Genomic DNA, 72,089 nt, shown 5'->3' with positions numbered 1-72,089 from the left:
ATAAATAAATCCAGATGGAAGTCTCAGATTGACATGGTCAGTTTAAATAAAAGATACTTGGTTTTAAAACCCAACTGAATTGCACTTTAGTTGCTAAAAAGTTTTAGACTTAGTGTAGTCTCTTTAGTAAAACAGACTAACAAGTTTTTATTTACTTCTCATTTGAAAAAAGAAACAGCCTACCAAGTGTACGCATATTTTAATTATGTACTGTTGAAAACATAATTAGAGAGTATGAGTTTTAATTAGGTGCTGAGCTTTTATTTTAATTCTTTTGTATGCTGCTGGGTATGTGATGGTGTTTATGATTTTAAAGACCTGACTCTTTCTTAATTAGTTTCCACCCATTCTGATCTTTCTCTGAAATAATAAGCCATATCATCTATTGTATACATTTAAATATGTACACTTTTTTTAAAAACAAAGATTTTCTGAAGAGTTGAATTTGTGAACTTAATAAAATAAAATTTTTTTCTAGGATTTTTACCTCTGGATAGATGCTTGCGTTAAAGTTTCATAGATCTTCACCATAATTATAAATGCATAGGAATTATTTTTTGCATAGTAATAAATGGAGTTCCTTAAGATAATATTATAAAAATAATTTTTACAGTCATCTTGATATTTAATAATAAACATTTCTTTAAAAGGATTATCTTTTCTTGGGGTGCCTGGGTGGCTCAGTCGGTTGGGGGTCCTACTTCATCTTAGGTCATGATCTCACAGTTCGTGGGTTCGAGCCCCACATCAAGTTCTGAGCTCTGAGCTCAGAGCCTGGAGCCTGCTTCAGATTCTGTGTCTCCCTCTCTGTCTGCCCCTCCCCCACTCACACTCTGTCTCTATCTCTCAAAAATAAAATAAACATTAAAAAAAAATTTAAAGAAGAAATAAATAAAAGGATTATCTTTTCTTAGTATCAACATACTTTCTAAATTGAATCATAGATTTTAATGCAAATAATCAAGGTCTCCTTACATAGGGAGCAAAAAAAATTATCTCTATTGGCAATTCAAAATTAGGCAATATTATCAGCCTTTATGAGAGGTAACTACAGAGGGAGGATAACTAACATTTTCTAAGCGTCAACTGTGTGCCAGGTATTTTTATATACATAATCTCACTTCATTCTTATGCCATCCCTAGAAGGTAGGCATTATTTTCTCCTCTTTGGAAAGTGCTTGGGGGAAAAAAAAAAAGGTGTTTGGAGTGGGATTAAATATACATAAGATCTGTCTCATTGTAAAACTGATGTTCTTTCTGAAATATCACCTATCTTCGTTAGAAATTAAAATTTAGGAGCATCTAGGTGGCTCAGTCGGTTAAGTGTTCAACTCTTGTTTTCAGCTCAGGTCATGATCTCACAGTTCATGAGTTCAAACCCCACATCGGGCTCATCACTGCTGGTGTGAAGCCTGCTTGGTATTTTCTCCTTCTCCCTCTGTGCCCCTCCCCTGCTCTCCCTCACTCACAAAAAAAAAAAAAAAAAAAAAAAAAAAGAGAGAGAGAGAGAGAGAAATTAAAATTTAAAAAGTAAAATGAGAATATACCATATCTACAAGTACTTGCATATTTGGTTGCATACAATGTAAACAGTTCTCATTATTATAATGAAGCAAATTAAAGCATCAAGAGAGATGTTTTTCAACCTGCCTTAAACGTTGAAGAGACCAGGCACTGTGGAGCAACAGGAACATTCTCCCATTCTCTAGAGCTCTAAGAGGAAACATTAAGCAGTGGTCTGCTTTTTATTTGTTTTTTTCAGAAATGAAAATAGTCACAAATTGAAAAAAAACATATTTCTACATGTTTATTCAAAAGAGGAATATCTAGAATATGTCAACAATCAAAGAAAAATTAATTGTATAAACATCTCTAACATTGCCATTGACCATCACCCCTCCAGTCCCAAAAATAAATGCATCAAGACTTCCCACTTTCTGTGGTAGTACCAGCATTATTCTAGAAATACTGTTTTAGGCTGATCTTTTACCCAACATATCACATTACAGTTCCATGAATAACACTATTGATTTTTTTTAAGTAGGTGTTATTTTTTAAAGCCAAAACTTAGGCCCAAGAATAATATCAAAAGGACAAATTCAAGCAATCTGTATTTTGACATCTGTAAAATTTGGATATTATTACCTCATTGATTTTATATTGGGATTAAATATGAATAAACACATGAAAGTATTTTGGTGCCTGATACACAGTGAATTCTTTCAGTAGGTTGGATGGTTTTCCCTCAAAAGACACCTACTTGCTCTAATTCCTAGAATCCTCAAGTGTTACCTTATTTTAAAAAAAGGTCTTTACAGACTCACGTTAAGGAACTTAAAATGAAGACATCATCCTGGATTATTTGGGTGGCCCCACCTCCAATGGCAAGTGTCCAATTAAGAGAAAGAGGATGTCGATAGGCAGATGCAAAGATAGAGGCATGAAGGTGGAGGCATGAAGATGATGTGATGTGGCAGTGACAGGAAACTAATCCAGTTCTCACATGGTAGTTATTAGAAATTAGGTCAAAGTCGTTGTTATGCCCTCCTGATAGTTTAATTCAATGGCTTTTAACTTCAATGCACATTAAAATTACCTGGTAAGTTCCTAAATCATGGATGTCCAGACCCCATCCCCTGAGATTCTGGTTTAATAGATAGAAGGTAGAGGAGTGACACGGTTCTCAGTAGTTTTTAAAATATCCCAGGTAAAAATAATGTGGAGCAAATGTTGAGATTCACTATTAACATCTGTCTTCCCCATTAGATTTTGAGGTCTGTCAGGACAGGAACTATATTTGAGTTGTTCCTGCTTAACACAGTGCCTGACATACAGTAATGTATTGAATAAATGAATGAATGTCTAACCCTTTAACATAAATATATTCAAATGTGAGAAATGAATGAAACATGGCTCCTAACCTCAAACAGTTCTTGAACATAAGAGAGAGAGGAAGGCAGGTTGGGGTAGAGAAGAAAGGCTGTCTAGGAATAATAAAAGTTATAACAAGTAGAATCAAATTCAGTTCAAATAATAGAAATCCCAAACTAACAATGAATTAAATAAGTGGAAGTTTCTCTCACACATGAAAGAAATCTAGTTATAGACTAGAACTAGTGAGATAGTTTTAGAATTATCATAGACCTGAGCTTCTCTCTTGTTCCTCCTTGCTTCTCAGCATACAGCTTCTAATTCATGGCCCAATATGGCTGTCTGAGTTCCAGAAATGACAGGTACACTATGCCAGCAGGAAGAGGTGAAGAAGGACAAGCATCCTTCCATTAAGGACTCCCTTAATGCACATAACATGACATTTCCACTTGCATCCCAATAACCACAGCTAAATCGTATAGCCATTTCCATCTTCAAGAAAGGATGAGAATATTGCTTGATTTCTTTTTTTTTCAATATATGAAATTTATTGTCAAATTGGTTTCCATACAACACCCAGTGCTCATCCCAAAAGGTGCCCTCCTCAATACCCATCACCCACCTTCCCCTCCCTCCCACCCCTATCAACCCTCAGTTTGTTCTCAGTATTGCTTGATTTCAAGCAGTCATGAGCCCAGTTAAAAATTAGTTCTGTATATTATTGAAGAAAATGGATATTTAGAGGAATGAATTACTGCCTCTGCCATGTTAATTAACTCTAATAGAACAAACTTAGATACTGTGCTATAATAAAGGTCTGTAGTACTTAAGGAGTACAGGGAAAGGAACTAAAATTCCAAGTGGAAACATCGGGTAAGGCTTCATTGAGAAGGTATCATTTGAGCTATGAAAGAAATAGAAAAATAGGCAAGAAAAAAACTGGTCTAGGCAAAGGGAATATTGTGGACAAAAGCACAGATATGGGAAGGTACAGAGTGTATATCAGAAAAAGGTATCTAGTAGAGAACACAAAACGGAGAGAGAATTCTCTTTTAGAAAGAAAACAAGAATTTTGAATCATAGAGATCAAGTTTGAGTCAGTAATTTCACTATTTAATACATGGTTAATGGGAAGCTGTAAAATTTAGGTGAGAATATGAAACACAGTTTGCAAATATATGATAAGGATGAAACAAAAGCCTTGATCAGAAAGGAAGGAACGTAATTGTCATACTAAGCATGCTGAGTTCATTCTGTTAGTAACAGTGAGGGAATTTAGCTTATTAATAAAAATCATAGTATTCCTTCTTTATGGAAAGTCCATCTGGTAATTTTGATTATAAGCTTTGGTGATTTTAAAAACAGAAAACTATTTGTTCCGATGGGGAAATCTACATACCACCTTGGAATTCTTTCACACAATTTTATTCCTCCTTACAGCTTTCAAACCATCTAGTAGACACATGTAGAAAAATCTGTTTGAAAATGACAAGTGAAAGATGTTTTATAAACTCCAGATGGAATTTGGTCTTTACTCAGATCAAATATGAAAAGACATCCAGGCACCAGGGTGGATATCCAGCAAGTAAACTCTATCTGACTTTGTGAATCAAAATTTTCTGCATTATACTAACTGAACTTCAGTGTGGAAGCTCAGTGGTTATGCTACTAAGAGGAGGGGAGAAGGGAAAATGGAAGAATGGTGGAATGTTACCATTATTTATGGAGAACTACAAAGTGCTAGGTATAGTACCAGATATTTCATATCCAATGTGTCATTAAACCCAACAACCTTATGACCTGAATATAACCTGAGGTTCAATAACAGTAAGTGTCTTGCCCAAGTCATTGGATGACACATTTCAAAATCCAAAGTCTGTCTAATTCAAAGTATTTTCTTTTTCCATACTGGAGATATGCACTTTTCTTACTCAACTGGTCACTCACTAATTCCCATTTCACTCAATTCTTCACTTCAAATTTATTCCATGCAATTTTTAACCAAAAACTATCATTCTTCTTGCATTTTCCCAGATGTCTCTAATTTCAATATTCACTGATTTACTTTTCTATTTCCAAGTTATCTCACTTCCTGATTTATAATACAACATACAAACATTTCAAAATTTAAGAAAAATTTTACCAATGAAATTAACATGTAACATTTATCCTGTCTTTGAAAGCTCCCAGTCTTTACCATCCTTTGCATAAACAGCTGCTCATTGATTTTAAAACTTTTCCTTTCTCTTTCCTGCAGGTGTTTGCTATGCATCGGTAGTGAACTGAAATATATGACAACTCTGTCTGCTCAAGAGAAAAATTCAGATCAATCTTGGCACTAAGCCAATTTATACTATATAATAGAGAATTTATTTATTCAAAAAATATTTATAAGATGACTACTGTTGAGTCAGGAACATATAGTACTAACCAAAGTTGACCCTTATGTTCCCCATGTTCCCAATCTATCTTTCCAACTTTTGCTTCCCACCCCTCCATCAAAGCAATAGCAAGAAACCAAATTTAGACTACTGCCATTCTTTAAACACACTCCAGTTTTTCCCATTTCTGAGATTTTATTTATTCCTTTCTCCCTACTAAGAAGGCTCTCTTACATCTCACTGTATAGGAATCCTGTTCATCCCACAAATTTCATTGTAGTTCAAAGGTCACTCTCTCCAGAAGATCTTTCCAACCACCACAGCTGGAAGTACTCTCCTTCCTTCCAATTACCATGGCATTATATTTATTTCCCCAGTTACTTGTAATAATTTTTTATTATATAATTACACAAAGATACAGAAAAATCATATAAATGTGATGTTGGGCTTAATGAATTATTTTACAGTGAATAACACCCAGGTCAGGAAATAGAAATCCCTTCCATGTACCCCATCTTAATCCCAATTACCTCCCCTCTGCCATAGATTAACATTATTCTGACTGAGTCAATTTCATATTCTATTTAATATTATTGATTTGAGTATACATGTCTCCCAACTTGAGTGTAAGAATTTTCAAAGTCTTCTTACCTCTATGATAATTTCAGACTCTGTTAAGTGCTATGAAAATAATAAACTTGGCAATACGACAAAGAATAGCTATGATGGCAAGAAAGAAGGAAGATGGAGAAGGAGCTGGTTACTTTAGGTAAAGGTCCAAAGAAGATACTTCTGAAGAGATGGCATTTCAACTGAATCCTGAAAGAAAAGAAAGACAGCCATGAGAAGGGCTGGAGGAAGAATGTAACAAGTAGCACGAAAAGGCTCTGAGATAAGAAAGAGTTGGTGTGTTCAAGAAAAAAAAAAAAAGTAGGTCAGTGTTACTGGAGTGCAGAGAGCAAAAGCTCTGGTAAGAAAGGAGGCAGGGGCAGATAATAGAGAGTTCAATGGCATTATAGGGTTTGAAATTTATTACAAGTGTAATGGGAAGCCATTCAGGCATTTAAACATGATCTGATTCACATTTTTTTTTAAATTTTTTTTAACGTTTATTTATTTTTGAGACAGAGAGGGACAGAGCATGAACAGGGGAGGGGCAGAGAGAGAGGGAGACACAGAATCCGAAACAGGCTCCAGGCTCCGAGCTGTCAGCACAGAGCCCCACGCGGGGCTCGAACTCACGGACCGTGAGATCATGACCTGAGCCGAAGTCAGACGCCTAACCGACCAAGCCACCCAGGCGCCCCGATGATTCACATTTTTAAAATATTATTCATCAAAGTCCTGAAAACATTTCTCTCCTTGGACAGCCTTGCTATTACTTTAATGTCAGTAGTGCAGTCTCTTCCAAGCTCCAACTTCCATTGCCAATCAGATCTTTCTCCCTAGAAGACTCAACTTCACCATAGACCCATAATGCTAAGAACAAACTTGTCTTCTCCCTAGTAACTGACTCCACTTCCTCACTTCCATCATTTCCCTGGTAACTTAACTTTAATATTCTGACAAATCCTCCTTTCCACCCTCCCCCCAAGTCTGAGCAGGGCTCTTACTCAGAAACTTCTTTTTCATCCCCATTGCTATTACCCAAAATCAGGATCTCACATAAAACTCAATCCTAACTACCAAAAAGAGCACCCCAATACATCTATCCTGCTTTGAGATTCCCCAACCTCTCTTAGGCTTTCTATAGCTACATGACATCATTCTCTATATAACTACTTGTATTCCCCACTCTCAAATTTTTAAACTCTCCAATGTGGTGCTTAAAACCCATCCTAGCCACAAGCCTTATCTTCTACTACTTCTTTAACTAAATCCTCCCCTCCAGCCAACTTGATCTACTTATAATTTTGCTCTGCAGAAAATATCATTTTCCCTTCTTTCCACTCATCAAAATTCCAAACCAAACCCCAGGTCAGATCCCAATCCTTCTGTGAAGGTATAACTGACCACTTTAGACTGATATTAGTTCTCTTTCCTCTGACTTCTCTCCAGAAGTGCTTAATCTCTATCAGTCAATTAGCACTTATCATTTTCTCTCTTGTATTATTACTATATTTCCATGTTTATATGTTTTAAATGAAGAAAATGAAGAAAAAAGGGGAAAACCTTGGATGTATCTGCCGCTGAGCATAAAAGAGTACTAAATACATAGAGGTACTCATTACATGTTTGGTTTGCCCTCTTGATCATTTATAGGAAATAGAAATAAGAAATAAGTGTCACCGATTTCTTACAAAACCAATTCTTTGAGAAAATAAAATGAGCATTGGAATCCTGCACTCGTTCATCAGTTCAGACAAATGCTCAGTTTAGCACATTTTGAGTAATACTTTCTAAACTTTCAATTTGAGTTTTAAAAAAGCCAACTCCAATGTGCTAGGTGATATACTTCAGCCCTTTTGCCCTGTCATCAAAACTAGGTGGAGCCTGCATTCTGCATCAAGCCTAATGCTATTAGCCCATCTAGCCAATCTTGTCTCCTCACTAATGCCCATTCCTGCCCTACTGCCCATCCAAATTCACAAACCAAAATGACTGAATTATCTAACTTGTAACCATCATCTCTATAAAACTACTTTCCTGTCAGTCTTGAGAAAGGCATCTTTCTCAAAAAACATTTTCCATGCATAGTCAAAAATAGTAGATGCTGGGAATTTGTATTAAAATGCCTTTTCAGCTGGAATTGAAAGTGTTTCAGAGATGATCAGAGGCTCTGAATATTTGGGAAATAAATGTGCATGTGTTTACATTAACTATAGCATATACCATCTAAGTACAATCTCCACTGGATTTGTTCAATTTTTTCAATTTGTAGATCTTATAAGATTAAACAGTAGTCTAGCCTTTCATTAAATGAAATTTTAAATAATTGTGTCTATTCTCTTTGAAATTGTTTTAACAAATAGTATAAGTTTACAAGAGTATATGCATAGTTAAGTGATTCAGGAAAAAGACAAAAACCTGAAATCTCAACCATGAAATATTTTCATCTTGAAGCTAAAATCTTTATGGAATAATAAAGAATATTAAAATCTCAAAGACAGCTATTTTATTTATCACACGAATAAATTGGAAGGCTCTAACTCTATATTATACCCATGCCAAAGCAAGCAATTATATGTATATTTCCAAGTGAAGAGGATCATTTCTTCTCACAGGAAAAAAAAGCGGTGACTAGTCAAATCAGGACTACAAAAAAACAAGACAAAAACAAAAGAACAAAACAAAACATAACAAAACTTGAAAGGCACAGGTAATAACTTCTTTCAATAACATCTTCCTCAGTGCAACACTAGGAAGCAGAGGAGACATTCAGGGATGGGATATGGTAAGACTTTGTACTAGGTGCATAAAAAGAATTTGATGAATTTGATTCCACATTAAAAGTGGGTCCTTTCTCATCTTATCCTAAACTGACAGAAATGTAGAAAATGTAGGATAAAGAGTTGTCTGGAGATTTTCATGACAGACATAAAATAGAGCATTCTGCAAACAACATTTAGGAGAATCACTTATCATCTTTTAGGTCATTAATAAATTGGCTATTGCTAATTATCACAGATTGAAAGATGAGTGCTGTGATGATAAACTGACAAATGGAAAAAAGATACTCTAACTTTGCCATTTAAGATGAAAATAAGATCTGTAAAGGCCAAGTTGCCCCTTACGTCCTGAAATGAAAATTACTACCAATTATCTACAACTACTACTACTACTACTCATGAGGTTTTGGGGTGATGGTGGGTTGACAGCCAAGAAAGAATTCTTGAAGATGTCTTTGGTGCAAAAAGACAATTTTATTAAAGCACAAGAACAGGACCCGTGGGCAGGAAGAGCTGCAGTGGGGTTGTGAAGAGTGACTCTTACATACTATGAAGGTGGGGGAGGTAAAAACAAAAAGGAGGCCTCCAGAAGGACTTTGATATGCTAAAGAGGACTCCTAAGATACCTGAGGCCTAGCTACTGTCAAGCTAAGGTGTTTTTTTTTTCCTCCAGTAAGGCATTAACATTATGAGGGTAGGGGGTTCCTGGAGAACTGTTATACTCTATATTTACCTCAAGTATTTGTCACTGGGCTGTAGGTTATAAGGAAATTTAATTTTACCTGCCATTTCCTTCTTGCCTTTGTTCCCCATATCACTATGGAAGGGTGATGTTGGGGCTCCAGGAAACTGAGTCTACAGGTTTCTGGAGATTAGGCTATTGATAAGATTGCCTTTTTTCTTGTAACTTACTGAGATATTTGTAAACTGAAGGAGACCTGTGTCCTGTATGACCGTGATATCTGTCAGTTAACTATTTGTTTTCTTACCTTTCCTTTGTTCCTGGACAGCCAGGAGTGCTTGAGGAATATCACACATATTCCACCTGGGGTTGGGAGAGGCAAGCTAGCCTGTGCTCTGCTCTCAACTTACTTTATGCTCCCTCATCACTACTACTGCTACTCCTGGTGCTGCTGCTCCTAACAATAATAGTATTAATAATAATGATAGCAGTTATAATTTTGTGCCTGGTATTTTACATAAACCGCCTCATTTAATTCCATCAGTTATGTTGCCTTGTAGATTTATAGCTCAGTCTAGAGAAGTCATACAGCTAGTAAGTGTTTGAACTTAAGCAGATTCTAAAGCCTGTATTTCTCTACATTGTTGCCTCTGTTGAATAAGGAATGAGAAAGAATTGATGGGGTAGAAGGGACAGATGTAAGCAAAAATGATTCAACTCATTGGAGGTAGAAATCAATATTTGTCTCATATAATTGGCCATGAACACTCACATCAGCTGTCAGAGTCCTGGCAAGGTAGTATATGTTGGCTTGGCCACCCTACCTTCCTTTTTCCTGGTTGGGAAAAATCACATGATCAGATGACTGGTAAGAGTAGGATAAGGCAGGTCCCCAAATAAAGAAGCCCCAGAAGAAGCAAGGGAAGTTTCAAAAGGGACAGTTAACAAGTCTAGGTTGACTGCTAAACGATAGTTTGGATCACTTGTCTAAGATCCTGGACTGAATGTGTGAAAGGCAGGAATACTGACCTAGCATAGCCAAATGAGGCAGGGATCACAGAACCCTTAAGAAAATCTGCTTCCATAGTTATTTAGATCTTTGTTCAAACCATATTGAGATTTTGTTCTAATTTAAATAGTACCAAAGAATATAATTCTAGACTTTTTAAAAAATGCCTCCAATATTTCATAATTTTTATTACCAGCCTCTTCAGCCAGGTACTGATCCTCCACAGATCTATTTTTATTTTATTGTGAATATTTTCATTAACTTTTAAATTAAAGTGATAGATGTATATAATTTTCAAGCCAGAATATTTATAGTAGGTTTGCAACAAAAAAGCAGTTCTGACACAGGCTAACGGTTCTGTGCCCTCTCCCCACTAATCACATATTAAATCCTAACTCCCAATGTGATAATATTAGGAAATGGGGCCTTTGGGAAGGTGATTGGGTCATAAGAGTAGAGCACTTATAGAAGACACTTCCTCCTTCCACCTTGTGAAGACACAGGCAGGCTTTTAACAAACACCAAATCTGCCAACGCCTAGATCTTAGACTTCCCAGCCTCCAGAACTGTGAGAAATAAATGTCTTTTGTATATAATCTACTTCTATGATATTTGTTATAATAGCCCAACCCAACTAAGTTCCTTTCCTTAACACCCAACACTCCCTTTCAATAGCAAACACTTCCAATTATTTCATTTGCTTTTTTATGATACTTTCATCTGTGTTTTTCAATAAAATGCTTGTACTGCTATTTCTTGATTTATCAATTTTAAAGTATCTATTTACTTTAAATCATAGTAGATCAATATTTACCATACTGCTACCCCCTACATACTTAACAAAACTGCTACCCCTACATCTGTCTCCTACCTTCTATACTTACAGTGCAGTTCTATATTAATTTTGGCCAACTTAATAGTCAGTCCTTAAATTACTGTTACTCTGTACTCATTCATGATCAAGCTAAATTGAATGCTAAGATTTTATTCACCCATTTGTATGCAATTCCCTCTCTACATGGACTCAATAATTACCAATTTTCTGATTAATTTTTCTGATTATTTTCCTTGACTATATCCAAATTTCCACATGGATATGCTATATATTTACTGTATTATTTTTAAATGCTTAAGGATTTCAAAAACATATCAGTTCCCTTTTTTCCTGATAATCTCTCTCCAGAGTTCCCCAGTTGCCTATTCCACTCCCGACTGGTTTACTCTCCAGGCCTAAAAAGAGTTATCCTCTTGGGTCTTCCTTCTCCCTTCATCCTGCACTCTTCTTGAAAATCTCATTATAAATTCACTAATTTTCTTATCCCATGATCCTTCTTTTTAAAAAATTTAGTATCTATTCTCTAGTAGCTCTCTAATAAGAATGCATTGAAGATACATTTTGAATATTTGAAACTAAAATTACTTTTATTATAAACTCACACTTGGGGCACCTGGGTGACTCAGTCAGTTAAATGTCTGACTTCGGCTCAGGTCATGATCTCACAGTTCGTGGGTTTGAGCCCCAAGTCGGGCTCTGTGCTAATGGCTCAGAGCCTGACACTGCTTCAGTTTCTGTCTCCCTCTCTCTCTGCCTACCCCCACCTGCTGCTGTCTCTCAAAAATAAATAAATAATTAAAAATATTTAACCTCACACTTGATTAAAAGTTGTCTTATTATAGGATTTTAAGTCATAAATTATTTTCTATCAAATTCTTAAAAGCATTGCTCCCTGTCTTTCTTTTCCCAGTTTGTAATAGTATACTTCCAGTAGGTCCAGTTTATTTGGTATGGTATTTTTTCATTCTTTAAGTATCTACTGAACACCTACTACACACCATGTGCAGAATCTTATCTACTTAGCAAGGCAGTAAAGTGTAGCAGTTAAACACATAGACAAGAGTCAGACTGCCTAGATTCAAAACCCAGTTTTGTCCTTTTCTTGCCCTTTGGGCAGTTTGTTTTTTGGTGTTGATTTTTTTGTTGTTGTTGCTTTTTGTTTGTTTGTTTGTTTTGTTTTGTTTTATTTTTTTACATCTCTTTGCTTCAGTTTCCTGAAGCCAAAGGTGTTGATTTTTTGGTGTTGATTTTTTTGTTGTTGTTGCTTTTTGTTTGTTTGTTTGTTTTGTTTTGTTTTCTTATTTTTTTACATCTCTTTGCTTCAGTTTCCTCATCTAACATCCAACACCAACATCTTGGTGTTGATTTTTTTGTTGTTGTTGCTTTTTGTTTGTTTGTTTTGTTTTGTTTTCTTATTTTTTTACATCTCTTTGCTTCAGTTTCCTCATCTAAAATATTAAGAAAATTAAATGAATTTTTCCTTGATGTTCTGGCACATAGTATGCACTAAATAAATCTTTGTTGTTATCAAGGCTGTACTTTGTATGTTCCATCAAGTAAAAGTCAAAGTTCCTTCAGGTTTGCTTTGATAAGTCACTGCTGTTTGTAGAATGGGTTTGTTTCTCTTAGAGTCCAGTTTGTTATTTGTCTCATTATGACACTAGACTTGCCTGACACAAACTAATACAAAATATTTTAAGTGGATCCAAGAGAATTAACTTTTCAGTAGCCCTAGAATTCTAAGATAGAGTGAATTACTAAGTAAGACTTCACATTGTGTGAAGGTTTAAATGCTCACCTAAGTGAGCACATAATAACTACAAAGTTTCTTTATTATTAATGGTAATGTACTGGAAAATCAAGAGCTAATATCTTTTTGCTTATTCAATATCAACAAAACTCTGGGTGACTTGAAGGCTATACCACCCCGCACAGGGGAATTATAACCTAAACTGGACAGGTAGAGTGCCAACAGAAGCAGGGAGGATTACTAGACCAGTGTGTATAGACAACCAACTCAGATTGGTGAGTAGAAAAATCTCACTCAAAGCTCTTCATAATCACATTTTAGGTTCCCATCTTTATTCTTCGAAGAATACAAATTAATCACAATTGGTTTTGAAAAAGAAAAAGCTTAAATGTTAGCTATCTTAACTTAGTAAATACATTTGGTATTTTTGTGTTACTGAAAGCAGCAAACAGGGATGCTCAGCATAAAAGCAACAGAGTTTTTAAAATATTTATCAGAAATGTATTCAAGAAGTGATTTGCTAAAATCTTTGCAGCACTGTGATTTTACCTGAATCATGTATCAATAAACAGTTGAGACAAAAAAGCAAACTGATTTCCTGATACTCTATTTCTCTTCATAGTATTTTCCTTAGTAAAGTTTAATTTTCCAAGGAATTTTATAGTCAGATACTACTGTCCAAAAGAAAAAAATCAAGAATTCCAAAAAGGAAAAGAAGAGTGAATAAGAACAGGTAAAATGCAAGAGAAAAGATGAAAAAAAGGAATAAAATTACTCAGAAGAGTTAACATGTCTTTCTTTTTTTAAAAAGAAAAAAATGGCTTGGAAGCAGAATAAAAATAAAACCACATCTATGAACTTATTGGTTAGTTTATAAAGAATAACATCCAAAGATAATTTGCACAAATTGCTGGGTGGCTCCACAGGTGCTATTGTATTTCCTTACCTATTTAAGCAGTCAGCTTTGGTTTAATGGAGCAAAACTCATGCACAAGGTAGAGCCATCGCCTAAGAGAACATCAAGCCAGCTCCTCTATTCCAGACCCCTTTATCCTTCTGGGGAAATGAAGGAGAACATGGGGCTCTCTGGACAAATAATTGATAGGTCTAAAATATTAAAGTCTGAGGCAAAACAGATCAAATCACACTATGAGAAGCATAAAGGGAAAGTATTCTAAAACTTTCAGTAATGATTCTATGGAAAAACATAGAAATCACACTGGGAATGTGTGCTGTCTCTGCCCACATTATGTCTCTTGTCCACATTCCTCTCAAACAATGCTGGAATCAGAGGCCATTCCCTATTGCTCATAGCATGTGTCAAACAACTAAACTGAGGTATATTTTACTAATCATAAAATTCATTTTCAGGTTACAACTCAAGGATTCTTAATAACTTTACCAAGTGGTGAAACCAAGATCATAAGTTAGTTTTAGAACATTTTCATCCCCCTACTAAAATCCCTCATGACATTTCAACTTCTATCCCTAGGCCTAGGTAACCACTACTTTCTGTCTCTATAAATTTGTTTTTTCTGAATATGTCATAAAAATGGAATCATATAATATGTAGCCACTTATGTCTGGATGCTTTCACTTTATATGTTTTTGAGGTTCATTCATAGCATAGTATATGTCAGTAATTTGTTCCCTTTTTTTGGCTGAATAGTATTCCATTATATGGACCTACCTCATTTGTATACCCCATTTACAAGATCATGGACATTAAGATTGTCTCCAGCTTGGTGCTACAGGAATAATGTTATACATATTCACTCACAAGTCTTTGTGTGGACATATATTTTCACTTCTTTTGGGTAAATATCTAGAATGAGATTGCTGGATCCTATGGTAGCTGTATGTTTAACTTTTTAAGAAACTGCCAAACTGTTTCCCCACGTGGCTGTACTATTTTTACATTCTCACCAGTAATGTATGAGGGTTCACATTTTCCATATTCTGACTAACATCTGTTATTGTCTGTCTTATTTATTATAGCCATTCTAGTAGGTATGAAATGACATCTCCTTGTGGTTTGGATTTACATTTCCCTAATAATTAATGGTGTTGGGCAGCTCATAGCATTTTGAAATTGCAAGTTCCTTACTTTACAAATTAGGAGCTTGACAGCTGGAGAAATGACTGATCTAAGGTCACCCAGAAATTTAGTGCCAAAAATAGAACACACCTCTACTGGCTTTTTATTTAGTGTTTGTTTTTCTCTATGAAGCAAAACCATAACCATTTATAAAGAAAGTTTATAACCTCCTCTAAGCAGAAATCAGGATCTATATCTGTCACCATATGCAGTACAGTTTTCATGTAATCTTTACATTTCTTTCCTCTTGATGTATAGATTTAGATTATGTTTTATGTCCCATAAATATCTGAGTAAGAGAATGACTGAATGAACGCCAATAAATATTAAATCACAATATGCATCTGAGGAAAAGCCAACAATGTTAAAAAGAATTTACACAATATGTATGTGAAAGTACGTTATATCCCTTCAATCAACAGGTGAGTAATTTCCTCTTACTCCCAAATTGAATGCGTGCTCACCACCCCCACTTACACATTCTAATGAAACTTTCACCATGAGCAAGGGAGAGAGGGAGAGAGCTAGAGGGGCAGAAGGAGGAGAGAGAGAGTCTTAACCAAGCTCCATGCTTAGCACAGAGTCTGATGTGGGGCTCAGTCCCACAACCTGAGCCAAAATCAAGAGATGGATGTTCAACTGACTGAGCCACCCAGGCACCCCACTTTTCATTGTCTCTTAATTGTATTATAGCAGTAGCATCCAAACTGCCTTTCCTGCTACAAGTTTACTCCAACTCCTGCTCATTGGTGTAATAAATACCTGAAATCATTTCCCTACTTTTAAAACTGCCTTTGTAGGGGCACCTGGGTGGCTCAGTAGGTTAAGCATCTGACTTTGTCTCAAGTCATGATCTTATGGTTTGTGAGTTTGAGCACCGCGTCGGGCTGTATGCTGACTGCTCAGAGCCTAGAGCCTGCTTCAGATTCTGTGTCTCCTTCTCTCTCTGCCCCTCTCCCAACTCATGCTCTGCCTCTCTCTCTCTCTCTCTCAAAAATAAACATTACCAAAAATATTAAAAAAAAATAAAAATAAAACTGCCTTTGTCTAGCTACTATTCTTAAAGTCCAAGTTACTCAGCATGGCATACAAATCTTTGCCACATGTTAGGTGGGTCTGAAAGGCAAACTAAGCAGCCTTGAGATAATGGGTGAGCTAGCATCATCAAGAAAATCTCTATTCTGAGATAAATTTTCACCTTAGCCAATAGCACCACTTAAACTTTCCTGAGATGTAATCCTAGATTTGCAAAGCCTTTCTAAGAAAGAAAGAAAGAAAGAAAGAAAGAAAGAAAGAAAGAAAGAAAGAAAGAAAAAGAAAGAAAGAAAGGGAAAAAGGAAAGGAAAGAAGGAAGGAAGGAAGAGGAAAGGAAGGGAGAAAATTAATTGTTCCCATTTGGACTGTTTAGGTGGATAATGTGAGCACTTTCTGACATAGCACAGTCTAATTCCCATCCCCCATTTCCTATTGTTTTTCTCTGAAACCATCCCTATTTGGAGAACCACCACTTTGACCCAGCACCATTGGGATAAATCCAGTGCTTTCTGAGGTAGGTAAACTGAAGCTTAATGTTTTTCTGAGTTCACAGATGCAGAAACCCTGCTAATATTTTTGTTCTTGAGCAAGGTAATCCAGACTCTAGAATGACTCATTTACTATGTTCACATGCATTTTCACAAATATTAACATGGATTAATGCATCAACTCCCACTTGGCATGAGTTTACAATTTGTTAAGAGCAACTGCAAATTAGATTGTGACAGAAGCTCTGTCTGTGCAGAAAAAAACCATGTTCTTTCCAACTTCTGGAAAATGTAGTGTTACAGACGGGCCAAGCTAGATTACTACCTAAAGTAACAATATATTTCTGCCTACTCTTAATTTGTCATACTTATTATAGATTCTTTAAGAAATACCTCTAAATTCTATTTTTGCAACACATCTGATCGACCATTTTGAACACTATTAGGTGTGATTTCATTTTTGCCAGTTAGTGGCTTTTTCACATCTTTAAATGACTTGCAGACTTTGCAAAATACTGAATAACATAGAAATTTGGTGAAAATTTGTAACAATAATTCTTATGCAAACCTTACAGAAATATAATTATATGTATAAATATATTTAGGTATCATGTAAACTTGAGATATAGTTTTATATTTTTGTAGACATTCCAGATGGTAGAACACCTAAGCATCTTTAAATAATTTTTTAAGCCATGGCATAAACAGTTTTTGCTGGCATTCTAGAAACCCACACGTTTTATTAGCATATGCCTCCCTGTCATATTTTAACAGTCCCTAATAATAACCAAAACAGCACATAAATAGCTTTTATAAGCCAAACTATAATGTGGAGAGAAATTGTGGCAACAAGAGCACTGAAAAAGTGTCAGGACATTACTGTTTCTAGTCTTGGCTTTTGCATGGACTGTGTGACCTTTGACAAATTACCTCTACTTCCTGGGCCTCCATTTATTTACCTCCTATATGAGAAGTGTCACCAGCAGAGTTTCTTGAAAACAAAGTTAAGGATAAAAGCCTACATGCAAGCAGTTTATTTGAGAAATGATCCCAGCGAGCAGAAGTGAAGGACAAGAGGAGTGAGACAAGGAAGGAGAAGAAGCCCATAGAAGGATCTGTATGATACCAAGTTGGCCACAGGTGCTCAGAACCTTCTGGGAGCCTCATAAAATGAGCAGGCCCAGAGCAGTCCACCTGGGAGACAAGAGGGAGAAGAAAGGTTTTATTCATCAGCTGAGAGCCTCATCAGTCAAGCATGGCTCTAAGGGTGCTAACGGTCCCCCATTTATAGTTCGCACTTGCTTGAACGCAGTGTGTCAGAGATGTCAGAGAAGCCCTGGTCAGGAAATGAGATGTGTGAGGAAAAGCCTGAAACAAAGTGCTCTCAAGTTGCACTGAAAGCAAGCAGATCAAAGCCTGCACAGAAGTGGTCACCTTCACAGTGACTGGAGTAAAAGCAAAGCCAAGACATTTGAAACAGTGCGTAACAGGTGCATGATACAAGACAGTTGGTCAACACACTTTCAAAAACGTTCCAGCTCTAATAATATTTAACACTAATATTGATAACTCCCATCTGTTAGTTTCTACTAAATGGGTAACTCTGTTTACAGTGTTATCTAATTTTTGGCGCACAATGGTCCTTTAAACATATATTGGTATTTCCATTTTGTAGATGAGGAAACTAAATCTAGAACAGTTAAGAAATTTTCCTAAGGCAAGGTTCTTCAACCTAAAAACTTGTGACACTTTGGGCCAGTTAATTATTTGTTAGGAAGTAGGAGGGTGCTGTCTTGCACACTGTAGGTAGTTTAGCATCATCTTTGGCCTCCACCCACTAAACGCCAATTGTACCCCTGCAATGGTGAGAATCAGAGATGTCTGCCAAGTGCTCTCTGGCAGGCAAAATCACCTGTAATTAAGAACCACTGGCCTAATGTCACAATGTCAATAAGCAACATATGTGCATTGTGACTACAGAAATGACTATGAAATTCACTTGAAGCACAAAAGTGTCCCTTTTACTATCTGATTAATCCAGCCTAGAGAATTAAAGCTCTGAGGGACTCAAATAGTTGAAAACAAATCAGTTCTCAAACATTGTTTGAGTAAATGCAAAGATAGAGACACAGAGTTATTAATAAGAATCCTGAAGTAAGACATAGATGTCCTCACACTCCTAACAATATGGGAAATTAATGGAGTCCAACACACTGTATATTGTTTAGACTAGATCAGAATTACTCCACAAGACACCATAGTAATTGATTCTTATCACCTTGGTAATCAAAATTAAACAGAGGCTGAGATCAGAACTTCTATTAATCCCTATACATGCACATATGTACAAAATGAGTTATTAATAAAGTAAATAGTTGGTATTAATATCTGCTTTCTCTTTCCTAGGTCAGGAAACAGGAAGTCAATATGTTTCTAAGATCCTAAGCAATACTTACCTCCTCTCCTCCAGCAAAAAGTAGAGTTTTAGGTTTCAGTAGTCCCTTTTAGGGAATGTGCGAGGTGGTCCTGGAGTAAAAGATGGAGGGTACCAGTGGTATTGAAATGAGGAGGAGGTCAGACTGAGGAGATAAAGGAGAAAAACAGGAGTATCTGAATTTCCTAAATGCAGGACAGCCTTGCCTGCTCAGAAGAGATATTACAGATGGGGCAATTCCAGTAAGATACACTGCAGCCTTAAGAGTATGGGTGAAGATTTCTGGAAGGGTTTGCAGTCAAAACTCAACTGAGATCAGACTTCCTGACAACAAAGGTGGTGAGGAGGGTAAGTTTGGAGTAGATCTAGCTTGATTTAAAAAAATAATTAATATGACAATTTTCATGCCTTGGAATTAGAAGTGGACAAATACTCACACTTAACCACATATATTTAAAGTGTAAATACTGCTCATTCCAGGTTGACATTATAAACAAATCATGTGGCCATATTTATAAAGTCTAAGTTTAAAAGCTTCTTTAGCTATTGTTAAATACCTGGTACAGTGGTCTGTATGATCTATCTAACCATAACAGGCAAAACTCTGGGACAAATTAGGGGTGAAGTAAAGTAAACAACCCCCTCATCTGAATGCTGCTATAGCCATGCTCATTTTTTTATGATAGTTACATATCTTTTAAATTAAATTTAATTTAATTTAATTATTTAATTCAGAAGTGGAATCATTCATTCAACAAATACAAAAAAGAACTTGCTGTGTGCTAGGCATCAGGATGGAGGCTGGGATTTAATGTTGAGAAAAACAGACACATTCACTGTACTCATGGCTCTTAGACTGCTAGGTGGGCTGGTGGACACCTGTAAAATAATCACACAGACAAATATAAAATTATGGTTTTATAAATGAAGGTTATAGAGTGGCAGGAGAATTAAAATATGAAGGCTTTACTTTTTCAGAAGTCAAGGAACATTTGCTCCAAGACATGATGAGAACTGACGTCATAAATAGAAATTAAATAGGCATAGAAGGGAGGGTGAGGAGCAGAGTTCCAAGCAAAAAGATGAACTTGTGCAGTTTCTTTTGAGAAGGAAGGAAATGGTGGGAATGAAAAAGGACAGAGAAGTAAATAAAGATGAGAATAAACATTTTTTAATGTTTATTTACTACTGAGAAACAGAGAGAGACAGAGCATGTGCATGGGAGGGGCAGAGAGAAGGGGACACACAGAATCCAAAGCAGGCTCCAGGCTCTGAGCTGTCAGCACAGAGCCCGATGCAGGGCTTGAACCCCACAGACTGCGAGATCATGACCTGAGCTGAAGCCAGACACCCAACCAACTGAGCCACCCAGGTGCCCCGAGGATAAACATTTTTAATACCATGTTAAAAGCTTGAGTCTTTAAGATATACCAGATGCCCCTTTTGAAGTGGTTTAAATTTGAGGATGAGAAGAGAGGATGGGCATAGGAAGTGACATGACCAAATGGACACTTGAGAAATGATAGCCTAAGTAATAAAGATCTATGTTATGGTCCTAGGGTTCAAGAAGAGAGCTGATAAGTGGGAGAAAAACTCACTTTCAAGGCCAAAAGAAATTAAGCAAGGGACAATAAACTATTATAATGAGTCCATTATGTGCCCTAGGAAATATTATGCAGCACTGAAGGATAGGAAATGCTCAGAACAGAGAAGCTACATTAGAAAAATGACCTAACCAATTGCACCACAATTATAAAAGGTCTTCTCTTAGCATCACACCCTCCAGTTCCATCCACGTTGCTACAAAGGGCCATATTTCGTTCTTTCTCATTGCCATGTAGTGTGATGCTAAGTGAAATAAGCCATACAGAGAAAGACAGATACCATATGTTTTCACTCTTATGTGGATCCTGAGAAACTTAACAAAAACCCATGGGGGAGGGGAAGGAAAAAAAAAAAGAGGTTAGAGTGGGAGAGAGCCAAAGCATAAGAGACTCTTGAAAACTGAGAACAAACTGAGGGTTGATGGGGGTGGGAGGGAGGGGAGGGTGGGTGATGGGTATTGAGGAGGGCACCTTTTGGGATGAGCACTGGGTGTTGTATGGAAACCAATTTGACAATAAATTTCATATATTGAAAAAATAAATAAATAAATAAAAAATAAATAAAAGGTCTTCTCACAGGTTCCTCCTGTGGCTAGAATTGCCTGTGATATTTTAGGATGTGAACATATTTTCCCCCCTTTTTTATTTGTTTTAGAATTACCATAGAAGTAATATATGTTCATTTGGAAAGTACAAATTTTAAAAGGAAGATCATCTCACCAGACTTCATAAAAACATTAAAGTACAAGTACCTACCTGAGGTAACAGAAGACACTGAGATTACTGTTTAAGTCAAGCCATAGTCACTCGAGAGAAGATGCAAAAATCCAAATCCTGAAAAAAGTACATGTGAACACCAAGTCTAGCAATGTCAGAAATAAGAATTAAAGTTAGTGGTATAATGTGGAAGACAGCCAAGACAGATTTGCCTTGAACACCAGCTGCTGTTTGAAGCTTATTAATATAGACAGGCAGGTTCTACCTGGTTCTAGCATCTAACCCAGGTTTTAAACTGTGGTTTTTTAAAACCAGTACCAGAACTACCTAAGATGTTTGTCAAAAACATACTGAAATGTACATATACACACATGTGCAAATTCCTGGTACCCTTTCCAAACTAAATGTATAAGAATCTCTGAATTTAAGATTCAGTTCATGCATTTTCAACCAGTTTAGAGGATTCTGCTGTGCACTCAAGTTCAAATATCACTGATCTGGGCTATGAAGACCATGTTACAAGAATTCCATGCCTAGTGGCTATTCAAGGAACACTGACCCACCCTGCCTATCCAAAGAGGTTCTTTTTCTCAATAATGAGAAAAAGGCAATTAAGGTCCATAAGCTCTGGTCCCTTCCTCCATTTTACCCTTCTCAAAGCCCAAAGTCTACTAGTGTATTTTATCAATTCCATTAAAAACTTTGGATCATCAATCTTTTACAAGTAAATTCAATTATAAAGCTTAGTGGAATACAATTTAGCTTCAGCTAAAATGTCATCTTAAAACATGAAATACTCCACCAAAAAATTGCTAAAACTAGTACATGAACTCAGCAAAGCCACAGGATATAAAAGCAACGTGTAGAAATCTGCTGAATTTCAGGGGCGCCTGCGTGGCTCAGTCGGTTAAGTGTCCGACTTCAGCTCAGGTCATGATCTCATGGCTCGTGGGTTCGAGCCCCATGTCAGGCTCTGTGCTGACAGCCTGGAGCCTGCTTTGGATTCTGTGTCTCCCTCTCTCTCTGACCCTCCCCCATTCATGCTCTCTCACTGTCTCCAAAGTAAATAAACATTAAAAAAAAATTGAAATCTGCTGAATTTCTATATACCAATAATGAAGCAGCAGAAAAAGAAATCAAGGAATTGGTCCCATTTGGAACTGCACCAACAACAATAAGATACCTAGGACTAAATCCAACTAAAAATATAAAAGATCTGTACTCTGAAAACTAAAAAACACTTAGGAAAGAAATTGTTGAGGACACAAAGAAATGTATAAGCATTCCATACTCATGGATTGGAAGAACAAACATTGTTAAAATGTCTATACTACCCAGAGCAACCTACACATTTAATGCAATCCCTATCAAAATACCACCAGAATTTTTTCCGGAGCTATAACAAACAATCGTAAAATTCGTATGGAACCAAAAAAGACCCCAAATAGTAGCCAAAGCAATCCTGAAAAAGAAAAAAAAAAACTGGAGGCATCACTATTCTGGACTTAAAGCTATATCACAAAGCTGCAGTCATCAAGACAGTATGGTACTGGCACAAAAACAGACACATAAATCAATGGAACAGAATAGAAAACCCATAAATGGACTCACAACAATGTGGTCAACTCATATTCGACAAAGCAGTAAAGAATATCCAACGGAAAAAAAATACAGTCTCTTCAACAAATGGTGATGGGAAAACTAGACAGCAACATGTAGAAGAACGAACTTGGACCACTTTTGTACACCATACACAAAAATCAATTCAAAATGGATGAAATATCTAAATGTGAAGCAGGAAACCATCAAAATCCTAAAGGACAACTCAGGAAGCAACCTCTTTGACCTCAACTGGAGCAACTTCTTACTAGACACATCACTGAAGGCAAGGGAAACAAAAGCAAACATAAACTATTTGGACTTCATCAAGATAAAAATTTTCTACACAATGAAGGAAACAATCAACAAAACTAAAAGGCAGCTTATGGAATGGTAGAAGATATTTGCAAAAGGGTGTGTATCCAAAATCTATAAATAATTTATCAAACTCAACACCCAAAATACAAACAACCCAGTTAAGAAATGGGCAGAATATATGAATAGCCACTTTTCCAAAGAAGTCATCTAGATAGCTAACAGACACATGAAAAGATGCTCAGCATCACTCATCATCAGGGTAATACAAATCAAAACCACAATGAGATACCACCTCAGCCTGTCAGAAAGGCTAAAATTAACAACACACAAACAACAGATATTGGTAAGGATGCAGAGAAAGGGAAACCCTCTTGTACTGTTGGTGGGAGTGCAACTGGTGTAGCCACTCTGGAGGACAGTATAGAGGTTCCTCAAGAAACTAATAATAAAACTATCATATAATCCAGCAATTTTGCACTATTAGGTACTTACCCAAAGGATACAAAAATACAGATTTGAAGGGGTATATGTACCCCAATGTTTATAGCAGTATTATCAACAATAGCCAAACTATGGAGAGAGAACAAATGTCCATGGACTGATGAATGGATAAAGAAGATGTTATATATATATATATATATATATATATATATATATATATATATATATACACACACACACACACACACACACATATATATATATAGTGGAATATTACTCATCCATCAAAAAGTGAAATCTTACCATTTGCAACAATGTGGATAGAGCTAAAATGTATCATGCTAAGTGAGATAAGCCAATCAGAGAAAGACAAATACCATATGATTTCTCTCATATGTGTAATTTAAGAAACAAAACAGATGAACATATGGGATGGGGAAAGCAAAAGAGAAGAGAACTGAATTTCCAATGCATGCAGTCAACAATTTTGGGCAGTTAGGTGCTAGGTATTATTTTAGATGGCAAGGATTAGCAATTAACAAAATCTTGCTCTCACAGACCTCACATTCTAGTAATAATAAAAAGTAAATGCGGGGCGCCTGGGTGGCGCAGTCGGTTAAGCGTCCGACTTCAGCCAGGTCACGATCTCGCGGTCCGTGAGTTCGAGCCCCGCATCAGGCTCTGGGCTGATGGCTCGGAGCCTGGAGCCTGTTTCCGATTCTGTGTCTCCCTCTCTCTCTGCCCCTCCCCCGTTCATGCTCTGTCTCTCTCTGTCCCAAAAATAAAAAATAAAAAAAAAACGTTGAAAAAAAAAAAATTTAAAAAAAAAAAAAAAAGTAAATGCAATAATCTTTTAGATAGTCATAAGTCCTTGCAGAAGAATAAAACTAGAGAGCAATGGGAAAATGTCTACAAGGGGCTAAAGGAAAATGGTTTCTCAACATAAAATTCTTTGCCCAGGATTAACTATCATTCAAGTATGAGGGCAAAATAGATATTTTCCAACATTTTCCAATATTTCCAATATGTTTCCAATATTAAACAGAAGAGGGACCCTATTGGCTTATATAACTGGTAAGAAAATATATCATGCAAGCATGACTGTATCCAGAATCTCAACTATCATCATTGGGTTTCTCTCTCTCTCCTATATCCACCTTTTTTTTCTATCTTGTGGGATTATTCTCTATGCCACTGAATACATCCCTCTTCCATGTCATAGAAGGAGGAAGCATCATGGAAATTACTCTGACTCTATATCATCCCACTTGTAAAAACAAAATTACATCAGTATATATAAAATCTCTGGAAAGACTCTAATTAGCCTGAAATCATACACCCATCTCTTTTTTAAAAATCTGTGCTCCAGGTGATGTTGTACTATGACTGGCCAGACATAAATCAGATACCCATGTCCATGATCATTGGCATAGAATATAGTGATTTACAGTAGCCCCATAAAGATTATATCAAATGACTAGTGATAGAGGAGGAATTTTCTTTAAAAAAAAGTGTGTTATTCCCAGAAGATAGAAGAGATACCAAGCAACCAAAGTAACAGTAATGCACTATGCCATCTATTTATCCTCTCTGAAAAAATTCTGGAGAACATAATTCTGCAAAACAAAAACAAACAAAAAAGCAGAATAAAATCCAACAAGAAATACAAGAGCAAGAAAAGAAACAAGCAAAATGTGTAGTTCCATCCAAATAATTGTTTTAATTGTTGATAATATATTTATGAAGTAAAATGTAATTAAGTAAAATGCAATTAATATATGTATAAATTATTTATATATATTTTATTATATAAAAAATATAAATTGTTAAGGAAGAAGTTCTAAAAGTGGAATAAGCATTTTTAAAAAACTGAAAAATTCCATCTGATTTAGGATTGTTGTGTGGGAGAAGAGGATCAAGAACAAAGAAAAGGTGTCCCCAAAATATAATCTTATTTGCATGTATAAGAAGGGAAAAGCTTCATGAATATTCTCCAATTATCTATATTAATAGAAAATGTTTAAATATACATACATTGACATTTAAAAAGTAACACTAAAATATGGTTTCAAAGATGGTTTATATCTTCATCATCTATAAAAATTTATAAAAATGCAAATGTCTGGGCCCCAACCAGAAACATTCTGATGCGGCAGGTCTGGCCTTAGACCTTTGAAACAGATTCTGTGTGTGTGTGTGTGTGTGTGTGTGTGTGTGTGTGCACGTGTGTGTGTGCGTGTGTGTGTGTGTGTGTGTGTGTGTGTGGTTTTTGTTTTTGTCTTTTCAAGTTATACATGGGATTCAAATGGGTCACTAAAACCACAGATAAATAAACTTTTAAAAAATAAATAAGATTTAGAGTTTCTAAATAGAAGGGGGGAAATATCAATCCAGGACAAGTCAGAAAAAGATAGACAAATGACTTAAAGATAGACAAATAATAGGACTTCCAGGGAAGATGATGGAGTAGGAGGGTCTTAGGTTCACTTCATCCCATGGATACACCTGCATAACACCCACAGTATAGTAACCGAGAAAGCAACCCAAAGACTGGCAGAACAAACTCTCCACAGCAAAATGTGGAGAAGAGGTCACATCAAAGAGGGTAGAAAGGGAAGGGATGTAGTCAGGAGCTAAATGGACCCACAAGACTGTCCACAGAAGGGAAGGATGCCATAGGCAAGGACAGGGGAGAGGAGCAGGCCCCATAACAGGCACCTCAGGCATGGCAGGCCCACACCAGGAATACAAATCCCCAAAACATTTGGTTTTGAAAACCAAAGGGGCCTAAATTCACATGTTCCTACAATCAGTGAGGCTTCACACCTGGAACTTTAAAAATCAGCAGACTGGGCTCTGGGAGAGCTAGGAGAGCCATAGAAAATTGAGTTCCTGCCCTTAAAGAGATAGAACAACAAACAGTCCCACTGAGATACAGCATAGAAGCAACAGCTTGAAAAATACCTGATTATCTGGGAAGTAGATTTGTTTCCTAATCTCAGACTGTGTGTGCTGGAAGGGCAGAGATCTTCGAGAGACTTTTCCAAGAACAAAAGAACTGGTGGGTGCCATTTTTCTCCCCCAGGCCCAGCCCAGACACAGGACATCTGAGGGAACCAGCCCAGCATGAACACTCTCCACCCAGCTTGCTAACAGCACACCCTGCACCCATACTCTTCTACAGCCTGTTCTCTCCCTCCCAGCCTTGGAAGTTTTCCCAGGTGGCTGCAAGTCCCTTCCCTTAGCAGACCAGCTCAGACCTTCTTTGCACCATGCACCCTGCCTCTGCATTCTCCTGAAGACCCACCCCATCCAACACACCCTTGGCAGGAGTCCATCCAATTTGGAACCACAAGGTGGCAGTATGCAAGCAGTGCCAACAGGGGTTAGCATCACCCCAAGGTGACTCCAGTCCCAGGAAGAAAGGAAGAAGACCATATATATCAGTTCAACTGTGGCTTCACCAATAAGCTCAGAGCAGACATCTGATCTGACTACAGGCTCCACACACCAAAGAAGACTTCTTGAAGACAACACTGAGAAGGCACCTTGCAGTTCAGTGCTACCACAGTTCTGCCAAATGTCTGGTCTGATTCAACTCATGCCCAAGGTGGCCCCAGACTGGGCCACAAACAACAAAGGAACCAAATCCAGCCTTTATCAGGCAGAGACAGGCATTGCAGACAACAGGACTGAAGGCAAACATGGCTCAACCACAACAATAGGGTGCATGCAACACACATAAAAGACACCCCTGAAGCACCACGTTCTGGTGAACAGGGGATGTTGCATTTAGGACACTATAGGACCCCTTCATAAGGCTACTATTTTCAAGAGGAGTAGATGTAGCTGATTTTCCTAACACATAGAAACATATACAGAGAGTTAGACAAAATGAGAAGATGAAGGAATATGTTCCAAATGAAAATCACAGCAAGAGAGCCAAATGAAACAGAGATAAGTAATATGCCTGATAGCGAATTTAAAGTAATGGTCATAAAGATAGTCAGTGGACTTGAGAAGACAGTGGAGGATCTCAGTAAGACCTTCAACAAAGATAGAAAACATAAAAAAAGAACAAATCAGATATGAAGAACTCAATAACTGAAATTAAAAATACACTAGAGGGAACAAATAGTAGTCTAGAGAAAACAGAAGAAAGGATCAGCAGGCTGGAGGACAGATTAATGTAAAGCTATCAAGCCTAACAGGAGAGAGAAAAAATAATAATAATAAGTAAACATAGATTAAAGGAAATCAGTGACACCAACAAGCATAATAACATTTGCATTTATAGAAATCCCAAAAGGAGAAGAGAGAGAAACAGGTGCAGAAAATTTATCTGAAGAAATAATACATAAAAATTTCCCAAATTTGAGGAAGGAAACAATAATCCAGATCCAAGAGATACAGAAAGCCCCCAGCAAAGTCAACCCGAGGAAGTCCACACCAAGACACATAGTAACTAAAGTGGCAAAAATAGTGACAAAGAGATAATTTTTAAAGCAGCAAGAGAAAAGAAAATAATTACCTACTAGGAAAACCCCATAAGACTATCAGCTGATTTTTCAGCAGGCAAAAAGGGAGTGGCATTATATTCAAGAGTGCTGAGAGAAAAACAATTCCTCAACCAAAAATACTCTATCCAGCAAGCCTATCATTCACAATAGGAGAGATAAATAGTTTCCCAGACAAACAAAAACTAAAAAAAAATTATCACCACTAAATCAGTATTACAAGAAATGTGGAGTGGAAAGGAAAGACCACAAGCAGGATTTTAAAAAGTAGGAACACAAAAGCAGTAAAATTAAGTATATCTATAAAAATCAGTCAAGGCATTCACAAAATAAAACAATGTAAAATACGACACCAAATACCTAAGACATGGTAGGGGAAAGGAATAAAAATTTAGTGTTTTTAAATGGGTTCAAATTTAAGCTACCATCAACTTAATATAGACTGCTATATGCATAAGATGTTATATACAAACCTAATGATAATCACAAATCAAAAACCAGTAATAGATACACAAAAAGTAAAGAGAAAGGAATCCACGTATATTACTAAAGAAACACAGCAAACCATGAGAGAACAGAGCAAGAGAAGAAAGAAACAGAGAAGAACTACAAAGACAATCATAAAACAACTAAAGAAATGGCAATAAGTAAGTACCTATCAATAATTACTTTTAATGTAAATGGACTAAATGCTCCTATCAAAATACATGAGTTGATAGAATGGATAAAAAGCAAGACCCATCTATATGCTGCCTACAAGAAATTCATTTCAGACCTAAAGAAAAATGGATTGAAAGTGATGGAATGGAAAAGCATTTACCATACAAACGAAAATGAAAATAAAGCCAGAGTAGCAACACTTATATCAGACAAAATAAACTTTAAAACAAAGACTGTAAAAAGAGACAAAGAAGGACACTACATAATCATAGAGGATACACTTCAACAAGAAGATATAACAAGTGTAAACATTTCTACACCCAACACAGATGCACCCAAATACATAAAGCAGCTAATAACAAACATAAAGGAGATAATCAATAATAATACAATAATGGTAGGGGACTTGAACATCTCATTTACATCAATGGACAGATCATCCAAACAGAAAATCAAAAAGGAGACAGTAGTTTTGAATGACACACTGGATCAGATGGATCTAACAGATATATTTAGACCATTCCATTCTCAAACAGCAGAATACACATTCTTTTCAAGTGTGCATGGAACATTATCCAGAATAGATCACATGTTAAGCAACAAAACATGTCTCAACAAATTCAAAAAGACTGAAATCATACCATGCATCTTTCCAACCACAATGCAATGAAACTAGAAATCAACCACAAGAAAAAATCTGGAAAAAACACAAAGACATGGAGATTAAGTAATATGCTACTTTATAAAAAGCAAATGGGCCAACCAAGAAATCAAAGAGGGAATTTTTAAAAAATACATGAAGACAAAATAAAATGAAAATACAACAGTCCAAAATCTTTGGGATACAGCAAAAGCTGCTCTAAGAAGGAAATTTACAGCAACACAGACCTACCTCAAGAAGCAAGAAAATCTCAAATAAACAACCTGACCTTATACCTAAAGAAACCAGAAAAATAAGAACAAACAAAACCCAAAAACAGAAGGCAGGAAATAATAAAAGATTAGAGTAAAAATAAACAACACAATAGAAAAAAAAAAACAATAGAACAGATGAATAAAACCAGGAGATGTTTCTTTCAAAAGATCAACAAAATTGATAAACCTTTAGTGAGGCTCATTAAAGAGAGAGAGAGAGAGAATGAGGACTCAAATAAACAAAGTCAGAAATGAAAGAGGAAAGATAACAGCCAAAAACACAGAAATACAAAGGATTATAAGAGAATATTATAAAAAATTATATGCCAAAAAAGTAGACAACCTAGAGAAATGGATAAATTCCTAGAAACATGTAACCTCCCAAAATTGATTCAGGAAAAATAGAAAATTTGAACAGACTGATTACCAGCAATAAAATTGAATCTGTAATTAAAGAAACAAACAACAACAACAAAACCTCCCAACAAACTTAAGTCCAGAACCATATGGCTTCACCCGTAAATTCTACCAAACATTTAAACAAGAGTTAATACCTATTCCTATCAAAAAATAAAAGATGAAGTAAGGAAAGCTTCAAAATTCATTCTACAAGGCCATCATCATGCTGATAACAACACTAGATAAAAACACTATAACAAAAGAGAATTACAGGCGAATATCTCTGATGAACATAGATGCAAAAATCCTCAACAAAACATTAGCTAACAAAACCCAACAATACATTTAAAAAATCATTCACCACAATAAAGTGGGATTTATTCCTGGGATGAAAGAGTGGCTCATTATTCACAGATCAATCAACATAACAAATCCCATCAACAAGAAAAAGGATAAAAAACATATGATCATCTCAATAGATGCAGGAAAAGAATTTGACCAAGTACAACACCTATTTATGATAAAAATCCTCAACAAAGAATGTTTAGAGGGAGCACACCTCAACATAATAAAGGCCATATTGAAAAACCCACAGCTAACATTACACTTAATGGTGAAAAACTGAGAGCTTTTCTTCTAAGATCAGAAATAAGACAAGGATGTCAACTCTCACCACTTTAATTAAATATAGTACTTGGAAGTCCTAGCCACAGCAATCAGACAAGTAAAAGAAATAAAAGGCATCTAAGTTGGTAAGAAAGAAGCAAAACTTTCACTATGTGCAGATGACATGATACTATCTATAGAAAACCTTAAAAACTCCACCAAAAAATTACTAGATCTGAATTTAGTAAGATTACAGGATACAAAATCAATATACAGAAACCCACTGCATTTCTGTACACTAATAATAAAGTAACAGAAAGAGAAATGAAAAGTCCAGTTTACAACTACAATAGAAATAATAAAATACCTAAGAATAAACTTAACCAAAGAGATGAAAGACCTTACTCTGAAAACTATGAAGCATTGATAAAATAAAATGAAGTTGACAGAAGCAAATGGAAAGATATTCTATGCTCATGGATTGAAAGAACAACTATTGTTAAAATATACATAATACCTAAGGCAATCTACAGTTTTAATGCAATCACTATCAAAATTCCAACAGCATTTTTCACAGAACTGGAACAAATAATCCTAAAATTTGTATGGACCCCCAATAGCCGAAACAATCTTTAAAAAAGAACAAAACTGGAAGTATAGCAATCCCAGATTTCAAGATATAATACAAAATAGTAGTAATCAAAAAACATGGTACTTGCAGAAAAATAGACATATGGATGAATGGAACAGAATAGACAGCACAGAAATAAATCCATGATTATAGGATCAATTAATCTTCAACAAAGGAAGAAAGAAAGCGAAGGGAAAAAGAGTGTCTTCAACAAATGGTGCTGGGAAACCTGGACAGCTACATGCAAAAGAATGAAACTGGACCACTTTGCTACACCATACACAGAAATAAACTCAAAGGGATTAAGCATATAAATGTGAGACCTGAAACCATAAAAATCCTAGAAGAGAGCACAAGTAGTAATGTCTCTGACATAGGTCCTAGTAACATTTTTCTAGATACGTTCCCTGAGGCAAGAGAAATAAAAGCAAAAATAAACTATTGGGACTACAACAAAATAAAAAGCTTATGCATAGCAAAGGAAACAACCAATAAAACTAAAAGACAACCTATTGAATGGGAGAAGATATTTGCAAATGACATACCTGGTAAAGACTTAGTATCCAAAATATATAAAGAACTTATACAGCTACACACACACACACACACACACACACACACACACACACACACACGATCCTATTAAAAATGGGCAGAAGATATAAACAGACATTTCTCTAAAGAAGACAAACAGATGACCAACAGACACATGAAAAGATGCTCAACATCACTAATTATGAGGGAAATGAAAATCAAAACTGCAATGAGATTACACCTCACACCTGTCAGAATGGCTAAAATAAAACCACAAGAAACAATAAGTGTTGGGGAGGAGAAAAAGGAGTGTAGAGAAAAAGGAATCCTTGTGCACTGTTGGAAATGCAAACTGGTGCTATTACTGTAAAAAAAGCAAACAAACAATACAGAGCTTCTGCCAAAAGTTACAAAAATAGAACTACCCTATAATCCAGTAATCGTACTACTCAGTATTTACCCCAAAAATAAAAAAGCTCTAATTCAAAGGGATACATGCACCCATATTTATTGTAGCATTATTTTCAATAGCTAAATTTAGAAGCAAAGTGTCCCTTAATAGATGAATGAATAAAGAATATATGGCATATATATATATATATATATATATATATATATATATATATATACACACACACACACAATGGAAAATTATTCAGCCATAAAAAAGGATGAAATCTTGTCATTTGCAACAACACAGATGGAGAGAGTATAACAGTAAGGGAAGTAAGTTAGAGAAAGACAAATATCATATGATTTCATTCATATGCAGAATTAAGAAATAAAACAAGCAAAGGGAAAAAAACAGAGAAATAGAGAGAGAGAAATGAAGAAACAGACTCTTAAATGTACGGAACAAACTGGTGATTACCAGAGGGAAGGTAGGTGGGCAATGAGTAAAATAGGTGATTAAAAATTACACTTATCATGATGAGTGCTGAGTAACAAATAGAACTGTTGAATCATTAAATTTTACACCTGAAACTAATAGAACACTGTATGTTAACTATATTGGAATCAAAATTAAAAACTTAAAATATTTACAGTATTCTCAAATAGCTACAACATATTTACAAAGATTAATCATGTACTAGGCCACAGAGAAATGTCAATACACTACCAAATGGAGAAATAGTAAAGGTCACACGGTCAATCCATAAAGCAATAAATCTAGAAATTAACATAACAGGATTGTCATTAACCTCTTGCCAGACTTGGAGTCTCAGCAACAACCTATAACACTGATGTGGGGATTCTCCCCTCCAGCCTCCCACTAGGAGTTCAAGGCCCTGACTCCCTACTCTTGATCACGATGGAGTGATCTGAAAGAAGAGGATGTGAATATGGGTTAAATATGAGATAGAGCAAAGAATCCTTGAGCATGGAGATTCTCACTCCTGCTGGATGAGGTATGAATGTTTTTCACCCAGAACTAATGAGAAGAATAGTTAGCGTACCCTGGGACACAAATATTTCATTCAAAGAAAACTGGACATGTTGCAGATAATGTTCACTTTTCTAAGCATGCCATTTTTAGTGAGAAAATTATATTAAATTTACTTATATATTCACTGTGTGGCTTAAAGTAGAAGGCAGAAAGGGAGGAGACATGAAGCAAAAGGCATAGCCTGGGACAGATTCTGTGAAGCTGTTGAGAGTGCTAAGCCTAGTTCAGCTGGCCTCAGCTTCTCCTGGATCCACTCTCCCTCATCTGCATGCTCAGTTATGCCATGGTTGGCAACAACCCCAGTCAATGACCTGCTGGCATCAGTATTTTTACTTCTGCCCCATGAATCTCTTCTCAAATGTGTCAGCTTCTTGCCGAACCGTCTCTGCCTTTCTGGAAAAAGGGAAATTGACTCTACCCTAAGAATATTGCTTCCCTTTCAGCCTTCTCAAAAGGAGGCTGATTTTTCTCCCACAGAAATTCTATGAAGTCTAGAGTCGGGTGAATGTCCTTCATGCTTCTCATTGCAACTTTCAAGCATTTGTCCTACCTCTTTCCTAAAAACCCATAGCTTTGAATTCCAGGTTTTCAAATTAACCCTCTACATCATCATTTTTGCTGTCATCTAGAGGTTCCCAGGTCATCCCCTTCATTTCTCAATAATTTTAGCCTGGTTCACTGTCTCTCTGTAATACTACTCCTTTCTTAATTTTTGGTGATGTCATTGTACACATAAATAATTCTTCCAGCACTCTATCCTGTTATTACTTGAATTTCTTTCCTATAATAATCTTCCCACACTACTTCAGCTGCTCTTTCTTGCTGACAGACTTCAGACACTGCCACTGCTCCATAATTTCAATTTCATGCATCTCTCTGACCACAATCTCCTATCTTGCCAGCTCACTTCCTATTGTCTCCCAAATCCAGTAATCTTTTGATCCTACCAAGACTTGCCAGCCATTAATCCTACCACTCTTTCACTGTCCCTCACTCTCCCTAATGTTCTTACTCTCCCCCTCACCCAGCTTAGATTACATAGTTAATTCTGATCATTGCTGCCTGTTTACATCTTTTACTTCATTGCCCTTCTCTCATGGTCTTGAATTTGCTTGGTGAAATTTATACCCCTGGCTGTACCTAATCCTCTGCCTACCCTAAATCTGAACACATGAAGCTGAACATGACTGGAGAAAAATGCAATTCCACACATGACTCCTCTTACTTTAGAAGTCGAGATCATGATCCTCAAATGGTACCTTAATATTGTCAGACAAACCATATATCTTGGGTCTACCAATTCTCCTACACTCCAAGAGAGCTATTTCACATTTTCTTCTCTCATGGAAATCCTACCAACATCTTTTCTTCAAACATCAGTCTCAGTAGAAAACCAGCTTCCTATGTTATGGAGGATTTGAAATAATCAAAAGAGAATATTCAGAAACTTTTACCATCATATCTACACTCACCTGCCTCCTCACCTGTAAGCATAATAAACTTTCAAGACCCATCTAAAACTAATTCTTCCACAAGTTCACTAGATACCACCCTTTTCCACATGCTCAGACAATGTTCTAGAAATTCTTTCCTTTCTCTCCTGCATGAATTTTTTTACTCTCTTAATTTCATATCATCTTTCAAAGATGCTATTATTTCTCCTGTGTGAAAAAAAAATCTTTTCCTCTTCCCCCATAACTATCATCCCATTTTCTCTGCTCTCCTTTGAAGAAATCCCCCCTCAAAAGTTGTTGGTGCTTACTGTCTTCAAGTTCTCTCCCTTTTGTTCTTAACTCATGCCAATCAGGCCTTATCCCCACTCAATACCCTCAATGACCTCCAGATTGCTAAAGCCAATGGTCAATCTGCATGAAGAAGAGAGTGACACACTTTGTTCACATGGCTTTCAGGACATCATAGTTCTTTGGTTTTTTGGTTTGGTTTTCACTGTATCACTCATTTATCTTCTATCCTTTGGTTATTTCTCCTCTGTTCATTGATCTTTTAATAGTAGCGTGTCCCAAGTCTCAATCTTTAGTCCTCTCCTCTATCTACACTCATTCCTGTGGTGATCACATACATTCCCACAATTCTAAATACCTTCAATACACTGATAACTCTTGGATTTGTGTCTCTAACACAGATGTTGCCTCAAAACTCCAGACTAGTCCATCCTACTATATTATAAACAGCTCCCTTAGATATATAATAAATATCTCAAATTCAGTATGTCTGAAACCAAACTCCTGATACCAACAATCTCAGTCAGCTCAAGGTGACATAACAAAATACAATAGACTAGGCTTAAATAACATGAATTTATTTCTCACAGTTCTGAAGACTGGAAGTCCAAGATAGGATGCCAGCAGAGCCAATGTCTGGTGAGAGCTCTCTCCTTAGATTGCAGATGCCCACCTCTTATTGTGTCTTCTCATGAACTTTCCTCAGTGTGTGCAAGTGAGAAGAGATAAAGAAGCAAACTGTATAGTGTCTTTTATTATAAGGGCACTAATTCCTACATGAGGGCCCCACTCTCATAACTTCATCTAAACCTATTTACTTCCTGAGGTCCCATCTCCAAATACATTCACATTGGGGGTTAAGGCTTCAACACATAAATTGGAGGGGAAGGGACAATAATCAATCCATAGTACCATCCCCTAAACCTTCTCCACCCTCAGTCTACTACCATTGATTGTATAACAATAGCATCATTTAAGTTAATGGAGCCAAACATCTTGGATTTATCCTTGAGTTGTTGTTGTTGTTTTTTTTTTTCTCAGCATGGACATCCAGTGCAGGAAAATCCTTTTCCTTCTACCTTCAAAATATACCCATAATAAAATCAGTTCTCAACAACTCTCTACCACTTTAGTCCAAGCTTCTGTTCTATTTCACTTCCTAACAAATTTTTATCTCACTCCTTCTTCTCCACCATCTATTTCACAACAGAGTGATCCTTTTAAATCATGTCAGATCTTACTCTCATCTCCTTCAAGTTTTTGTTTAATCTTAATTTTTAACGAGTTCTACCTAGACCACCCTATTTAATATTACAACCTTCTACACCAGATATATTACATCTCTCCTTTACCCCATTCTGCTTTTACTTAACATCTTCTAACATATTGTATAATTTATTAAATGCTATGTTTACTGTTGGTTGTCTGTCTGCCTTGATTAGAAGGTAGAGTCCACAAGAACAGTAAATAATTCTATTTTGTTCAGTGATGTCTAAAACAGTATCTGGAACAGTGTCTTAGACATAGTGAGTGCTCAATAAATATTTTTGGGCAAATTGGTAAATTAATTCTATTAGTTCTTTTATTAACAAATAATGGTAAGCATTTGAGTAACTTCGTGACAGTACTTGATTAAATGTTAATTGCCATTGTTTATTAGATGCCTACCATGTGCCAAACACCCTGTTGGACAGCTTACAAACTTTATGTATAATTTGGATAAAAATCCTGAAAGTTAGGTCTTACTATCAACAATTTACAGATGAAGAAACAGAGAATCCAAGAAGTTATTATGGATTGGAGCCAGATATATCTCCAAAACTTCATGCTCTTTCTGCTACAAGACGCTCCTTCTGCTTTCAGTTTATTTGTTTCACCTTTTTGGAAATGTAGAGTACGATGTAACCAAAAAGTCAGAGCAATGAATTTATTTTCATCTCTTGTCTGATTCCTTTTCTACCACAAAACCATAACTCAAGCTGCTGATTATGTCTCCACATGTCAAATAAAGAAGTATCTATAAGTGCATATTATTCCACAGTACTGAAGTCAAAGGAAAATATTTTACAAAAACTAAATATTAGGTCAGAAAGAAAAAAATCCAACAGACTTTTAAACATCAATGAAGCTGAAAGGTAGCCCATCTGTAATGGGAGAAAATTTTTCATTTCTCCATCTTGCTTTAGAATAGAAAAATAAGACATATTTTGTCAAATTATATAATTTTCAAAACCAAAAAGCCTTTCATGGGTGAAGGCCAAACAATGTTAAAAACTTATAGATTTGAATACTGAATGCATGTATCATGCAATCCTTTAAAAATGTTTAACTCCTCTCACTACATACATTTTACCTTGTATAGTCTGCAATTAGGAATGTAATAAAGTAAAAAGGATTCATTATGAACACATTTTTAGGGATTAACTAGCATTAAATAAAATCTTTTCTTACATATTTGTGACCATTGTCAAATATGACTTTATTATTCTAATCTTGTCCAGTGACAACAATTTGAGAAGGTTGTATTTTAATCTTTTTAATGTTATGTTCTATGCAATAGAACTTTCCCAATTGGTAGGCTGGGCCTCAGCATAAATAAAACTAAGATTATATATATATATATATATATATATATATATATATATATATATGTGTGTGTACATAAACAAACAAATAAATAAATAAATAAATAAAATATACATATATAACCTTAGTTTATGTATGTAAATATGTATGTAAATATGTAAATTAGTATGTGTATATATGTATATACAAATAAACAAATTGAATATGTACATATATAATCTTAGTTTACATATAAATATGTAAATTAGTGTGTGTGTGTAATTTACATATAGATTATATGTAGTTTACATATAAATATGTAAATTAGCATGTATAGATAAATAAATAAAATATGTATATATAGTCTTAGCTTATGTATGTAAATATGTATGTAAATATGTAAATTAGTATGTATATATATACATATATGTGTATATATATATATAAAGTGAAAAGAAATATGGACATGAACATGGATTATTTTGTGCAACATATTAACTATTACATAATCTTATATGCCTGAATTAAAAATTCATATACTGATATATTTATTAATATATCATTTCTTTGCAATCATACTTTTAAAACTTAGACCTGGCAAAGTGCTAACATTTAACTAGTGAGTAATACAGCCAAATTTTTAGAGTTTGCTCATCAAGAACCCATAAACCTTAGCATCACTTAATGTCATGCCATGCCATTAATGTTTAATGTAAACAAATTTTAATTAAGGAAATTAAATTTAACTTTTTAATTAAAATGTTTTTCATTTAAGCCAATGCTCTAAATTATGAAAATTCAAAATGCAGTTTCATGAGTGTAATTGTAAACATGAAAAAATGCTTTAACACTTAAAAGATCCATTAACATACTATGCACTATAGATAGATGAAAGTTTTTTGTACTTTTCCCTTTCTACTTCTTATGTGTAAGATTTAATAAAAAAGAAAATTAACTTTTTATTTTTATTTAACTTTGCAATGTGTGACTCCTGTGTTTCCCCAACCAGGAAGTCAACCTAACAAAAGCAAACATGTTTTATATTCATTGTATATCCAGCAGTTAGCAACTCAGTAAAAAAGGAATGGGAAAACAGGGAAAGAAAAAAGAAAAACAATATGAAAATAGGTACTATTATGAAATTAATGGGAAGAGCATTAGCTCTCATTTCAGTTTAACAACAATTTACTATGTGCCAGGTACTGTGTTAGGATCTAAAGTCTTATAAGGATCTGCTTACTTTAAAAGTTCATTGAATCTAAATATTGGCTCCATTATCTGAAAATGGAGATGGATAATGGATTGGTAAGACAATTTAATGAGGAAAACTATAGAGAGCACTGTAAACTTCATAAAAACTATACAAACACATGTAAAGATAATAATGATAAACTAGCTACAATTCTGCAAACATGATAATGAAAAAGGAAATTAGTAGTTTAAGAGATAAAGTTAAATTTTCCAAGTTCTTATAAAAGGACAGTAAAGTAGAAAAAGATATCCTGAAGACAGATGTCTGAAATAAATGTTATCTTGCATTCCTCGAATAATTATTGACTACTTAAGAAGAAGGTAATTCAGAGACAAAGATTAAATCCTTACCATCAATGACCTCATGGTATAGTAAGTAAGATGGTCCAGTAAACTATGTAATAACAGTTGAAGGTAATAAATCTTATACCACTGTGGAAATACTGACCATGAAGTCTTTTTAAATGTTTTGATTCCACTGACAAATAGTTTCCATCAGGAACACTATAAAAGTAAATGTGGAAGCAGATATGGAAGCAGATGGTAGCCAGGGGTAGTTTAGAAAAGGAATATTATTCAGGAGAGGGAGAATATGACATAGAAGTAAAGATAAAACTTTGAAGAAACTAAATCAGGATGAAAGGTGAGAAGAAATAGAAAAAGAGGAGGGAAGGAAGGAAGGAAGGAGAGAAAGAAGGAAGGGAGGGAGGGAGGAAGGGAAGAAGGAAGGAAAAAAGGAAAAGAGGAAGGGAGGGAGGGAAGAAGGAAGGAAAGAGGGAGGGAAGGAAGGAAGGAGAGAAAGAAGGAAACTTGGGTATCCTCAGCCTAGAAGGTTTAGAGAAAGAATTTCTTCAAAGGCATATGAGTCACTAGAAAATGAGAGCATTCATTATTCTTTATTGGGGCTATAATGTGTGAAATACTAAAAATTAATTTGTTTTAAATTCTGGAATTTCAGTATGCTGCTTCTTATCTCAGAAAGCCTTTTTTTATTTTTAAATTGTTTAATGTTTATTTATTTTTAAGAGAGAGAGACAGAGTACGAGCAGGAGAGGGCAGAGAGAGAGGGAGACACAGAATCCGAAGCAGGCTCCAGGCTCTGAGCTGTCAGCACAGAGCCTGAAGTGTGGCTCGAACCCACGAACTGTGAGATCATGACCTGAGCCGAAGTCAGACACTCAACTGACTGAGCCACCCAGGCACCCCTCAGAAGGCCTCTTTTAACCTTCTGATATATTGAACACAAATCAAATTCTAAAAATTAAAAAGGACTTCAAAATACAAAATAAGGAACTATTTCTTATTATAAGAAGACAATTAAGTCCTTCAACATATTTTCTTTTTAATCTATAATCTGCCATGAGTTTATGAAAAATTAATAATAAAATAAAATATATAATTAACAAATTTATAAATCTCCAGCTAAACAAAACTGCTCATCTTCACAATCTTCTAAATAGAATTTTCCCTTCCCTACCCTAATCTATAATTATTAAAAATATTGAGTTTTAACTTAAGTTCTGCATGTTTCACATAAATCTCTCCTCCCCAGCCAGAATAAATCTTTCAAATTCCTACACTCCCATGCACTCAGATTGTTCATTCTGTTCTGTATTCTTTGTCAATATGTTTTTCCTTTCAAGTAGACTAAAACTCCGTATCTTGTCTATCTTTGTAACTTCCACAGTACTTACCAAGTGCTTCTTATACATCAAATCTTCAGATAATGTTTATTCAATTGAATAAACTGTTTTACCTATTTTAATCTAACAATATTTAATGTTTTATTTCAAATTTATCAATATGCAGTATTTTTCTATGCCTAAAGACTACTAAGAATTTTGTAAAATTATTGTGTTTCCAGTATAATCTCAGTTACTTTCATAATTCTATCCCAATTTAAAACTTTTCTCCTTGTTGCACTCTTTGTAAGAAAAAGCTGTTAAGCAAAGGAACTTTACACCCAAGTTCTAACAAATTCCCAAGCAGTTTTCAAAGACACATAGGAATGTGTTAGCCATAGCTAACATAAAATCAGTTTGAGTCAAAAACTAGAAAGAATTGCAAAAGTGAGAGTTTTCTCCCATCTGTTGTTATGAATTTATGATGTCATTCATGATTAAAAAAGGAAAACTCAGCAAATATATATTTTTAAATAAAGTGAAGTTCAAAAGTACTATATACAACAATGTGAATACACTTAATTCCACTGAACTGTATATCTAAAAATCATTATAATGGTAAATTTGTGTTAAGTATATTTTACTCTAATAAAAAACTGCTCTATCCTCCTTTTTAATAATTTGCTTCTAGTAAAAGGACTTCCATGGGACCTGGAACAGTATATTACACACCGTAAAATAAATTGGCCCAAACAGGTATAGCATTGAACTCATTCCTTAATAAAGTATTCTGAAAAGTAACTATTCAAAACATATGATAGACTTCAACATATAAAGATAAGTATTCCTCAGCCCATTCTTCATAGGTGGGATTCCTTAAGCCAGGAAACCCTACTGGTAGTCTTTTTACTTACAGCTAAGGCACGAGAAAGCCCCTTTCTAAACTAATAATAATAGCTACTAATAATCACATGCTTGCTATGTACCAGGATCTGTGGTAGACACTTCATGTATATTATCTCTAACATTAGTCCCATGAAAAGCAATCAAATACCCTTACTCCACTCTCCATGTCTTCATAATCACAAACATTAGAGCATTGAAACTCTTTTTTAAATCTAGGTAGGTATGGAAAATATGTCACATTCATAGGATTGCCTTCATAACAGTCTTCAGATTATCCGAGCAACCATTTTTATGGTTCATCCTTTGTTATTGGTATAGAATAAGAATGAAGTTAGGGGCACCTGGGTTGCTCAGTAGGTTAAGCATCCAACTCGATTTCTCCTCAGGTCATAGTCTCAAGGTACGGTTAGTGAGATAGAGCTCCTTGTGGGCTCTGTGCTGACCATCTTCCCTTCTCCCTACCCCTCCCCACCTCTCAAAAAAAAAATGGATTTAAGAGGGAGTTTCTTATTCATTAGACCCAAGCCATTCCATGGATAGATTCCCTTTAAAAAATGGCTGTTGCATAGAAAGATGATGATTAATATCCTATGAGTTTTATAACTGAGAGAATTCATAGAAATGAGATCATTTGTTCAGTTCCAGACTCATAATATGCCCTCAATAAGTGTAAACTGAGGGTATAAATAAATGAACAAGCAAATGAGATAGGAAACAGATAACATCCTTCCTTTTGAGGTGTACGAAAGGTCATGATAATAGCTACTCTAACCTTTATTTGTCTTCTTTTTTTTGTCATCCTTTAGAAGCAAAGAAATGTTGCTAAAATACCAAAAAATATTACACATTCTTTGTTTTTTACATTTAATGTCTTTCCCTGTTTGTATTTCTCCTTTTATTTTTGATTAACAACCCACAGGATATTTAATTTGCAGAACAACAGAATATCAGAAGTTATTTTAGTGATTATAATATGCCAAACAAGGAAACATCTAAAAGTCAAATGAGGCTACATGATATATTCAAGATCATGCAGAGAGAGTCAGAATGAAATCTCAAGTTTCCCAACTATTCTTTTAGCTCTTTAGTGGATTTTGCCTCTTAAATTTTGTTGGCTAAATTTATATAGTCTCTAAATCAGGAACCATGATGTATACATGCATATCCCACATAGTACTTGGGAAACTGGTAGACAATTACTGGGTCTAGATACATACTTGATAATTATGAGCATTCATGTAGTCACAGAACTGGGATTACTAATAGTATTCTGATGTCCATGCAGCACATCACAGGGCATTCATTATACATCACAAGACTGACACATTATTAAAATATTCCTTTATATTAGTTAGTACTTTTTTTTAAAATTTTTAAATGTTTTTATTTATTTTTGAGACAGAGAGAGACCGAGCATGAGCAGGGGAGGGGCAGAGAGAGGGGGAAACACAGAATCTGAAGCAGACTCCAGGCTCTGAGCTGTCAGCACACAGCCCGACGCGGGGCTCGAACTCACGGAGTGTGAGATCATGACCTGAGCCGAAGTCGGACGCTCAACCGACAGAGCCACCCAGGCGCCCCTATTAGTTAGTACTTTTGATTTCCACTTCTAGAAATTTCCCAAGTCTAGGAGAGACTTTTACAGCACCATCTTAATGTTGACCATTTAGTCAGTGCTGCATTTAGGCCCTAAGTGCAGTTCTTGCTAACAAAATGAAAGATAAAACCTCCTTTGGAACCATTTTATCATGACTTAAAATGCTTTGAAATGTGTCTGTTCAAAGAAGCTTTTGTTAATGTTGACAGTGTAGTTCCTTTGAAGACTCTCCATAAGGAAAATCTATGAGAAAAACTTTCAGAAGTTGACAAGTGGACATAGCCACAATTAAAATGAACTATGATAGAAAGGAAGGCCTGAAACATTTGGGACTTAAGCCTTCTGCTAGAAAAATACCTTTTGCTAGAAAAGTGAAGAATATAGCAATCTTAAATGCATATTGCTATGTGGAAGAAACCAGTCTGCACATAATATATGATTCCAACTACATGATATTCTGGAAAAGACAAAATTATAAATACAGTAAAAATATGAATGGTTGTCTGAATTTGGGGAAGGGATGAAGAGGGATGAATAGGTAGAGCAGAGGGAATTTTTAGGGCAGTGAAATGATTCTGTATGATACTGTAAAGGTGAACACATGGCATCACACATCTGACAAAACTCAAAACTGTGCAACAAAAAGAGTGAACTCTAATGTAAACTATGAACTTAGATAATAATAATGTATCATATTGGTTCAACAATTGTAACATATATACCACACCAATGCAAAATGTTAATAGTAAGAGGAAATTGGGGAGATGGAAGGAATATTATGTGGTAATTCTGTACATTCTATTCAATTTTTCCATAAATGTAAAACTACTTTAAGAAATAAGTTCTGAAAGTTAATATTATAAAAATATTAATGGTTTATAAAGCCATGCTTTCTCATTTCTTAACAAGAGTTTTAATCTAGATGAGCATTATATCTCTTCAGATAAACACACTTTCAGCTCTATTCATCTTCATAACATTATATATTTTTTAATTGTTGGTGATATTACATTTTTTCTTTGTAACCACCTCCATACTGCTCTTTCTTTGTATACAGCATCCTCAAAAATATTCCTAGATCCGGGGTGCCTGGGTGGCCAGTCAGTTAGGCATACAACTCTTGGTTTTCAGCTCAGGTCATGATCTCACAGTTAGTGAGCTCGAGACCCGCATCAGGCTCTGCACTGCCATTGCTTGGGATTCTCTCTCTCCTCTCTCTCTGCCTGTTTCTGCCTCATTCTCTCTCTCTCTCTCTCTCTCTCTCTCTCTCTCTCAAAAAATAAACATTAAAAAATAGTAATAAAAGAAAGCACTATTGTTAATCATAAGACATAGCAATCATAAAATGTTTAAGTAGTTGATAAAAGCATTATACAAGCTGAAGTTTAAGGATAGATAAGATTTTAAAAGGTATAAAAGGAGAGTACCTTAGGAAAGGAATGACTATGAGCAAAATAGGAAAATATTAGTTGGTAGAAACTGAAGCATTAAGAGAATAGTTAAGTTATAGGGAAGTTGTGGGGTGGTCATCTGGAAAGGTACATTAGGTCAGGTCACATTATGGAGGCTCAAAAGAATGGAAAAGGACGAGTAGGTCAAAAAACTCCTAAGGAGAAGGAAGCAACGGGATTTGATAATGGGGAGTAAATGTCAGGTAGGAGAGTGAATGAAGACTGTTAAGATTTTAGATATACAATAGTGAGTTGAAGTTATTGACCCACAGCAATATGGAAATTAGAGCAGTATACTGTAGCAGTTAAGACCTTTGGTCCTGAGGCAGACTGACTGGTTTGAATGCTGATTCTGTCAATTAATATTTTGTGACCACAGATAAGTTATTTAAACTCACAGTGTAAAAGAGAGATGAAATAATATCTTACTACGAGGTTATTTAAGGATCAGATGATTTACAATAAAGAACTTAGAATATCTCCTGACTTATACTTTGCATTTAATGAATATTCTTTTTTAAATTATTGTTACACAATTGAAATTTGAATTTGAGAAAGACATAACGTGGTACCAAAATGATAGATTTGGTATGGTAGGTGATCACATGAAAATTGAAGAGATTTCTAAGGAATATAAAACAGAAATAAATAGCAAAAGTCCACAGGTTAACTTTGGAGTTTGCTTATATCTAAGAATCAGAAAGTAAAATAAATAGTATGGTCAGAGAAATAAGGGGCGGTACAATGCCACAAAGTGAAGGTTTCAAGGACGGAGGGCAGGTGCAATGCAAAAAAAAAAAAAAAAGGTTTTTTTTTTAATGCAAACTGAAAAAATAGTCAAAATCCTCAGTGACTCTTTTTTTTAAAAGTTTATTTATTTTGAGAGAGAGAGAAAGTGTGAGTGGGAGAGGGGCAGAGAGAGAGGCAGAGAGAGAGAATCCCAAGTAGGCTCTGCACTCAGCTTGGAGCCCAGACATGGGGCTCAAATCATGAACTGTGTGGCCTGAGCGGAAGTCAGATACTCAACAGACTAAGCCACCTAGGTGTCCCCTGGTTAAATACTTATTATGTCAAGCACAAAATAGGAAATTTTTTGCCCTCAAAGAATTTAAAACCTAGTGAGAAAGGCAGATAATAAAATAAATAAGTAAAAGACATAGTATGTTGACAGCAAAGTTCTAAGAAAGAAAAGATAAAAGCAGGAATGGGGCATATGAATGTTAGCAGGAAGAAAAAGCCACACTAAGAAGGTGACATTTGAGTAAAGTTCTAAGGAAGGGAGTGCAGGGCAAGCTATACAGACACCTTGGAGACAAGCATTTCAGGAAAAGAAAGCAAGTGAAAAGTCCCCGAGGCAGGGATATTTCTAATGTTTCAAAAAACAGCAAAGTCAGAGTGGTTTCAGTAGAATGAACAAAGGGAACATAGTAGAGAGGGCTTCAGGGAAGTAAGAGAGATCATTGTCAGCTCATTACACATAAAAGTAAGAATTTTTTTTCCTCTGAGTAAGATGGAAGGCCTTTAGAAGGTTTTGAGCAGAGCTGTGATGTGTTCTGACATATTTTAAATAATCATTATGGCTAGCTAATGTGTTCAGAATACAGTGAAGGGGAGCAAATAATAAAGCAGAGACACCAGTTAGGATTCTATTACAATCATCCTGGCAAGAGAAGCTAAGGCCAACAGGGTTTGCTGATGGGCCAGCTATGGGTTATGAGAAAACCTATTTAAAAAAGGAGAAGAAGTATGAAGGATGACTCCAAGATTTCTAGGCTAAGTAACTGAAAGAATGGGGTGACCATTCACTGAAATGAGAAGTCCTGGAGGAAGAGTTTGGGGAGAAATATCAGAAACTCAAGTTAAGTTTGAGACACCTATTAGACATCACAGTAGAGATCCTGAATAGACACTTATGCATCAAGTTCAGGGAAGAAGTCCCCAAAACTTCCCTTTAAAAAAAATTACATGTACTCCAAATGTCCAAAATCTATAAAATTACAGAAATATTATAATTATAGAGACTCAGATCATGAGTTTATTCTTTTCCCTGTAGCCTGGATAGGTGGAATGGTTTAATGACTATTTCTTCTGAATTTGCTGTTATAGCATGTGTCTGTGCTTTAAAAACAAGCAAAATGAACAAACAGACAAAACATTAAATAGGAACACTTGACAAGGATAGTTTCAGACAATGATATATTTTACAGCAAAGTGAAGAAAATATGATTTGGAACTCTTCTGACATCTTTATAAACTAATCCTCTGAGCCCAAAGAATAATTTTTTAGCATGAACTACTAAAAAATTCTCAAAATGGTGGCTGACTCTATAAATATTTTTTATGTGGCAATTTAGATGGAACTAAAGATCAACTTCAGTACATATTTTGTTTTACATTTTGCTTAACTAAATAAAGTTAAATGGATATTAACTCAGAGGTTTTTATATTTCAGGTACTATCAACATAACTTTGCAAGTCTATTTAATATTATGCCCTGCTTCTCTTCTCATGCTCACTGTTATGCCTCCAAAAGCTTGTTACTTTAAGCTGAAGTAGCACAGAGATTTATTCTAAGGTTGAATAAAAGCAAGTATTTTTTAAGTGGCTTTTCATCCTTTGAATATTTTTCTTCTGATCTAAAATCATTCAACTTTTACATTTTAGGAACAAAGATGAAGAGAACAAGGTGGAAGGAGAACGGGTTTCAGTTTAAAATGTGTTTTACCATAGCCCCCAGTGCAGCCTCTCCAAACCTGGCTATAAAGACGAAAACACATAAGAGCTAAAATGTTACCTCCCTCCTAGCCTCCAATTTTCTAATTCCAGATACAAGAACTCACAGAACTAGGCAGGAAGGTGGAGGTGATGTCTGTTTGTGTGTGCATATATGTGTGTTTGGGTAGGAAGTAGTGGGGAAAGGGGTGCTTAAGTAATAACACTGGCGGGAGCGAGTTTTGCATTTGGAAAGATGTAGTAGTATTCCTCATTTTTTTTAAATAAGAAAAGCTCTGTAGGTAAAAGCAGTAATTGGGGAAGTGGCATGGAAAAGTACTGTAAGCAGTACAGAATGCGTGAGGAGATCAAACTTATCACATAGTTCAGAGTATGAAAGAACCAGGAGTGGTTGTAAGTTTTGTGAAACTGAATAAGGGAAACCTCTTTTAAAATGGAGTCAGTGGGGCAGCTGGGTGGCTCAATCGGGTAAGCATCTGACTTCGTCGCAGGTCATGATCTCATGGCCCATGACTTTGAGCCCTGCATTGGGATCTGTGCTGACAGCTCAGAGCCTGGAATCTGCTTCAGAGTCTGTCTCTCTCTCTGTCCTTCCCCTGCTCACACTCTGTCTCTGTCTGTCTCTCAAAAATAAATATTTAAAAAAAATTTTCTAATGAAGTCAGGAGGCCAGAAGCAAAAGATCTTATGCCCTACCCCTGGCTGTCAGTTGCAGACCCCAATAGGAAGAGCATATCTTGCCTTCTCAATTGAGAGAAGCCTATACTTGACTACCCCAGTAGGAGGAAGAAAGATTTTCTCCTTGCCTAGCAATAGCCCAGTCAAGGAGAGACAGCCACAACTTAGCCAATGAAAAGTCACTACACTTTAAACTCCCCATTTATTCCAATGTACTTTTTGTTTATAATAGCTCTTCTAACTCCCCTCTTTTTTCTATAAGTGTTCCTTGTCTTTCTTCTCCAGACTCGCCTAGAATTTTGCCATAGCATGCATGTCTTGAATTGCAATTCTCTGCTATTCAAAAAAAAAAAAAAATTGTTGTTAGCAGTTTCTGCACCATTTATTCAAGAAAAGATAGAAATATGTAGAAAAACCTCTTTTTAAAAAGCCTTCTAAGGGCGCGTGGGTGGCTCATTCAGTTAGGCATCTGACTTTGGCTCAGGTCATGATCTCTCAGTTTGTGAGTTCGAGCCCCACGTTGGGCTCTATGCTAACAGCTCAGAGCCTGGAGCTTGCTTCAGATTCTGTGTCTCCCTCTCTCTCTCTGCCCCTCCCCAGCTTGCACTCTGTCTCTGTCTCTGTCTCTCTCTCTCAAAAATAAATAAACATTAAAAATTTTTAAATAAAAAAAGCATCCTAAATATTAGGAATAAGACTGGAAGCACATAGGTTTGCCCTTGAGAAATAGATGTGAGAACAGAATTTGATATTCACACACAGCAACAGAAAACAAGGAAAAGAACCAAGGTTCGTCCAGACAAATCTTGACTGTGATGAAATTTGCCTTGTATAACAGACAAAAGAAAAAAATCCGAAAGGGGCTTGTAATAATAATAAAAAGAAAAAAGAGGTAGATGAGGACCCTTGTAGAAAAAAAGTAAAAGGAACATCTTCATAAGACTCAAAGGAATAGGCATATTCCTGAAAATAATCCAATTCCTGATCCAAAATAATTCAAGAAAAGGTCAGTCATTCTAAATAGTTACTAATTATTGAGTAATTACTGTGTATCAGCAAATTGTTATTCATTATTGAGGAATTACTACATATCAGAGCCACTACAAATACATAACATGTATTAGCTCATTTAAACTTCACAATGATCCAATGAAATATTGTTATCACCTTTTTAGAAATGAGAGTTTGCAGGGGCACCTGGGTGGCTCAATCGGTTAAGCCTCTAACTCTTGGTTTCGACTCAGGTCATGATCTCACGGTTCGTGAGTTCAAGCTCTGTGTTGGGCTCCGCACTGATGTTGTAGAGTCTGCTTGGGATTCTCTCTCTACCTCTCTCTCTGCCCCTCCCCCACTCGTGCTTTTTCTCTCTCTCAAAATAAATAAACTTTAAAAAAATGAAAAAAAAAAAGAAATGAGGACTTGCCCAAGGTCATAAAACTATTAAGAATTCAAAAAGATATAGCTGTTATGAGCAGGTATAAAAATTTATTTTTCATTCACTCAATATTTTACGTGTACTCACAAAGGGCAAGTGCTATTCTAGGCACATGGGAAAGAATCTTGCCTTCAAGGAACTTGCATTCTTTCTAGAAAAGTGTTTATATGTTTAAGAAGGTGGTGAGTTTGGGTGGAGGCATGGAGAGAAATCAGAGCAAGATATAGAAGTTGGAAAGTACATTGCTAGGGGGTAATAATTAAAGAATACAGAGAAATTGAGATGTTTTTAGTGTGTTTCAGAACCTTGGCTTGTAATAGAATTTAATCCAGTCACATATATTTTGTGAATTGATACATTTAGTCTTCTTTCTGCATTGTATGCTTTCTGCTTTTTAATGCTTTCTTGATGCCTCCTTCTTTCCTTACTTTAAGTAACCAATTTTACTGTTGCTTCTCTGTATAATGTTTTGAAAAGTATTATTCTACTGATGGTTACCTTTAAATTATGTATATTATACATTTCTTTACCAATCTTAAGCAGAGAAAATAAGTTCCATAAGGTGGGTTCTCATACATGTTTTCTGTATTCTATCTCTGAGCTTAATACAATGGTAGGATTAAAATGTATTTGTTTTGTGAGTGAATAAATTAAGAATAGGTACTAACTACATGATCATAATTCTGCTCTGGGGCCAAAGGTAGACTGTGGGGGAGAAATAAAAATTAGAAAGTGAGGGGTGCCTGGATGGCTCAGTTGGTTAAGCGTCTGACTTTGGCTCAGGTCATGATCTCACAGTTTGGGAGTTGGAGCCCCACGTTGGACTCTGTGCTGACATCTCAGAGCCTGGAGCCTGCTTCGGATTCTGTGCCTCCCTCTCTCTCTACCCCTCCCCTGCCCACACTCTATCTCTCTCTGCTTCTCAAAAAATAAATACATGTTTTTTTGTAATTAGAAAATGAATCCAGAGAAAAGTAGGAGAGAATTCTTCAGAAAGTGCCTCTATCCCAAACCTGACACTAATTTTGCGGTCTTAAAAATCTTACCCATCCTCTTTGAATCTCTATTTTTTACTTAAAAAAAAAAACAAGTGGATTAGAACAGTGGTTTGTTACCATTTTTATGAGTCACAGATACTTTTGAGAAACCTATAAAGGCTAATATTCTTCTCTATAAAAGGCTTATACATATATATCATGAAAAATAATACGTTGACATGTTTTACGAGATCATGAAAAGCCTTTAATGTATATGTTATAATATAATATGGAAACATCAGTGAAATATTTTGTAATGTTTAAAGGTAATTAGATAATTCACACACACATACACAAAACCTTCTCCATACTTCATAATAAAGAAAGCCCCAAACTCCCAAACTAAGAGAAAGCATTTAACCAAAGTAGGAAACAAAACACTTATAAATGCTGTGAAATGTTTTGAAATGTTAAAGTCCAATGTCTTCTTTTAAGTTCTCATAACATTTATTTCAGATAGGGATGAAGTTGTTTAAGCTTAGCTTTTCTTGACAAACCAATTCTGATTGGTCGACTGCATGTCTTAAGAGGTAGTACTCTTGAAATTCCATGTGAAAAATTACTACCTAAAATATAAGATAATAAAAGTGCATAAGGGAGTAAAATTGTAGTTGTAGTTTCTAAGCTTAAAAACTTTACTTCTTTTTTTTCATTTCTTTTTTTTTTAATATAATTTATTGTCAGATTGGTTTCCATATGACACCCAGTGCTCATCCCAACAAGTTTTACTTACTTCTAATCATGATCTGGAAACATTTACTGAGTCACTGAGCTAATAAGTGCTTTAAATTAATTAGTTTACTTAATCCTATCCCCATTTTTAAAATGTGAAAGTCTCAACACAAAAAAAAGTTAAGTAACTTGCCCACATAAAATAACAACTAAAAAAAAATCATCATTCCAGTCAGGTAGTCTGACTTAAAAACAATAACAAAACTATATAATTAACTTGATGCTGTGGCTTTAAAAACCATTTCATTTTTTTTTAGAAGCTAAACAGCAGGCTATGCTGTTAATGATTACATTTGGCTTTAATAGAGACTTTTATCAATAATAGAGCACAGATGTATTTCATCTGTTTATGTATAAATGGAGGGCTCTGATTTTGAAAGTTTTATTTAACATCACACGATCATATTCAAAAAAATTTAAAACATTTCATGGAGGTATATCTGTTACTAAATCAGTAGAACAGACAGGTAGTATTAACTATGCTTCATAATGAAATACAAAAATACCTCTAATTTTCAGAGTGTTTTTTTTAAAAAATAAATAAACAGTGAGGTACAAATATAAAGCTAAAAATGTATCAGGCTTTCAGCCAGCTTTAATGAATTAGTATGACCTTAATATAATAGCACATTTTACTGAAAATAGTATAATCAGCCTAATAATAATTCTGACAAAAGATAAATGGCATGATTTCTATTAAGCTGAACCAAACAGAACCTGTGTGTTTACCGATGTAAACAATAATGAAATAAAATACAAAGCTTAACTATATGCAAATAGGGAGAAAAAGACACAAAAATAGCTATAAATCAGTTTATGGTACTTTATTCACCATTAAAACTATAAACTTAATTATAAAAAATAAGAGAAAAAAACATTACCAGTTGTTTTCATTTTTTAAATAAAACAAAATTGTTAGGTTGTGTCTGATAGGCTAGATTTGGTTATAAATTAGATAATTTCAGCAATTTATACTAAGGGGACTTCATTATGAGATTATTATTTCAGAACAAAGCCATGATTAGTCCATTTGATTACTTTTTCAAAGAATAGCTCTCCTCTTTCATGGTCTAATATTACAGATACTTCTGGTGATTTTGCAATGGGTAGGAAATCACCGCACCAATTTATATCAACAGAGGCCTTTTGCAAAGCATATGTCCTTAAACAGTCATCAAGTTGTGGCTATGAGGATACGGTTCCTCATCTCCTTGGATTTCCTACCTTTTTATGAATAGATTGTGATCCCTTTTATTACTACTGTACACCAGATTAATCTATTGCTTTGTGTTACTTAACAATTCTAAACATTCAAAAGTCATAAAATGTATTAGTAGTCTTTTAGAAATAATACTGACTCAAATGTTTTCTAAATCCTTGCAAATCAAAGTCCACACGCCAGCAGCATCTACATTTGCTTGTTGCAAATACAGAAGCTTCTGGCCTACGTAACGTTTCTTTTCCCGTTCGTGCACATACTTTAATTTTCTTCATACACTCAATTTCACTGTCACAATTGTAACCACGATGACCGTATGAGTAGGCGCTCCCTAATCTTCCTTCAAAACCCTCCAGACATTCCTTCCTAATCTTCCTTCAAAGATACTTTGAGAAACGGTCCATGACTAAAGATGTTTTGGTAGATACATTTCACCTCCATCATTATTCTTTCTAGATCTAGTCTTGTTACTGAGCACCTGCAATTCCTGACCATATGCAAATTTAGTCATTTAGAAAACAGTTTCCTAATTTCAACCCTACCCTTACCTCACAAGTTAAAATAGATATTAGACTTAGTCTGTTTTATTCAGGTACTATAGACTTTTTTTTTTTAGGCAAAGACCTTTTTTAGTTGTTTAACTTTTCTTTAGTTTAATTTTTTTAATAGTCAAAAGTTTAAATGCATAAGTTACATCATGTTAATAATATCTAAATGATATGTTTTTAATTACTAAATAAAATATCAATATAAAAAGCCCCATAATATTTAAAGAATAGAGAACATAGATAATAAATATGCAATTCAGAATAACATCTCATCAATGAAAAGTCAACTTCGATAAATATCTTTTTTGGTTTTGCCAATTAATGTTACACACACACATTATATGTGTATTAACCCCTGTCTCATCACGTAGCTATGGCAACACATCACTGCAAATATTTAAACACAGTTTTGTAGAGAACATTTCCCAGTAATATTCCAAATGGCTGATTGTAGCCATTTTAATATTTAGCTGATTTTTTAACTATTGGAATTTGCATCAGTAAACCATTAACAGTTACAAAAGTGCTAAATTTGTATTTATTTCCTAATAACCTATGTATATTCTCCTCATGCTAAAAACACAAAATGCAATAGTCATCTCAGAAGGTATTCTAGAAAATAACCAAAAATCTTACCTCCCTTCAGTAAGTAAGTCATTTTTTCCTCCCTAAGTTCATCAGAGAAAAAAGCAGGCCTTTTAGATGGAGGATTTTCACAGTCTGAAAACAATAATCAATACGTTATAGCAAAAAGTAACTTTTACATAAAATGTTAATACCATAAACAAATTACTTTCTCAAAAATGTTTCCTTCTATTGGCTTCTAACATTTGGGTAAATGAAGCAGGATTCATCAAGGCTCCTTTTAAAAATTTTAGCACTTGTAGGGGCACCTGGGTGGCTCAGTCAGTTAAGGGGCCGGACTCTTGATTTCGGCTCAGGTCATGATCTCATGGTTCCTGAGTTCAAGCCCGGCGTCTGGCTCTGTGCACTGACCACATACAGCCTGCTTGGGATTCTCTCTCTCTCTCTCTCTCTCTCTCTCTCTCTCTCTCTCTCTCTCCTTCTCTCTGTGCCCAGACCCCACTCAATCTCTCCCTCTTTCTCTCTCTCTCTCAAAATAAATAAATAATCTTTAAAAAAATTTTCATCACATGTTACCTTCAACTTCACTCTATTACTTAATGTCTGAACAGGATTTCATAGAAAAATAATGTGCATCAATAAATATTATCTTACACTTTACCTCTATCTCCTTTTTTCCCAAAATTATATATTTGGCCTACACAGGAAAAAAAGCAGAATTTTTTTATCATGATAAAAAATATTTTAAAACTAATTTCATACCTTCCTTAGAAGTGGAATAAAGAAATTCTTCCTCTGCTGCTCTTGAACAGCAATATTCATTTGGAACTTCCTGTTTCCCATTATTGGATACTGCTTTCCATTTAAATAAACTTTGGTGTCTCTTATGCATATTAGGACATGTTATAGTATCACGGAGCAAAGAAGATACACATATTTCGTTGACTGTAACCATTTTCAAATCTTCTTTCATCTCCGTTTTTACCTCCTCAATATCATTATTTTCTCTAAGGTAATATTCTTGCCCATTGTTTGTTGCCGCAGTGCTTACAATTTTGTTTTCCTTACTGATTTCATGAAACATATGAAGTTCTTCAAGTACTAAATCAAATTTACTCTTCATCTCAAAATTGCTCACTATTGTCTGAGCTTCTGTTGATAAACACTTGGCAGTTAAATCCTGAAAACATTCATTGTTCCCTAGACTCAAATCAGTTTCAAATTGATGATTAACACATTCTGTAGAGTCATTCTTTGGATGAAAATACTCTGAATTAGCTAACTCACTTTCTTGCAAAACATGCTCATATTCATTTCTGTCAGCTACATTATTTTGATTAATATATTTGGTTTCTTCCGCATTTACTTTTTTACTCATTAGTGAAACTGGTTGCATAGAAAACATGCCATCCATTAAACAAAAATTATTCTTCTCTTCCTTTTCTATCTTAATGTCTTTGTTAATTTGGCAACTGTTTGTTAAACTTTGTGCTGTGACTTTTACTTCCTCTTTCAAAATTGAGTCTTGTTTTTTCCCGTTGATTTCACTTAGCAAGCTCCCAAAATTTAGAACCTGCATTATAGTCCCAAGATTGGTTTGTTCACTATGGTTTATGTAGTGGTTTGTTGGTATGGCCCGGGGCCTAATATTGAAGAAATCTTCAAATATGCACTTAAAACTAATGCTGATCTTATTATGCTCCTTTTTCCTTTCAGTATTTAAATCCTGGTTATACAGATTTACTTCATACAATTTTTCATTAATATATCTATGGTTCTGTATAAATTGAGAACCAGATTTAACATGTGTTTTAACAGCATTAGGTGTACAGTGAGTCCAATTTTCCTCATTCATGAATTGTTCAGGACAGCTCTTATTCTTGTAAATGTCTTTTGTCAAAGAAATTTCATCCATGTCATCAAAATCCATTAAAAGAGGATTTTTTTCATATGTTTCAAAAATTGGAAAATGTTTATTTTTAGTCGTCATAGTGAAAGAAGGTTTTTTCTTAGACTCTTCAAAAACTTGTTCAGTTTTAAATAACTTTCTTTTTCTTAACATAGGTTTCATGTTACCTTCTAACAGTCTTGAAAAAGTTAAAGTCCTTGCTAGATACACAGTATGATTTTCCACTATACTATTTTTTGAATAATGCAAATACATTATCCATTTGACAATGCATCTCTCTTGTAATTTAGGATCATTTTCAATTCTAATGAAACAGTTAAAGTTATTCAGCAAAGAAGCTATGTTGGTTTTCAATATGCTATTTAGAGGTCCTGAAATACTGGTTTGTAAACATACACTTAACATATCATTTTTTCTATTGACATTCATATTCTTAGTTATTAGATTTTGAAGATCAACTTGCTTCTTATCCTTGAAAATTTCATGCCAGTTTAAAATATTATCATTTTTTTGATTTCCTGAGATATTTTCATGAAAATTCAAAATTTCCATAATGGAATTTTCAAAAACTTTGCTTAAATAAGAGCCTTTTTGTGTAGCAGAATATCTTAATTGTAGCAGATTGTTGCTTTCTCCTTTACCATTTAACTGAAAAAAACTTATTAAAGCTTTTTGGCTCCCAAGTGTTCCGATCATGAGAAGCTTTGATTGTTCTTCACGTGTATTCAGGGCTTTTGTATAGTGATAATCTCCTTTGCTTAAAAGATCTATTTCTACTAATTGTAGAAAATTCAATTGTTCTCCAGTTCTTTTAACATTTTCACTTTGAGTCTTGTAATTACCCCAAATCCAACAAACTGCCCCTATTTTTTCTGAGATGTGACTAATATTAGAGCCCTGGCTTTGAGACTTTTCTAATCTGGTAAACGTGTGAATGTCCAGGCATGTTTCTGCTTCTTCCAAATTTGCATTCCTCAGTATTATAGTGAAATTCTTTTCAGAGTCTGTTACATCAGATTTGATACTACTGTGGTTATAGTAGTTTAAACCGATCAAGTCTTTTTTTCTCACACAAATATTTTGGTTGCTGAGTGACTGGTGGTTACTTTCATAGCATGCAGAAAAAATATTTTCTGCATCGGCATCCACAATGTTTTTATCATCCTGTAACTTTTGCTTCTTAACATCAGGTCTATTTTGGGACCAGTAAACGTTTGTGAAATCCCTAACATATGCCTCGTTTTTGTCATTCTTTTTCTTTGCTGTTCCCTTTAAATAGACAGAGGACATTTTGCTATTTAAATCAGTTGGAAACTCAGGGATACTTATTGTGCCTCTATCTCTAAAATAGCTGGCTTTGGCAATTTCCATGCTGGGCTGGTTTTGAGATTTTGATATATTTAGTGCCGATGCTGAAATGTTATTTTCCTTTTTATGAGATGGCGTAACACCGTCAGCTTTCCATCTGCACTTAATTTCCTTGTAAAAGGTAACATCCCCAAATAGGTTTTCTGTCTGTTTCACAGAACTATCGTCCTCCTGAATACCGTCCCTCCCTTGCACTGAGTATTGTTTTCCAGCCGCATTTCTTTTAACTCCATGTATATCGTCTGCAGAGGGGTTGGGCAGAAGCGGACGGACCTCTGCTCCAGCTCTGTCACTGCGGTGCACACCGAAAACCTCTTTGTCATTCAGTCCTGCTTCACAAGACTTTCCAGAAGCCCTCAAACCAGAATCAAAACTTCGTGAGGGCAGAGACTGCAAACAACTATTCGCCTCAAATTTGCCATTTGGGCATCTCGGACTACATATCTGCTCCCCACCGACTGATTTCTCCACACGCGAGTCTGTGGAGTTACCAAAAATCGCATTCGCTGAAAGAAGAAGGGCCGGGAAGGGTCTGGGCGACAACAACTGCCAGGCTTTTTCCACCTCAGACAAGCGAGGCACCAGAGGCAGCCTCCACTCCACCTCAGAGGCACTGCCGGGCTCCGTTAGACGGGGCCGCTTACTTCGGGGCGGTCGGGAATCAGCGTCCTCAGGAGGCGGTAAGGAGGTGGCAGGCTCCCTGAACCCGGCACCCTGCGCGGTGCACTGCGTGAAGGACATGACAGCGAACCGAGATGTTCTGACGAAGTCCGGCCGCGCTCCAGCCTTTTATCCGGCTCCAGGCGGCTCCGCCTGGTCACGCCCCTGCCACGCCCCTCGAGGCCGGCTGCGGCCGGGGCCTCAGGGAAAGCCCCGACCCGACCACGCCCCAGCCCCGCCCCCCCGCCGTCCGGCCCCGCCCCCACTCTACCTGATGTCCTGGAGCTCCGGTAGTCTCTCCCTCACAGCGCAGAGCCCCGGGGCCGTTACATTGTCTATTTTTAGCGCCTCTTGCGGGTGCTTGGACTGTAGCCGGTCTAAAGATTTTCTTCCCTCTGGTAGAATTAAGGGGAAAAGTCAGACTCTCTCTCTCTCTCTTTTAATTTGTGTCTTGTTTAATTTGTGAACAGAAACAGCTTTGCTTTTAAAATTCTAAAATTCTGTTTTCCTCGGAAGCGGCTTCTCCACAGTTGCTCTCGAGAGTCTTCTCCAGTAAAAAAAAACAAAAAACAAAAAACAAGGGTGTTCTGTGAGCGCCAGGCCAAATCTCTCCGTGTGTGGAAAAACTTTTCAAAAATGCTCGTAATCATCCCGGTGACATTTAAAATCAGATATTCACTTCACTAGTAAAGTGTGTCTAGGGGAAAAAAGACACTGGTATTTAACAATGTGAATTATTTCACGGGAGGAAATGTTGAAAATAATTATCCAGATAATTATTAATCTTCACTTTAAAACTGTAGAAAAATCGTTTTCATGTGTGCTGTGGGGTTCCCCCCCCAATATTGTGGATAAAATAAGTTACAGATAAAAATTGTATGTTTCAACTAGTTCAGTTACTGTAAGAATATATAATACAGTTTCCATTCATACCTAATAAGTTGTGTGAACGTTATTTTTCTTTTTCCTCTGCCTTGAGAATAATTTATTATTTCCCGTCCGTTCTGGTTTTTGTCAATTCTGTAATCACAAAGAAGAAAAAAAAAGAAAATTATTTTCAAAATGTTTATTATTATGTACATGTTTATTAAGGAACGTGGGATTACTGTTCAGCCATCAAAAACCTCAGCCCCCTAATGATTGTTTCTAAGTTGGTCAGTTTTATGTTCCCTGGCAAAAACTTACAAGAACCACAATAATGTGCAACAGGAATCCTGATTTTAGAACCCATGGGAGCATATATGGCAAGATATGACTAGTGGACTACTTTTTTTATTTTTTTATTTTTTTAATCTTTATTTATTTTTGAGAGAGACAGAAACAGAGCATGAGTGGGGGAGGGGCAGAGAGAGAGGGAGACACAGAATCTGAAACAGGCTCCAGGCTCCAGGCTCCCAGACGTCAGCACAGAGCCCGACACAGGGCTTGAACTCACTAACCGCAAGTTCATGACCTGAGCCGAAGTCGGACACTTAACCGACTGAGCCACCCAGGCACCCCTCACTCCTTGTGCTTTTAAATATTAATCATCCGGGTTTTTTTCTTTTGGTCTTCTTAAGTTGGCTAGAGCCTCCAGTGCAATATTAAAGCAGTTTTGTTTTGTTTTAACATTTATTTATTATAGAGAGACAGAGCATGGGAGGGGCAGAGAGAGAGGGAGACACAGAATCTGAAGCAGCCTCCAGGCTCTGAGCTGTCAGCACTGAGCCCAACGCGCGGCTCGACCTCACGAACCTCGAGATCATGACCTGGGCCTAAGTCCTCTGGTTAACCAGCTGAGCCACACAGGCACCCCAACTAGTGTAGTACTGTAGGTAATAAGATGTTCATCAGCCTCCTGTCTCGTAAATACTCTCAGATACACTGTGAATCCAATTTCTGGGTATTTGCTATTACTTTAGCTTATAAATTCCTCCAGAGGCATGTTTGCTTAAATTTGTAGAAAGCCTTGCAGTACAAGCATTTCATCTACACTAAAAATAAGAATGTGGCAATTGTTCAAATTATACATCAGTGAGTTCTCAAAGTGCTACTTCTATGTAAATTCCATTCCTTTTTTTTTACCTTAGACTTTCCACAATTATACATTCCATACTAATGGAGTCTGTTCTATGCTTGTGATCAGCCCATGAGGATTGACTTGCATAGCTGATGGTGCACTAACATAATATTAGGAACCAACTTGCTTGCTTTCCTTCTTTCTTTTTTTTTTTTTTTTAAAGTAAACCGTACCTCCAATGTGGGGTTGGAACTCATGACCTCAGAACCAAGAGTTGCATGCTCCACTGACTTAGACAGAGAGGTACCCCAGGAGGAAGCTTTTTTATCTGTAAAGTAAATGCCATAGCTTTGTGATTCTAGATTGATCTGTCACTTGGTGTTTCTTTCTTCATCTTACTAGCTTTCCAAGAACATACTATTTTTTAGATCTCCCTTACACCATGATTTAAAAACCGGATTGTTTAAGGACCAGAACACAATAAAACCCAGGAGTATTAAATTTAATTCAACAATTGTTTGAGAACTGTGTCTAAGACACTGTTAGGTATACAGAAAGGTACAGGTTTGTTGGGGGGTTTTTTCCCAGCCTTAAAGAAACTTACAGCAATGAAGACAGAAAAAGAAGTCTTTTTTTGTACTTACTTACTTGATCATTACACTAATGATCACTGTTGTTTCAGTCAATGCCTATTGAAACTATTATTCATGTGAGGGTTTTGTTTTATTTTTTAAATGCTACCTTAAAAATACACTATAAGTGAGAAATGCAAAAGGTGTATCTTTAACCCATCAAAATCAAAATATAAATGAGATTTGTTCAAATCTTACCTACCCTTCAAAGCCCATTTAAAACGTCATATATTTCCATATCACCTTACCTGAATGTTCCTACCTCCTTAATAACAGTAACCTGAGCTTTAAGGACAGCACCTGTCATTCCTTTCAGTCTGGTGTCTTATTATAGTCCAGATCTGAATGAATGAAAGAAAGAATGAGCTCATGAGGTAAACCCCATACTGAAAATGTAACACAAGCTCCTGTTAGAGTTAAGTCAGCAATTCACTCAGGACCTCAGAACGTTTAAAGGCTTGTGTCCTTAACATGGTTGCCAGATCTTCACAACTAGGTCCTACCTTAACGTTTTTCAGCTTTGTTTTCATTTTATTATTTTATTTTATTTTATTTTATTTTATTTTATTTTATTTATTTTATTTATTTTATATTTTATTTTTACAATTTTCACCGTGTTGCAAATACCAAGCTGTTTGTTACTTTCTTGCCTTTCCATGCATGTTCTCAATGTCTTTCTCTTTCTCAGCCTGAAAATTCCTTCAGCCTTAAAGGGCTCTACTCAAAGTTACTTCTGCTGTGAAAGCTTCTCTGCCTCCTCCCTGCTGTATCCAATCTCCCTGCAGAATTACTTGCATCCTCATCTGTGTTCCTATGAAAGTTTATTTCTGTTTATTTTATAACACTTAAAACATCACTCTATTGAGTTGTTTACATCCTCTCCACTAGACTCTATGTTCTTCAGAGCAAATATTTATTTACGTTTACATCCCCACTGCCTCACGCTAAATACCTCAGCTAATGAGAAAACAAAAACAAAAACGGAATGATATTATTGTCACTCTACCTTTACCTATCCAATTGTTGCCTTAAGAGTGTCTTGAGCTTCCTGTTTTGGTTCTGGTTTTATATGTTAAAATGTTAAAATGGAGACCTCCTTGAGACTATACTACCATAAAGGCCAAAAATTGACTTTAAACTATTACTGGTTTTTTTTCAACGTTTTTTTTTTTTTTTAATTTTTGGGACAGAGAGAGACAGAGCATGAACGGGGGAGGGGCAGAGAGAGAGGGAGACACAGAATCGGAAACAGGCTCCAGGTTCCGAGCCATCAGCCCAGAGCCCGACGCGGGGCTCGAACTCACGGAGTGCGAGATCGTGACCCGGCTGAAGTCGGACGCTTAACCGACTGTGCCACCCAGGCGCCCCAAACTATTACTGGTTTTAACACCACTTAAGTTTAAAGGTAGGACCAGATATTTGATGAGCCAGTTTTTCTCTTTTATGTCTTTTAATAAATTATATAAATGGTGAATAAATATGCTAAATCCCAAGTTGTTTCAGATGGACAAGTCAGATAATAAATATTTTTAAAGACTTAATAAGAACCACTAACAAAAATATTTAAACCAAATGCAGGGGGTAGAGAGGAAAATATCACTTGCTAAAAATATTTAAAACAAATATGGTTGTATATAACAGAAATAGCACTTTTTATCAAGTCACTAAGAAGCAGTAGGTGGGAAAAGATTTCAGAAAACCATAACGGTGTGCATATTCACATGTGCAATTAACCTTTCAGCAGAACACTAATGGTAATTTATAACATAAATATAATCTTAAATGAGACAATGTATGTGCAAATACTTTATAAGTCATCTCATTATTCTCAATTTTCATTAATGACATCATTATCTACCCAGCCTCCTAAACTAGAAACTCTTAAGTGTTCTTAATTTTTTCTCTTTTTTACTCCTTCCCTGAAATCCAACTTCTATGTAGACAATCATCAAATCTTGTTACTTGTACATCAGACATGACCCTGAAATTAATTCCCATTCTTTATTCATAATGTTTCAGCCTTATTTTAGGTCCTCATCATCTCTGAGAATATTGTAATAAAATAATCTTTTTACTAGTCTCCCTTCAATTTCTATCCAACACTACTATAAAGCTTTTTTTCTTAAAATATTAATCACTTTAGAGGCACCTAGGTGGCTCAGTCAGCTAAGCATCTGACTTCAGCTCATGTCATGATCTTGCCCTTTTTGAGTTTGAGCCCCACGTAGGGCTCTGTGCTGTCAGCTCAGAGCCTGGAGCCTGCTTCTGATTCTGTGTTTCCCTATCTCTCTCTGCCCCCCCCCCCTGCTCACAATCTGTCTCTGTCTCTGTCTCTGTCTTTCTCAAACATAAACACTAAAAAAATTTTTAATATTAATCACTTTATTACTTCCTTAGGAACTTCTTTCTGTTCTTTGATACTTACAGAATAAAATACACATTCTTCAATTTGGCATACAATATTCTTTATAGTTTAATCTTCAAACTGTTTTTTCAGCTTCTGTGTCTACTTCCAAAACATAACTTGCTTTCCTACAATGCTAAACTTCTCACCTTTCTTTACTTATATAAAGCCTTTTTCTTGGGGCACCTGGGCGGCTCAGTTGGTTAAGCATCTGACTTGACTTTAGCTCAGATCACCGTCTAGAGGTTTGTAAGTTTGAGCCCCACGTGGGTCTCTGTGCTGGAGGCTGGGAGCCTGCTTGGGATTCTCTGTCTCCTCTCTCTTTGCCCTCTCTGATTTGTGCTCTCTCTCTCTTTCTCTTAAAAATAAACTTTTTGTTTTTTTTTACTTTTTTAAATTTATTTATTTTGAGAGAGAGAGAGAGAGAAAGAGAACACAAACACACATACACACTCGGGCAAGGGGCAGAAGGAGAGGGAGAGAGAGGGAGAGGGAGAGGGAGAGGGAGAGAGAATCCCAAGCAGGCTCTGCACTGTCAGTGCAGAGCCCTTCATGGGGCTGGAACTCACAAACTGTGAGATCATGACCTGACCTGAGATAAAGAGAAGGATGCTTAACCAAGCAACCCAGGTGCCCCATAGATAAACTTTTTATTAAAAAAAAATATATATATATGTATTATATATAAAATATTTATATATTTTATATTACATATAAATATAAATTATATTATATATTATAATATATAATATATAATATACTTATAGTATATATAAATATATACATATATAAATATATACAGATATATATATAAATATATACATATATATAAATATATACATATATATGTGTGTGTATATATATATATGTGTGTGTGTATATATATATATATATATAAAGCCCTCTCACAATTTCAGTCTTGGGTACATGCTGGTTCATTTGCATTTAGTAGTGGCAGGTCTTTCTTGAAGTCTTCTGAAGTGATTCCAAAGTTTACAGCCATCTTGTTTCTTTGGACACCCATAGATTTATCTTCTCTCCCTTCTTTTTTATTTTTAAATCTTACTTTATTAATGTACTATTATATTTTCTGCCTGTTTAGCTAGTCAAAAATAACCTTTTTCCTGAGCCTTCAGTGTTGGAAAACCAGGTGGGAATGTTCAGCTACTTACAACATCCATTTGATGTTCTAATAAATTTCAGCATCAGTTAAAAGATTCTTTGTTCCTGAAATAAAAGCAGGAGTCTGTATTATTTTTGGAATTGCAATTGTAAATAATAGCTCTTTTAAAAAAATAATTGTGAATTCTTTTCAATTAACCTTGCACAAGAAATCTTTTCAAAATTCTGACAAGGTAAAATTTCTATCATTTTTTTCATTATACAAGCTCATAATTACTTAGATTGCTTTCCCTTTTTGTACAGTTTTTCTGCTGAGATTAGTCACTTCGTTTTGGTCAGTTGCACAATAAATAATTACCTGTATGTTGCAAATTCATAGAACTATCATTTACTTCAAAATTTTAAGGAATTACATACATTTGCATTAAATGCAAAATACATTTAGCATGTAAACTATGCTAAACATAATTTAATTTTTTTATCCTAGAAGAAATATAGAATAGTGTTTCAGTGAGTAGGCTTTTGGCATCAAATTGTCTTATGTTTGAACCTATGCTCCACTTCTTCCTATCTGTGTAATGTGAGCAAATTGCTTTAACCTTTCTGAAATAGTTTCCTGTAAGAATTATACAGTAGAATGTACCTCATAGCCTGTTGTGTAAATTAAATGAAATATACCATGTAAAGCATTTAGATGAGTATTGGGCACTTAAGTAGGAGTGCATTAAAAGTTTTTAATTTACGATAGTTATTATTTTTTTTTTAATTTTTTCTTTAACGTTTATTTATTTTTGAGACAAAGAGAGACAGAGCATGAACGGGGGAGGGTCAGAGAGACAGGGAGACAGAATCGGAAGCAGGCTCCAGGCTCTGGGCCATCATCAGCCCAGAGCCCCACACGGGGCTGGAACTCACAGACCGTGAGATCGTGACCTGAGCTGAAGTCCGACGCTTAACCGACTGAGCCACCCAGGCGCCCCGGATAGTTATTATTAACATGAAACTAGCAAGGTGCTGGGTAGCTCCTACACATGTTCAGATGAACTGATCGTCAGCATCTCTTGCCAAGCACACGGTTCCGTAATTTTATGTAAGTACCTTGGAGTGGACCGTGGCGGAAGTACTTATTACACCACGGAAATCAGCAAAGACTACAAATCAGGATTTGCTTGTTTGTTTCTTCCTTTCTAGAAAGCCAGTTGTTAAACAGTTACCAGCATAGTACTGACTCAAATTCTATCTTCCAGTACTTCAGATTCATTACCATGTAAGTCAATTATCACTACAGAATTGCAGCTGTAGTCGGCCAGGCAGTTTTTCGTATTTTGTCTGGCTAAGGTCAAAGACGGACAAGATGACAGACTACACTGATGCCAGCACATATTGTAAAAACTTTATTTAAAAAATGAAACAAAACTTGGGGTGCCTGGGTGGCTCAGTTGGTTAAGCGTCCAACTTCAGCTCAGGTCAAGATCTCATGGTTTGTGAGGGTTCGAGACCTGCGTCGGGCTCTGGGCTGACAGCTGGGAGCCTGGAGCCTGCTTCAGATTCAGTGTCTCCCTCTCTCTCTCTCTGCTCCTTCCCTGCTAGCATTCTGTCTCTCTCAAAAATGAACAAATGTTATTAAAAAAATTTTAAACAAGATGAAACAAAAGTATATTAGTTTGTTTTAATCTCATTTAATACTTTTTTATGAGTGGAGAATTCAGAATTTTCCACAAACACAAAAGTAACTATTTCAGTATTTTAAGTTTGCTCATAGTTCTATGATTTCAGAATGGAAATAGGTTCAGTTCAGGGAAAAACAATGGATCAATGTTTTCAAAGGAAAAACAATGGAAGAATGTTTCTTCCATCATTATCTGGAGCAGAGTGTACTCACTGTTTACTAGCAATCGGTAATCACTGGCAATTGAATGATAGCATAGTTTTCAAAGTACTTTTAATGGATGCTCTCATATGATGATTTGGTTTGCTGAACATCTTTTATGTGCAAGGAAGGATGCCTGATACTGAAGTAAATACTATGACGTATAAAATATCTTTGTATTCTAACAAGAATTATGCATATAAAAGGATAATTAACAATATATGGCCCACTATATAGCCTAGTTAATCAGCCATTCACTACCTTGTCCTAAACTACTTTCCAGCTTGATCCCCAGCTATACCATTTCTGTCTCCTGTGCCTCTCACACTTTACCACACAAAACTGCCTACAATCCCCTACTCATTTTCTTGTTGTTGTTCATTTCAGAAGATTTTTTTTTAAATTTTTTTTAATGTTTATTTATTTTTGAGACAGAGAGAGACAGAGCATGAACGGGGGAGGGTCAGAGAAAGAGAGGGAGACACAGGATCCGAAGCAGGCTTCAGGCTCCAAGCTGTCAGCACAGAGCCCGACGCGGGGCTCAACCTCACAGACTGTGAGATCATAACCTGAGCCGAAGTCAGATGCTCAACCGACTGAGCCACCCAGGCGCCCCAAGAAGATATTTAAAATATCTATTATGGGGTATTATGGGGCACCTGGGTGGCTCAGTAGGTTAAGCATCTGACTTTGGCTCAGGCCATGATCTCACAGCTCGTGGGTTCAAGCCCCACATCGGGCCCTCTGCTGTCAGCACAGAGCCTGCTTCGGATCCTCTGCCCCCTCTCTCTCTGCCCTTCCCCCACTTGCATTCTTTCTCTCAAAATAAATAAATAAACTTAAAAAAAGTATCTATTATTCACCAGCCACTTTGTTAGGTATTAGGTATTGAAAAATAAGCACAGTCTTTTTTTCAAGGAATTTATAGTATAGCAGAGGAGACAGATATACAGAGTTTATTACAATATAACAAAATAAGTACTACAGTAGAGAATGCCTAGGCATTGAAAAGAGGGGACCAAAATTAGTCTGGAAGCTTCAGGGGAGGTGCCCAGGAGAAAATGGTGCCCCAAAACTGATTCTTAAAGGATACATTCATTCATTGTATTCCTCTGAGCTTATAATTTTCTATAAAACTCCCTTTCCTATCCATACTAGTTCATTTTTCATCCATGTTCCCATAACATTTCAAACATCTATTGTAATACTTATGAAATCATATGATGGTTAGTTATATATGTACTATCTTCTCCACTAAATTTTTAACTCCTTGACACTTGGAACAGTTACCTTATTTACCTTTGTATTTCCAAAATATAACATGGGATCTGCCATACAATACACAGTAATATTTTTTTTTTAATGTTTGGGTTGAATAGATATCAAGTGAATGATATATAAAATAAGTACTATTAAGAAATAAATAATATAAGGGGGCACCTGGGTGGCTCAGTCAGTTAAGCTCCTGACTCCTGATTTCAGTTCAGGTCATGAGCTCACAGTTGTAAGATCCACACTGGGCATGGAACCTGCTTGGGATTCTCTCTCTCCCTCTCTGTCTGCCTCTCCCCTACTCTCAGAAATAAAGAAGGAAAGAAAGAAATAAAGAAGAGGAAAAGAAAAGAAAAGAAAGAAAAAGAATTCCAAGAATCATAAAATGAGTTCTAGATAGGGTAGGCATGAAGGCTTCACAGAAGAGCAAATTGAACTGGGTCTTGAAAAATGGAATTTTGTAGCTTCAGACCAGTAGTTTCAACTAGAAAACAAGAACTGACCTAAGGTCTGGAAAAATAAAGCTCTGCTTTCACAGAGACAAAGGAAGTAGAGAACTAGCTCTAGCACTAGACTGGGAGGTAGGAATAAAGATGAATTAATCAGGGAAGTCATTAACTCAAAGGATCAGGCTACAGGAAGAGGTAGCCAGTCAGAATGAAAAACAACTAGTGTATGGAAGAAAATAAGTGATATCTTTAAAAACTAAATCTAAATAGAGACTATAATATAGTAATTTCCCTATCCTGAATGTAATGGATGCTCTAGAATTTCTCTAATTATAATGAGTGGTTTTGGCACATTCTTCATAACTGAATATAGCATGTTCTATATATTAGATTTCATAAGAGGCAGGTGGAAAGTTAATGATAGAAAAATGTGACTAAGCCCATGATTCCCCTGAGCAGTGTTTTGAGTCTTGCAGAAAAAGAACAAAACAAAGACAGAAAGTGGAAAGGGAATGTAATTTGGGGGCATGGGGAGAGACTTTTAGTTGCCCATTGCAATGTGTTGTCACACAACTCTATTAAAGAACAATATTATTCCTAATTGTTCAAAGTTTCTCATAGATAACTATGTCTCATAAGAACAAAAGTAGGACGAGCATACATGTTTCATTTTGTAAGGTTATCTGACATATATCGTTATAATACACAATATTTCTTGTTTTCCATGGTACTTAATCGTGAGTAGAAAGGAAGAAAAGTTGCAAAATGTCACTTGCTTTGCCACTTTGCCTAAAGCCAGTCATGCTAATCACATACTTATTATAGTTACAAATCAGCTTCCAGAGCTAAACCCTTGATCTCTGGAGACCATTCAGAGGTGGCCCTTCTTAAAAATTATCTAGTGTAGACCTTGGACGATAACCTAGAAAAACAAAGACACAAGATATGGACCATTTGGTTATAGCTACAATGCCATCTTTAAGAAATTATTGAAAGAAGGCAGGGGCTGGGCTTGGAATATAATATGTAGCTGAACAGGGACAGAACCACAGTAATCATGGTTGGGATGAAGATTCTGTTTCTCATATGTGAAAAACTGAAAGGTAAGAAGGAGAAGGAGAAACAGAAGCACTGTGACCATACATTTCCAAGCTGTCCTAATTAGAATATAAAGGAAAAATAAGTATATGCATTCTCCAATATAAAACCAACATAATCAAAGGGTTATAAATAACATTTTAGTTTAATATTCTGTATGACCATCCACTTTTTATATCAAAAGAAAATAAAATGGGTGCCTGCATGACTCAGTTGGTTAAGCATCCAACTTGATTTTGACTCAGGTCATGATCTCACGGTTGTTGAGATTGAGCCCCGCATCAATAGGATTCTTTCTCTTCCTCTCTCTCTCTTCCCTTTCCTTGTCCCCCCCCCCAAAATAAAATAAATAAACTCAAAAAGAAAAGAAAAGAAAATGATAAAAAGGCACAGAGGTTTTCTTGTTTGTTTTTTGCTTATAAAATCTCTGATGGGTGGAAACAAACAAACGAACAAAACTTATTTCAGTTCAAACAATACTTAGTATAGAATGTGTATGTGCTCAACCCTGTACCTGGGTGCCATGCTATTCTGAAAAGTGTAGGCTTAAGTCATGAACACTTTAATATATATGTGTCTTCCTGTTAAATAACTTTCTGCTTGCATGGAGATATAATAGCAATAACCATCTTTTCCACTTTTACTCTTTAAACTCTTCTCTGGTTGAATATTTTTTTTTATTTTTTTAATCTTTTTATTATTTTTTGGAATCATTTTTTTAAACAAAGGCAAGTATTTCAATGTCTGCATGCCATTGAAGGAAAGACTGTTTCCATTGGATTTGATCCATAAACTAATTGCCTCAAACTGTAATTACCCATCCTTGAAGTATTGATATAAGTCAAACTCTGTCCGGAACTTTAATATGGGAACAAAATAACCAGTTTAAACTCCAGAAGCAATAGTTCATGGATCATCAGGATGGCTTGTTGTGGAGGCTGACAAATAGAAGGCTAGAAAGAGAACTGCGATGTCCTTCACCTCGAGTCCTTCCTGGAGCCCTTCTCCAGCGCAGACCTACAAGAGCATAACGGTTTACATATAGCCAAAACTGCTTACTACACTGCTCAGAAATATACTTTTACTTAATTTGCCAGAAGATTTGTAGAGTTACAAACTATTTTTGTCTTTTTAAATTAAAAAAAAAGGTATTTAAACTCTGTCAAGAAAACAACCTCAAAGTTCAGGCTTTTTTAATATCCTTCTTGCTTTTTTCCCCCTATAATTTTTAGGAATGAACACTATACATTTGAATCAGTGAAAACTGAAATCATAGGAGGAACTTTAAGGTGGAGAGTAATGTCCAGAAATCAATGTAATGTCCAAATATTGAGAGAGTCTAAAAGCCTAAGATTACGGACTCTGTACTTCAGAAGTCTTCTTCATACTTCAGTTCTCTACCTCTTTACCTGGGCGATGTGTTCATCTTATGATAATTCATTGTCTTGTGCATTTAGGAATGCTATTTTTTTCTGTATGTATATTCCATTTCCATGAAAAAAAGACAGAAAGACAGAGAAATAAAGACAGAAAGAAAGAGAGAGAGAGAAAGAAAAAGAAAAAGAAAAAAAAGAAAAAGAAAAAGAAAGAGACATGGATTCTGAAACTAAACTGCCTAGATTTGAATCTTGGCTCCATACCTTACAATCTATGTGACTTTGGGTAAACTCCTTAACCCTCTGTGCCTCAATTCCCTCAACTATAAAATGGGGATGATAGTAATGGCACCTACTTCAGGTGGTGGTTATAGGATTTTACAACTTAATATATGTAAAACATGTGAAACAGTGCTTCACACATAGCAAGGTATATATAAGTATTACAGTTGTTAATAGTAACCCATTCACTTCTTTGACACTCTAGAATAAGAATCCTTAGATCATCCTTAATGAAAATCATTTAAGGAGATTTCCCAACTTTTCCCAGACTTTTCATTGATTTCTCAAATTGCTCATTTTTTCCCTTTGTTGTCTGGACAACTCCATAGGAAACAATTCTTTATCAGTTTTCCCTCTAAATTTAACATAAAAAGAAAAGAGATTAAAATATATACCATTGGATATTTACAAATATATTAAATATCTTCACTGACATATAGTTGCCATTCTGCTTTTCAAATGCTATTAAGTCTGTTTTTTAAAATATCTATTATATATATTTATTCATTAATCTTCATTTAAGAATAATTAACCTAGCTATTTTTGTGACTGTATATCCTGATTTTTTTCTGCATTAGTTGTCATCACTTAGCTTTTTAATGGCTTTACTAAATATAGCCAAATAAAATCCTCTAATGAGGACTCAAAGACATTCACTCTGGGAACCAGTTTTTAATCAATGAAACAGTCATTAAGTACTAGCATCTATTCTATATTCAATATTGTGTCAGGTGCCCTACCAAGAAGTTATGACACAGAGACAAGGAATTAACAATAAAAACCATCTAATAACAATATAAAAGGTTTTAAAAAGAACCTTATATGTAATTTGAAATAGGTCATATAAATGATATATACTTGTGACTCAAAAGAATTGAGTGATTAAGGATTGGAATAGATTGGGATATGAGATGAATAGTAGATATATTGCAGGTAAGAAAAAGGACATGGCCAAAGACATAGACAGAAGTGTAAGATAGATTAAGCAATAGTAAGTAGGCAAGGTGTTTGAGAGAGAATTTTTGTAACAGGATAAAAGAAGATAAGTGGGAAAGACACTGAGATCAGAGTATTCAGAATCTTGAATGCCAGTCTTAAAAAAATTTGTACTTTATGCTATAGGAAAGACTGTATTCGCGGGTTTGTTTCAGGAGAAAGATGTATTTAAAACAGCATTTTAGAAAAATTCACCTAGCTGCCACGTTTAGGATTAATTGAAAACAAGTGAAAGAAATTAGGCAGAAATTAGGAGCCATTGCCATAGGACCAGAAATATTAAGAACATGTATTTGAGCATAAACCACAGGAATGGAAACGGGAATTATATTTTTAAGAAATTATTATTAGAATTTGATAATGCTCTGCTATCATGGGGGGTAAGGAATCAACAATGATTTCTAGGATTCAAGCTTAAATTATTAAGAAAATTAATAGAGAAACCATTAATAGAGGAGAGGTGTGGAGAGGTTGTACTTGTTTGAGAATATATCATGAGCATAGAGGCAAGGGGTTTGGATTTAGGTATATTGCATTGAAGGGGCACCTGGGTGGCTCAGTTGGTTAAGCGTCCGACTTCAGCTCAGGTCATGATCTCACAGCTCGTGGGTTCAAGCCCCGCATCGGGCTCTGTGCTGACAGCTCAGAACCTGGAGCCTGCTTCGGATTCTGTGTCTCCCTCTCTCTCTGCCCCTCCCCCGCTCGTACTCTGCCTCTCTCTCTCTCTTAAAAGTAAATAAAACATTTTAAAAAAAATTTTAAGTATATCGCATTGAAGAAATTGCTAGACATTTTTTGCACTAGATTTCTAGTTGGAAAAGCAGAAACAGAGCTCAACAGTGGGAAAAGCTATAAATGCACAAAATTTTGTGTCAGTATGTGTATTAAAATGCATCAGCATGTTTGTGAAGGGCAGAAATATCAGAACTGCATGTTCCCTGCAACTTTTTTTTTGCTGTTATTATGTTCTAACTATACATGGTAATGAGCAAAATGTTATAATTCATATTCTGTGTTACTTATATATACAATCACATGACATCTGTAAACTCTGTGTGGGCTTAAAAACCTCTTAACTCTTGATGGAAATTAAACCTCATCTCTTTTTACTAGCATGGTTGGCTTGGTTTTAAAACATGATTGCAAAGTGTTATCCTTGTTTTAATGTAGTCTGATTTTGACTATACTGTA

General features: G+C 35.6%; 1 protein-coding gene across 1 annotated transcript; it reads right to left on the bottom strand.

The window, feature by feature from the left end:
- Positions 1 to 50,665: 50,665 nt before the first annotated feature.
- On the bottom strand, positions 50,666 to 57,487 carry RAD51AP2 (RAD51 associated protein 2). Its single transcript, XM_042930294.1, is given in 4 exon segments — positions 50,666 to 50,827; positions 50,829 to 50,943; positions 53,513 to 53,596; positions 54,224 to 57,487. Coding segments are annotated over 4 exon segments (3,495 nt in total). The 5' UTR covers positions 57,480 to 57,487; the 3' UTR covers positions 50,666 to 50,787.
- Positions 57,488 to 72,089: the final 14,602 nt, after the last annotated feature.

The sequence above is a fragment of the Panthera leo genome, chromosome A3 (assembly GCF_018350215.1).
Source record: "Panthera leo isolate Ple1 chromosome A3, P.leo_Ple1_pat1.1, whole genome shotgun sequence".
NCBI lineage: Eukaryota > Metazoa > Chordata > Mammalia > Carnivora > Felidae > Panthera > Panthera leo.
Note: the sequence above shows the minus strand (reverse complement) of the source record. Positions and strands in the feature narration are given on the sequence as shown.